At 34.8% G+C, this 72,089-nt stretch overlaps 1 protein-coding gene across 2 annotated transcripts; it reads left to right on the plus strand.

Annotated features, from left to right (window-relative positions):
- The first annotated feature begins 20,522 nt into the window (after positions 1-20,522).
- On the plus strand, positions 20,523-46,594 carry LOC121981400 (pentatricopeptide repeat-containing protein At5g10690-like). Of its 2 annotated transcripts, none has more exons than XM_042533894.1 (12): positions 20,523-20,852; positions 21,041-21,223; positions 21,859-21,991; positions 22,840-22,934; positions 23,086-23,139; positions 23,356-23,421; positions 35,957-36,089; positions 36,886-37,115; positions 40,913-40,990; positions 41,222-41,290; positions 41,374-41,550; positions 46,293-46,594. In XM_042533894.1, the coding sequence occupies exons 1-12, from the start codon at positions 20,580-20,582 to the stop codon at positions 46,527-46,529; spliced, it is 1,728 nt and encodes a 575-aa protein (XP_042389828.1). In that variant the 5' UTR covers positions 20,523-20,579; the 3' UTR covers positions 46,530-46,594. The 2 variants fall into 2 exon arrangements, with proteins under 2 accessions (XP_042389828.1, XP_042389827.1); XM_042533893.1 differs by having other exon boundaries at positions 20,525-20,852; positions 23,086-23,247.
- Positions 46,595-72,089: the final 25,495 nt, after the last annotated feature.

The raw sequence follows: 72,089 nt of genomic DNA on the forward strand, positions 1-72,089 counted from the left end.
AACTAGAGGTTAGGCAAGGGCAAGATTAACGGGAAGGTTGACAGAAGAAGAAAATCCAAGTGGGTTAATGTTGACCAGACACTTGGTGTGAAAGTCCTAATGAGTGAACCTAGGAAGTGAGGAAGTCCTAGTGAGTGAAGCCAGGTGAAAAGCCCTAATGAGTGAAGCTAGACAATGAGGAAGTCCTAATGAGTGAAGCCAGACAGTTGAAAATCTAGGTGGGTCAAAGGTTGATCGGACACTTGGTGATTGGAAGTCCAAGTGGGTCAAGGCTGACCAGACACTTGGCACGAGATGGTAAGTCCAAGTGGGTCAAGATTAACTGGATACTTGGCGTGAGGAGAAAAGTACAAGTGGCTCAAAGGATAGACCGGACACTTGGCACGAGAAGAAAAGTCCAAGTGGGTCAAAAGATTGACCGAACACTTGACACAAGAAAAAAGTCTAAGTAGGTCAAAGGATTGACTGGACACTTGGTGAAAGAGTTCCAACAGGTCACGATTGATCGAATGTTAGGTGAAAGGAACCCTAGACTTAGATTGGAAGTTAGGGTTTGATAATCGATTATACCGTGTGTTAAGCGATTAAGTTGTTGGCTTAATCGCTTAAGGCTCGGAATCGCAAGAAACGGAAAGGAGCTGAATCACTTACCTTAAACAATTCAGCAGGGCTTAATCGATTACCCTAATCGATTAAGCTCCATTCTGTGAGGAAACATAATGTTTGGTAAGCAATTAAGTAGGGAGGCTAATCGCTTACGGGGTTTCTTGTGATTGAATAGAAAGGTTCTTAATCGATTCATCTAATCAATTAAGAACCCTTAAGCGATTAGAGTAGTCGCTTAAGGTTGAAAAACTAATCGCTATCATCCCAATAAAAGGGTTTGACATGCACTGTTCAACATCTCTCTTCTTCCACTCTCTTCACCGAGCTCATTCTCACCGCCGATTCTTGAAGCTTCTTGGAGACAAGTGCTGCTGCACTTCCAAGGTCAAGAGGCGTTCCCAAATAAGAAGAAGAAGAAGCTAGCTAGGGTTTCATTTGTATAAATCTTGTAAAATTTCTATTGTATTTGCTTCTCTTTTCTTCTTGTTATATTGAGAGTTTGTGTGAAGTTTCTCTGCCTCCGAAGTATTTTCGAGAAGGAGTGTTTTGATAGTAGATGTGTGAGAAAGGGCATGATCCTTGGATTAATCACCTCATTTGAGGTGGATACCAAGTAAATTCATCTTGTTAGCATTGGAGGAGTTTACTTCAAGTTTTCCTTTGCAACAAGATCTACGAAGCGAGTGTTAGTAATTAGCCCTAAGAGCCAATCATGAGATGATTAGGCCTTTTGGTTACTAATTGAGTTAGACTCAAATGAACTCACTCATTCGATTGAGTCCAATCCGAATTAGACACATTGGATTAATGGATTAGACTCAATGGGTTAGACTTATTGGGTTATTGGATTAATGGTTAATCCAATATAATAAATCCAACCCATTAAGAGGAATACAAAGAGACAAAAGATCCTTGGTATTCAGGGGATGAATATAAATAGGTTTTTGTCATTTATTTTGAAAAAGATGAATTAGATGAGAAAAAAGTGTCTCTTGAGATTCCATCTCCTTCCTCCTCCTTCCATGGTCGATTCTTGATGTTTGGCCGAATCATACTTCTTGCTAGCATAAGAAGATGGTTCTTCTCTGAAGGCTTCGTTCGTGCGACGAACGAAGGATATGTTCGTGTGGATACCATAGAGGTGCGGATGCTTGAACGCGCTGAGATCTGGATCCAGAGAAAAAGGTTGCTGTCGGGATTGCGAAGGGCACGTAACAAAGGTATAATCCTATCATGTAGCTAAGTATAGTTTTTATAAAATGTTTCTTCCCTTCGCATGGATCTGCTGGAAGAGGATCTAGAACTTTTCCGCTACATTTCTGCATCTTTGGGCATGCTAGATCCCAACAGCGAGCAACCGAGCGAGAGGAGCTATTCACCCCCCCTCTAGCTCCTGATGTGACACAATAAGTGATATCAGAGCGAGGTCACTCTTCATCGGACTCATCACTAGAAGGATAACGAGTTAGAGGAAGAAGAAGTTGAAGCCCTAAAGTCAACAAGTCAAAGATTTTATAAAAAGGGAGCTCAATTTCAAGATGAATTTTTTAGATAGACTCGGATTTGACATAAGGATGCCTCCAACATTCACAATGACAACCTTTGATCTTTGGAAATCAAGAATCAAACATTTCTTTATGATGGAGATAAAGTAATGGTTTGCTCTAATGGAATGTTTTAAAGCTCCAAAGGATTCAAAAAGTAAAATCATCAAGAAGAATAATTGGAGCGAGGAGCAAATTTGAAGATATGAGGTCAATGACAAAGTGACCAAATTGTTGGTCAATTTATTATCAAACAATATTTTGAGCAAGATTGGAGACTATGAAGATGTCAAGGAGCTTTGGAGAAAATTGGCAAAGATCCATGAAAACCCCTCCACTATACCAAATAAAGAAAAATCTAAAAAGGGAGACTTATTGGATCAAGAAGAAGAGAACTCCGAGATTGAGAGGTGCTCAACATTGGAAGAAGAAGAAATTCAAGAAGATCTATCCTCAAGAGAGTACAAGGATAAAGGCGAAGGAGTGTACTCCTTATTTGAAGTGCATGAGGATTCGGAGGTTGAGAGATGCTCAACATCCGAGGATGAAGATGAAGAGGCATCCATCTCAAGGATTGAGGGGAGTGTGGATCATCAATACTGAGTTAATAAGAAGCCTTTACATCCGGATCAAAATAATCAAGTGTCACCCCTACAAGTAAAGGTATAATAATTTCAAGTGTTAATAATAAAAGTCATATCATTTGCTTTGAGTGTAGGAAAAATGGACACTACAAGAGCAAGTGTCCAAAATTGACCAAGAAAAAAGGTCAAGTGGCACTAAAGGCCAAGAAGGTCGGTCCCTCGATACGCAAAGGCAAGGAACACATTATGTTTTTCGTGTAATCATAGAGGACATTATCGGAGCCAATGTCTAAAAGGGAAGAGACCGACCAAGCTTAAAGGAGGAAGCACAAGTCAAGGGGGAGCTCTCAAGAGCAAATCCAAGGTATCTTTTATTGATGTAATTCCTTTAAATCATGATAAAAAAATATGCTAGGTCTAATCTCTATTATTTTAATGTTATTTATCATGAAAATAAAAATCATGATAGAGTTAAGGAAAAATATATAGCATATTATGCCAAAACTATTGTACCTAAGGTTAGGAAGGTAGATAATGACTTAGGCAATAGCTCTAAGGATTCTAGATATATGCCTAAGAAAAAGAAAACTCAAGGATTTAAGAAAAAAATCTAAATTTAAGGACTTATGGAAGAAAAATCAAGTCTTGAGATCAATACTTGAAAAATTAGAGAGGATCCTAGAAAAATTGACAATTAGTGTCAAAGGGTCAAAGAAGTCAAACCTAGGTCAACATAGGTAAGAATCATCCAATGACCATAGAGGTTTGAGATCTAAAGCCAAGAAGGAAGTGACTTCATACCATAGGGTTCCATATAGCTATGGAACCAACCCTAGGTTTAGTGGTTAAGCCAAGACTATAAGGGGGGTCATCTCTAAAATTAACCTTGTAAAGACCGATATGACTAAGGCTTTAAAGAAGCCTAAGAAAGTCACAAGGGAAGTTGTCCCTAGAGTTGATCTAGAAAAGATGAGTGTGACCAAAGCTTCTAAGAAGTCTATAAAGGTCATTAGGAAGGTATCAAGGGAAGTCATCCCTAGTGAGTATCTAGCACACCCAAGGAGCACCAATAAGTTTTAGTTTCTTAAGAGCTTATTTTCTACACCCTATATGAGTTTAGAGAGTGTCAACTCTAATTGGAAGGGTAGTTAACCTAACCTTCAAGAAGTTGATACTTGGAGGACATTTTCAAGGTAGTTGTACTTTTTGAAAATGAGAAGGATTAAATGTTTACTCTTTTGGAATAGTAAAATGTGTCAAAATTTGAAGAATTGGGCTTAATTAAAATTGGCACAAATAGGAAAAGTAAAAGAAATATCAAGTAGGAATTTTGGTATTCTCTTGGGAAAATAAGGGTAACGTAGGGTACACTTTGGCTTAGCAAATGGTTTAAGGATAGAAACACTAAGATAATCTAGGTATTTCCTTTATGCCAAATTACCATGATTGTTTGTCCATCGTATGCCATGACATTATATTTTACATTCATATTTGTTATGAAAAATAAAAATATCATGCTATGTCATACATACATCATGTAGCTATAGTACTTTTTCCTTTTAAAAATACTCATTTTAATGTATGCCATAAATCATTTTCATGCATTATTTTAACTTCTTGAAATTAAGGACAATAACGTTATTCAACAAATGACATCCTAGGTGGATGATCACATTTTAAATGTCTAGATAGAAATGTGTGATCCCTTAGATTAGGGCAAAACTAAAATCTACATCTCACAAGAACTCTAAGTTGACTTGTATGTGTCTTGATGCACATTATATATAAGTGAGATGTTAGGAGGATGAACATAACTCGAGATGTTGATTTAGTGTATTTTTTTAATTTTGAATTTATCAAAATACATAGTTATGTGTTATCTAATCATGGGGAAAGTAAATGTACAAGTCATGTGCATTTAGTCCAAAAATCATACTTAGAAATTTAGTTTTAAAAATGATCTCAAATATACTTTGAAAAATCTTGGTGAATGCTATCTTTTGATAGGAATCATCATTGTATAGTTAGAAATAAACTTGGAAGAAATATTGAAGTTTTTAAAAGTTTTCAACTTTATGTCAATCTTTGAAAATGAGATGTATTTTCTTAGAAAACTATTTTTCTTGATAAATTATGCCTTATATAATATCTACATGAATCTTCATAATTTTTTTAAAAAAATTATAGAATTTTTGGGGTATTTTTAAAATTCGGGCATAATTGACTTTCAGAAATCAGAAATGGTAATCAATTAGAACAATCGATTACCCTATATGAATTGATTAGATCAATCGATTCGGTGAATTTCCGTGAGTACAGTGGCTCACGAAATCGATTAAGGATCTTAATCAATTATCACTCGGTAATCGATTAAATCCCAACTTTAATCGATTATGCTTAAGCGATTAAGAGTTGTTTAAGCGCTTAAGACCCTAATTTTAGCTTAAATAAGTTTATTTAAGTTGATCAAGTCATGTTTATCATGTTAACCATCCTTAACCCTAAAAAATTCACTTATGAACATTTAAGGATAGTTTTCTTATTGAAAGAAGAAAGGATTGGTTAGAGAAGACTAAGTTGGAGTTTAGGATAAGGTTTAGTTTGAAAGTTAAATTTTGAACCTTAAAATTTTAAATTTTAGATTTTCTAAAGGTTTAGAAACTCCAAGTCATTATTGGTGTAATGATAAAAGTTTATAGCATATTTTAAGGGGGAGCTACTCCTTAAAAATATGGTTTACATTTTATTTGTAAATAAAGAAACAATGGAAGGTGGAAACCTTCATTGTTATGCATGCTCAAGGTTGAGCATGGGAAACTAATAGAAGATTGGAAATCTTCATTATAATGGATGAATGCTCTAGGATGAGCATTGTATGATGGAAGTATGCTCTAGGGTGAGCATTGGGCACAATGAAGGTATGAGACCTTCATAGTGATGTTGTGAACAACAAATAGGGTTATAAACATCATGAGATAACTCTTAAGGAGAAGAGTTTTTAATGTATACCAAAGGGGGAGGGGGGGGGGGGGAATGTAGGGTTTAAGTTAGGAAATTCTCCATGTTCACAAGGGGAGATTGTGAAACCTTTATGTTAAGGGGGAAAATGAACGAAATCCTCATTCATGCTTTGGCATGAAGAAGAAGTTGAGGCTATGGGGTTAGACTAACTTAAACATATTGTCAAACATAAAAAAAGGGAGAGATTGTTGGTGTAATTTTCCTAGGTCAAGGTTGATCAGTTTGACTAAGTTTGAGTTGACTCAAATTTGAATTTTGATGTTTGACAATATATGGAGATTGCAGGTGCAATTGTCCATTTGAGGAGAAAAGTTTAGTTCGATGTGAAGAACAATCAAGTATGTCAAGATTAATCGGAAACTTGACTGGGAAGTCTTAACTAGAGGTTAGGCAAGGGCAAGACCAATATGAAGGTTGGCAAAAGAAGAAAATCTAAGTGAGTCAATGTTGACGGGATACTTGGTGTGAAAGTCCTAGTGAGTGAAGCTACGAAGTAAGGAAGTTCTGGTGAGTGAAGTCAGGTGAAAAGCCCTAGTGAGTGAAGCTAGACAGTGAGAAAGTCCTGGTGAGTGAAGCCAAGCAATTGAAAATCTAGATGGGTCAAAGGTTGACCGGATACCTAGTGATTAGAAGTCCAAGTAGGTCAAGGCTGACTAGACACTTGGCATGAGATGGTAAATCCAAATGGGTCAAGGTTAACTAGACACTTGGCACAAGAAGAAAAGTACAAGTGGGTCAAAGAATAGACCAGACACTTGGCACAAGGAGAAAGGTCCAAGTAGGTCAAAGGATTGACTGGACACTTGACACTAGTAGAAAAGTCCAAGTAGGTCAAAGGATTGACCGGACACTTAGTGAAGGAATCCCAACAGGTCACGGTTGATCAGATGTTGGGTGAAGGGAACTCTAGACTTAGGTTAGAAGTTAGGGTTTGGTAATCAATTAGATTAATTGATTACACCGTGTGTTAAGCGATTAAGCTGTTGGCTTAATCGCTTAAGGCTCGAAATCCCGATAAACGAATGGGAGCTGAATCTCTTACCTTAAGCGATTTAATAGGGCTTAATCAATTAATGCAATCGATTAAGCTCCATTCTATGAGGAAACAAAATGTTTAGTTAGCGATTAAGCAGGGAGGCTTAATTGCTTACGGGTTTCTTGGGATCGAACAGAAAGGTTCTTAATCGATTCATGTTGGTTGCTACTCGGAAAACCTAGAGGTTCCACTGTATAAAAATTTTGTACAAAGGTCTGAACCTTTTTCCAAGCTACCATGTGTTCTTTTAAATTAAATTTTGAATCGCCTGCGGAACTTAACACGTTTGATCCAAAACTTAATCTATTTATTCTTTTAGGTTTTGACTTGGATCTCCTGCAGAACTTAACACGTTTAATCCAAATCACCTAAGTTATTAATTTCATTAAATATTAATTTCCAAAATTGGTTCCCAGTACTGACGTGGCGAGGCACATGACCTTCTTGGATATGGGAGCAACCACCACCGACTAGACAAAACCTTTTAAGGAAAGCTAATATTTAATTTCCTAAAATAACTTTAGGTTAACCGAAAGGAACAATCAAATCACAAGGAAAAGAAAAAAACAAAGAACACAAAATCGAAAACAAATTCAAAATACTAGAATCGCATGCCTCTTGTATTTGGTATTATTTCCAAAAATAACTAGTATGATGCGGAAAGAAAAATTACTAGTTATATCTTTTAGAAAGACCTTTTGATCTTCTACCGTATTCCTCTTCTAACCTCGGACGTTGTGTGGGCAATGATCTTACGAGATGAGAACCACCTAGGCACCTTCTTTCTTCTTCCTTCAAGTTTCGGCCAAGCACAAGAACTTCCAAAGGATGAAGAATTTTCCACCAACCAAGCTCCAAGGGATGCATGCTTTCTCTCCTTCTCCTTCCTTGATTCGGCCACATCCTCCAAGCTCCAAGAGATGATAGATTTTGACCACAACAAGAGGAGAGAAGAGAAAGGGAAGGGCCGGCCACCACACCAAGGAAAAGAGGGAGAAAAATAGAATAGAGTCCTTAGCCTTGAAGCCTCCTCTACCCCCTCTTTTATAATCCTTGGTCTTGGCAAATAAGGAAAAATTAATAAAAACTTCCTTAATTCTTTTGCCATTGAAAAGGAAAATTTATTTAATTAAAAATAAATTTTCTTTTCAATTTGTAATGGCCGGCCACCACATAAATTCTCCAAGCAAATAAAATTTTAAACAAAAATTAAAACTTCCTTATTTGCTTCCGAAAATTTATAAAAATTTGTCCAATAATTTTTATCCCTTCATGATTGGTTTATAAAAAGGAAATTTAATAAATTAAAATCTTTCTTTTAAACATGTGGATAAAAAGAAAGTTATCTCTATAAATTAAAAACTCTTTTAATCTACAAATAAGGAAAGATATCAAATCTTTTCTTAATCTTTTGTAGAAACTTATAAAAGAGAATATTTAATTTTAAACTCTCTTTTAAATCATGTGTTAGGATCGTCGTACTCGGTTAGAGAGGGGGGGTGTGAATAGCCGCCCCAAATCGTTCGTTTCTTTCTCAAACTCGTCGATGTAACGAGGTTCGGAGATGAAACTCCTACTCCTCGGCGTGTCCGTAAGGTGGACGAAGCCTATCAATCCGTCGGTGGATGAGTCCCCGGAAAACCGGCTAATAAGAACACTCCTTCTGGGTGGAGAAACCTCGCCACAGAAACTTCTTGCAACAGCAAGAAAGGTGTACAAAAATACAGCACAAAACAGAAGACAATATGAATGTACAAAACAAAGCTTGCCTACTGTTCTTGTCGACTGGAACCCGAAGCAGCAACTTCAGGAAACTCACAGCAGCAGCTGATCAGTCGAGGAAAGCTCACCCGAAGCTTCAAGAAGGAGCTCACACGAAGCTCAGTAAGCTAAGAGCTCAGCAAAGCTCGATCACAGTCAGGAGTAGGAAGAAGAAGAGCAGCAGCACTGTAGAAGCCCTTGAACTCCTTTTATAACCTGCACTCAACTTGCACTGCACCTGCGAAGAACAGAAGATAGAAGACTAGCCGTTGTGAGCCAACGGCTAGTTCTGGACCGATCAGGCTTCAGCCTGATCGGTCCAGGGAACCTCTGATCGGTCCTGGGGACCGATCCCACCTCTTTGTAAGAGAGGTGGCTGCGTCTCTGATCGATCGTGGAGACCGATCAGACTCCTTGCTGATCGGTCTCCAGACTGATCAGATGACTTATAGAACCCTTCTGTTTGTTATCTGATCGATCATCAAACCGATCAGATACTCAGGCGTATCGCTGGATCGGTCACCAGACCGATCCAGGTTTAGAGCTCCAGCCCTAAACCCTAAATGGTCCTGAGAACGAGCTACCAAGCCCTCTCTTGACCTAGTCTGGAGAACGAGCTACCGAGCCCTCTCCGACTTCGTCCGGTCCAGAGAACGAACTACCGAGCCCTCTCCGACTTTCCGTGCCAAGTCTCCAACTTGGTCTTCTCCGTGCCAAGTCTCCATACTTGGACTTTTCCCGTGCCAAGCTCTCTGCTTGAACTTTTCACCAGATGTCTGGTCAACCTTGACCCATCTGGATTTCCCTTGCCTGGCTTCACTCACCAGGACTTCCAAACTACCTGGCTTCACTCACCAGGACTTTCCCTTGCTTGGCTTCACTCACCAGGTCTTCCCAACTGCCTAGCTTCACTCACCAGGACTTTCTCCAACTGCCTGGCTTCACTCACCAGGACTTTCACTTTCACCTAGCTTCACTCACTAGGATTTTCACCTGGCTTCACTCACCAGGATTTCCTGACTGCCTGACATCCCAGTTAGGACTTCCCAGTCAAGTATCCGGTCAACCTTGACCTACTTGACTCTTCTTCATCCAACCTGATCAGACCCTGATCAGTATCTCTCCGCATGGACAACTGCACCTGCATTGTCCATGTCTACATGTCTTTCTGTATTGTCAAACATCGAAACCATGACCAAGGTTTACGCTTGGTCAACTAGGTCAACCTTGACCTACTGAAAATTGCACCAACATCATGAACATGGTTAAAAAAGAAAGTTTTCTTAAAATTTAAAATCCTCCTTTAATCAACAAATAAGAAAAGATTTTCAAATTTTAAACTCTCTTTTAAACATGTAGATGATTTACAAATTAGGAAAGTTTTTACCAAAAATTAAAACCATCCTTTTAAACTACAAATAAGGAAAGAGATTAATCTCTTCTCTTAATCTTTTGTAGAAAGCTATAAAAGGAAATTTTTAATTTTTAAACTCTCTTTTAAAATCATGATATCCACATAAGAAATAATTTTAATAAAAATCCTTTTTAATATTCTAGTGGCCGGCCACCTAAGCTTGGGACCCAAGCTTTGGCCGGCCACCTACATGGCTCATCCACTTGGTCTTGGCCGGCCCTAGCTTGGGTTCCAAGCTAGCTTGGCCGGCCCCATTGGATGGGTAAGAAGGTGGGTATGCGGTGGGTATAAATCTCTATATACTGGAGGCTACGATAGGGACCGAGAGGAGGAATTGGTTTTGGTCTCCCCATAAAACTAAGCATCCTGTGCTCGCCCCGAACACACAACTTAATTTTATCAATAATAATTCATTCCACTAGAGAACTATTATTGAACTACCGCACCAATCTCAAATTACATTTTGGGCTCCTTCTTATCATGAGTGTGTTAGTCTCCCTGTGTTTAAGATAACAAATGTCCACTAATTAAGTAAGTTACTGACAACTCACTTAATTATCATCATGTCGGACTAAGTCCACCTGCAGGCTTTAACAAGACAATCCTTATGAGCTCCTCTTGGGGACATTCTCAACCTAGATTACTAGGACACAGTTTCCTTCTATAATCAACAACACACACTATAAGTGATATCATTTCCCAACTTATCGGGCTTATTGATTCATCGAACTAAATCTCACCCATTGATAAATTAAAGAAATAAATATCAAATATATGTATTTGTTATTATATTAGGATTAAGAGCACACACTTCCATAATAACTGAGGTCTTTGTTCCTTTATAAAGTCAGTATAAAAGAAATAACCTCTAATGGTCCTACTCAATACACTCTTAATTTCTTACGGGTTTCTTGGGATCGAACAGAAAGGTTCTTAATCGATTCAAATAATCGATTAAGAACCCTTAAGCGATTAGAGTAGTGCTTAAGGTTGAAAAATTAGCTATTAGTAGCCCAATAAAGGATTTTGTGTGCATTGTTCATCATCTCTCTTCTTCCACTCTCTTCACCGAGCTCATTCTCACCGTCGGTTCTTGAATCTTTTTGGAGACAAGTGTTGCTGCACTTCCAAGGTCAAGAGGCATTCCCAAACAAGAAGAAGAAGCTAGCTAGGGTTTTATTTGTGTAAATCTTGTAAGATTTTAATTATATTTGCTTCTCTTTTCTTCTTGTTGTATTGAGAGCTTGTACGAAGCTTTTCTACCTTCGAAGTGTTTCCAAGAAAGAGTGTTTTGATAGTGGATATGTGAGAAAGGGCTAAATCCTTGGATTATGTACCTTGTTTGATGTGGATAATAAGTAATCGATTAAAATGATAATTAAAGTGGTTATTAAATAATAACTAGTCAACTGAAAGGCAAGGACTAGTCTACTGTGTTGCAAGATAGATCGAATGCTTCTAGAGACTTCTTGAGAGCTTGGGGCAAGGTTAATCTACTAAGCGCTCTCTCATCAACTTTTAATTTTTCTTTCTTTTATAATTAATGCTTGTAATTCTTCACCTTCGAAAGGTGCTCATAGAGTGACCTATCGGCCCTTGGGGCTATGGTACAATGGTAGAGCATATAAGTTATCACTCAGACATCCACGACTTGATCCTTAGTTATGGTGCATTTGTAGAAAATTTTTCATCAAATGGGACATGCAACTAAGGGATGTTGGGCTTCAAGGTTGTCCGCCACGAGTGCTTCCTTATTTATCCTAGTGGTTGGTCCGTCGGACAGGACCGGTCACCCAGGGCTAGCTAAGTTTATCATTTTTATTTCATAGAGTGACCTATCAAAAGGTTACAGGTCATGGTGTAAGATCTTGGGGGCTATCGAACCATATAAAAACCAAGTTAACATTGCATTCTTTACCGTACTTTTGTGCATTTACTTTGTTATTTAATATTTGTGTTTTTGTGAAATAACTCTCCTTGTCAAAGCCTTTGTTAAAGGCTATTCATTCTCTTCTTGCCTTCTTCTAATTCTACATTTAGTATTAGAGAAAGGTCTCACTTCCTAGGTACTAACTGCCAAAGGAATGATTTCTTTGTGGCTCTATAAGAAAAAAAAATAAAAAGATAGATCCACTATCTTAATGTGGCTTTACAAGAAGAATTTAGCATCAGAAGGCCATACTACTTTGAAGGCACCAATTTCTTCTATTGAAAATGTAAAATAGAATACTTTTAAATAATTGATATAGGTGCATGGTATAGTACTCTGGAAGGTTTTGAAATGCACATGAGCTTCCATCTCCTTTAAATATCTTCTTTGGGCAATTAGTCCTTTAGAAACGGTTTTACTTTGATATTACTTATACGATTGATGGAGAGTCTAGAGGGAGTGGGGTAAATAGATTTGTTCACAAGATTTGCAGCTCTACATAAATAAGTTATGTAGAAGAAACAAAAATGCAATAGAAATTAGGCATGCAACCTAGAGGGAGTGTGTCTATTGATCAGGTCGAAAATTGTAAGTATGTGTTAGGGGATTCTTTTAGCTTGGTGATGAAATTGATAACTCTTGAGGTGCATTTGGTTCAAGATTATTGCTGATGACTTTGATTATCTATTCAAGGTTATCAACAAAAATCTTGTTTGGTTTAGATAACGAGTGATTCCTAAGTCATGATGCATACCTGACACGTCAACAAATTAGGCATGTAACCCGGAATAGGAAAATCTCAAAAAAGTGAAATTTTTCTAGATTCCGGAATTAACAAAATTTTATTTCAAAAATTATCTCTCGATATTTGCCCTTTGGAACAAAAATACCCCAAAAATTTTATCAAATCTCAATTCGCCCGATATAACCAAAACCCTTGTGACAAATCCTCTCTCAATGGAGAAAGCTCTAGCGGACGACAAGGAAGAAGAGATCCATCAAATGAGGGATGGCATCGGAGAGCAAGATTCTAGTGATCGACGCCACTGAATACATCAGTAAGCATATCGTTCTCAACAACACTCGTGAAGGCCATCCTACATTTGCCCTCATCCATGCTGTAGGCGCTGACCAACCCCTGCCAAGGCCGAGCTCATCCAAGACTTTCAGGTCACCAGTGTCACACTTCTCCACGTACAAGTTTCATTGCTTGCTTATTTATCTACAATTTTGCACATTTTTAGTTTTAGAAAACTTCAATTTGTTTGCCCTAACATTCAATTTTCTCCATTGAATCCTTCTTTTTTTGCAAAATTAAAACAGAGGGATCTGTAAGACCACGAGAGCCTGGTGAGTGCCATCAAGCAAGTCGACATCATTATCTCCACCATAGGCTTCTAGCAGTTGAAGGATCAAACCAAGATCATCGGCGCTATCAAAAATCCGACACTAACATCAAGGTGCGTCAAACCAAGGGTAATATAAAAAAAATGTTAAATTATATTAAATACTAAAATCTCTAAACAAATAAGTTTGTATTGCATTATCTAAATTGAACCAAACAACATTGAGTTATGTTTTATTTCTCATAACATTGGTTATATGATTATCTAATAATCACATAACCAAGGTGATGCAGAATAACTTGAACCAAACACACTCTTAGGGCTTTTTGAAAACAAATAAATAAAATAAAAAGGTCTTAGTTTTAAAAATATTTTTTTAATCTTAGCAGCTGATTGGCGATGAAAAAATTTTCCGTTGCTCATATGTGACAAAAAGTTTATTTCATTGATGAACGATGGAATTTGTCCGTTGCTCATTTACAATGAAAATAATTTCCATTGCTGATTTGCGATGAATTTTACGACATATTTGCAATGAAAAAAAATTGTTGCAAAATTCATCGTAAAATTTTTTTCCAACGATTTTTTTTTTTGTAAAATTCATTGCAAATCGGTGATTTTTTGTAGTGTAAACTAAGCAAGAAGGCAAACCAACAATGCACAATCTTTTAATGTGGTTTGGTCACCCTCTAAAGGATCACTACTCCATGGTTATGATCCTTGAGGTGAATCACTCCTCAAAAACAACTCTGATTTCCCCCTTAGTTAGCAACAAGAGGTGAAGAAACTTCTTATAATCTCTTTTTATAATGGTGAAAACTTTATTGAGATCATTGACATCGCTAATAGCGATTTGCTTCGATCGTGTTAGTTTGCATGCTCATGTATAAAAGATTATATTTAACGAAAATAGATACAAGAATAAAAAAACACATAGGAGACACAAGATTTTACGTGGGTTGGAAGCCTTGATTTCTATGCCATGATCGACTTACTGTCATAACGATAATATGCTAGCTTTCTCCTTGGATACCTTCCTGAAGCAAAGATATCTCTTACAATCTTATTCTTTACAAACAAACGCAACCAAAGATAAAACAAAATATAAAGTAAACAATAATTTACACAAATCTCTCACATTGGTCGCTTTATAATCACTTTGGATTGCCTCTTGATGTTTGGAAATACAGCTGCACTATCCTCCAAAATTTTCAAGAACTAGAGGCTAAAATTCTCTTCAAAACCCTTCTTTTATAGTCTTCAAATTGGGATGGATCTTTGCCTAACAATTGATTGATAGTACCTATCAGCCGATTGCTCCTTTTGAATTCGATCGTTTTCTTGGCTTAATTTTGAAAAACAACAATCAACTATTATTATTCATTAATTGATAGTAACTATATCAGTCGAGTTCCGACTCAATTCAAAAACCTTATGTTCACTAATAGTGATAACAATTGATTGTTTTTGTTCACCAATCAATTGATGTCCATCAGTTGAGTTATTCAGTAGAGTTTTGACCGATATATTTACTATTATAGTGTCATCAGTCAATTGCTTAAACTCATCAATCGATTAATCAAACTCATCAATCGATTAATCATGCAACAAACCCCTTCAAATTCCAAATTAGAGTTTAGGTTCATTAGTCATTTGCTACTATCAAACAATCGACTGATGCCTCTACTTCAGCCTTATGATGAGCCTGCCCACTAAAGACACAATTCTTCTAATAATCTCTCTATTTTAATATATAACAATATATTTAAATTAAAACAATAAATAAAATTTGGATCATAAACTCAGCTCCCTTACACCTAAGTTCCTCCTAGAACTAAGAATTTGAATCCTAGAGCTAAGATTTTTTCAAGAATCATATTACTCAACTAACTAGTGTTGAGTCAATTAGATCAAATTTGAGTTGACTCAATAGTAATAATTGAAGCAATTTTAAAATGACCCAATATCGCTGACTACACGGTAAGATACAAACAAATAAATCATGGAGGGTATTTTTGCTCTAGTGTAACGACCTTTTATATGAAGAGGTAAGGTACCCAACGAAATATTTTACACCTATTAAAAATTGATAAAAATCTAGTAAAATAAAACACCCATATAAATATTAACTACACTAATCTGTGAAGACACTCAATAGTAATCATGATCAGCCAAAAGATAAACTTTTGAACTTATTGAGTTGAGTCGACTAACAAGTATTGAATTGACTGGAATGAATTTGAGTCCACTAGATAGGTATTGAGTTGACTATAGATACCAACTAGTAGATAAGACTTTTTTTTATTAATGTTTAGTTGGCTGGAAAAATATTTGAGTCAATTCAAATTAAATAGAATCTATGTGGAGCTTAATTTGAAGGATATAAACGAGGGAATCAACGATTACCATAAAATTATTTTACTACTTTGGATCCATGATATTTCTTTTTTTATCGTCTTTATTATTATTATGAGACTCCAAGAGCCTAATATCTCTATCTTCAAGCTCTTTTTTTTGGTGCGTTTTCACAATTTTATATTTTTGAATTATATATGTTTGAAAAAGAAGAGTTTTGAAGGAGAATAGAATATTAGTGGGTTTTGCAAGGGTGACTCATCTAGAGATATATCCATCACATATCCTTTATCTCGAATAACATGAATGCTAATGAGTCTTTAAGACTTACACATTTGAAAGAGAATATATTTTTTTTTTAACTACCAGCATGTGCCTATTTACCTCCCTCTCCTCCCCATCCTAGTCACACCACCAATTCTAACTGAACTCACAGTAATTCATCAGCAAATTTTCCTAAAATTTCTAATAGTAAATTTAACTTTCTCTTTAAGAGTATGAAAAAATTTATTCCCATTTTATACATGTAATTTTTTTTTTTACTTCAACTCTTTTTCAATTCTCTAATACATATTGATTTACTTAATTGTGCTTGTAAGTATAAAAAGTCTAAAATGAAGTATAATTCCTTCTAAATTTAACATCATTTAAATAGAATTAATATATTTTCTATCAATTGGGTAGCTCCGATTGATTAGTGAATCGATTGACAATTGATCAATTTATCGTGAGGGAATAAAGACCCTTATTATTTTTTATAGGTATAAAAAGTTAAAAATAATATATAATTCTTCCTAAATTTAGCATAATTTAACTAGAATCGAGTATATTTTCTATATAATTGAGTACAACTCTTTTTCCGCCTGATCAATTAATTGGATTATGTCCAATCGATTAGGTCAATTGATTCAACCTAAATCAATTGATTGGTATGAGCTCCCAATCAATTAGTCAAGTGGGAAAAGAGTTATGGTCAAATTGATAGAAAATATACTAGATTCTAATTTAAATGTGTTGAATTTAAGAAAAATTATATCTTATTTTGAACTTTTAAAATCTAAAATAAATGAGGTTAATAAAGTAAATCGGTGTGCATTAGGGAGTTGAAAAGGAGTTAAAATAAATAAAAATTTGCATACAAGAAGTGCGGAATTTTTTTTACATAGGAACTAAGGAGAAAATTGAGTTTGCTATTAGAAAGTTTAGGACAATTTACCCATAATTCATCATCTGTCCGTAAAAAAAAAAAATCAAACTGATCACTCAATTAATTCAACTAGCGGTCCTAAACAAATTCATCTAATAATTTTGATTAAAATTGTTGGATGATCTAATATTTGTCCAAAATATAAATTAAAAAAATAATAGAAAGAAGGTGATATAAATATTATAATTTTAGAAAAAGTTTTAAAAATAAAAATGTAGATAAAATAAGTTATGATAATTTTGATGAAAATTATCACACAAGTAACATAACTATATAATAGTTTTGACCAAAAGTATTGTATGACCATTTTCTAAGTTCATCTATGCTTTGAAAGTGATCAAATTATTCAAAAATAATCATATAATAATATTGGTTAAAACACCTATATGACTATTTTCTTTTTAAATTTTAAAATTAAATATATAAATACCATTAAAGTCTAATATACTTTCTAAGCGATTAAACAGCTTAAAAATGACAATGTATACATTTTAGCCAAAATTGATATACTATGGTTTGCTCAAATTTTGAATTTAAGTAGATTAATATGCTTCAAGAGGGCTTGGAGTCCATTTATATTTTGTGTTAGGACTTTCGGGCCGTAAAAATCATTTTTTGCGTTGCGAAAATCTCGAAGTTCTTAGCCACTGGATCCGTGCGAATATTAAAATTTTTCCGTGTACATGTTTCCTATCCTAGATCTACACTAGATCTACAAGAAAGTGAGTTATACCTTTGAAGCGAAGCCCTTCGTAAATCCTGCTCGTCCAAGGTTCTTCGGATCTCAAGTGTGTTCAAGTGTACACACCTCACGAAGTATCCACATGAGCAATAGATGGAGAGGAAACCTTAGAGTGTGCTAGCACCCCAAGGAGTCTCGGCAAGGATGAGAGGGAGAGCAAGAAAAAAAAGAGGAGGAAGAAGATGATGCCTTAAATAAAATCAATTCATTCCATCACTCAAAGTGGCTGGCCACTTCAATGAGGTTTGTAACCTCCATGGAATCTCAAGAGTCAAGACTCTTGGTTTCCCTCATGAGGTGGCATACCATGAAGTTGCCTTGATGATGTGGCACATCATCATTGGTCGCCTCTATGCCAAGTTACAATGACATGGTATTTGGTCAAGTCAAGGTCAAGTCAAACTTGATCCTTCATCTTCCCTCTCAAGTCAAGTCAAACTTAACTTAAATTCTCCCATGGTTGATCAAATCTAACCATTGATTCAAGCCAATTTGATTTAATGAATCTCTATTCATTAAACTAAATTGATTTAATGAGTCATAATCTAAATTAGACTCATTGGACACATGAATCAAATTGAGTCCAACTCAATTAGTTTAATTTGTATTACTTTTGATCTAATTTGGTTCATCATATGAACATAATCCTCTTGGTTCATCATATGAACCTATTCTCCATCTAATTGCCTTTTGTGTGTGACCCTATAGGTTCTTGTAACGTTGGCAATGCTCTTAAACACATTTAGAAGCATAAATAATGAGCGGTATCTAGCAATACATCATTACTACCCAAGTTACAAGAATGTTGAGATCCAACATCACCTTGTGACTACTAATTGTGACCCTTCACAATATATGATAATGTCCTTCTATCCTTGACATCTAGATTGATCAAATGAGGCATAGACCGTGTCATCCTCTAATTAATCTATATCTTGAACTTCAAGTATACTCACTCTAATCAAATGAGCTCAATATCTCATATTGACTCATTTGGGCATGGTTATGCACTTAGTGGTCTCACTCTATCAAGAATGATGATGTCACTCCCGTCATATAGGAGGGATATATCCCATCTACATCACTCACATCCCTCCGCATAATTTGTTATATACCCAGTAATCACCTTTATAGTCCACCCAGTTACGGGTGACGTTTGACGAAGCCAAAGTATGTAACTCCTTATGTAGGGAACCATGGTGACTTCAGGTCCAAGGACTGATAGTCATACTAATAGTCACATGAGAAAGTATATGACACTCATATAACGATCAATGATACTTTCTCATGGCGGGTCATTCAGTATACATTCTCCAATGCATACACCCATATGTCAACTTGATATCTCTATATCCATGACTTATGAGATCAAGTCATCGAGTTGATCTACATGCTAGTCTTGTCGCATTAACATTGTCCCTGAATGTTAATACTTGACTAGAAATGATTAAGAGTAGTGTTCTCTATATCATCTCACTATCGATTCAACCAATCAATTGATATAGATAAGAACCTTCTACTCATGGATGCTATTATACTTAGTTATTTGACACCAATACAAGTAAGTATAATAACCATAAAAGAAATGCCTTTATAAACCTATAGGAATATGATACATTGAGTCCATACAACAATCATCATATGATTGGCTCTAGGGCTCTATCAAACATTTTGATGATCAAATAATTCAAAAATAATTATGTAATAGTTTTAACTCAAATTATTTCATAATTCTTTTCCTCACAAATATTAAATTTAAACGTATAAATGCATTTTAAAAAGTCATTGGAATCTACCTATATTTTTAAAATCGCTATAAGATTGGATATTTTTTTCTTCAAATTTTGAATTAAAAAATAGATGAACTAAATTTGGAGTTCATACATGTTTTTAAAAATGACTTAAAAATAATCATATAATAATTTTGATTAAAACAATTATATAGTCATTATTTTTTTAAAATTGAATTTAAATAAATAAAAGGGAATTTATCTATTCTTTTAAAATGATCAAATGATTTAAAAATAAACATATTTAAATTTTGATAAAGTTATTTGATGACTAAAGTAGTTTTGATTAAAATTATTTAATGAATCTACCAATTTTGACAAAAAAAAAATTATAATAATTTTGATCCAAATTATCATATCATTTTTTTAAATAACTACTTTTAAATTGTTTTTTTTAAAAACATAATTTGTAAATATTTTTCAAAATTTATATAATAATTTTGATAAAATAGTTTTAATTGAAATTATTATATATATATTGTAACTAAAATTGTTAAATATATTATATGGGCGTTGAAGCACTTGCAATACAGGTGTTATTGGGATATTATAATACCCTTTGCTATTTACTTGAACACATTCAAGTAAAGGTTGGGTGGGCTAGTGTTGGCCCATCCCATGTTTATTTTTTTTAAAAATTTTTATTTATTAAAAATTCTTAATTTTAAAATTTAAATATTTAAAAATAAGATTATTATTAAAAAAATAATTAAAAATTTTAAAATAAATTTAAAATATATTTATTTAATATGATATAATTTTAAAATGATTGAGTGAAATACTCATAAATAATGAATATTAATGTTAAAATAAATATAGATAAAAGAGATATGTTGTTATAATCGTGATGTGATAATGAATCCTATGTTTTCTTTATAGTATATCAGATCATTTGGATCATTTTTTGTGATTAAAAAATGATCTCTTTATATATATTGATAAAGATTAATAATCTTCATCTATTTTATAAATAGATATAATTCATTCCATCAATACATAAAAATCAATTCTTAACTTTTGAAAAAAATGATTCAGAGGATGAGGATGAGCTAATGCCGTGGATTCTTTCCAGGGTTGGATTACAAATCTTATTGCCAGGTTGTCACCAGTGAAGTCTTTGGGTCACTCTTCTATTGGGAGCTACCACATCCGCTTTATCCGTTCTCCTCCCTGGCTCCCTCTACCCCCTATAAATAAACTCCATCCTTCTACTTTCGCCACGTAATCGATTGCGACCGCAGAGATGCACTGCTGCGCCCTTCCATTTCTAGCTCCGGCACCACCACCGTCGCCCGCAGTACAAGAACTCACCAAAGCCAGCGTTTGGCCTCCGAATCTCCCTTCCCGGTGCCTTTCTCCGCCTCCCTGCTGTTCCCTCCCCCCTGCCTCCTCCTTTCCGACCGAGTCGGTCTCTCGGCGTTCCGTGAAACCCCCAACGAAGCCCCATCCAAGCCCTAATCTCCGGAGGCTCACCTCCCGGATCGTCGAGCTCTCCCGGAGGCGGCAACTCCGTCAGGTTCATTTCTCGTTTTCTCTCGCGATTTTTCTGTCGGATTTCAGATCTGTTTCTGGATTCCGTTTGTTTTTTTTCTTGGTCTCATGAGGGAGATCCCAGTCCTCTATTTTTGGTTCGATCTCTCTTAGCTTCCTGTGGGGGTTTCCAGTTTCTTTTGTGCTCATCTCAGCTGATGCTATTGGTAGCAGATCTTCGACGAAGTGGAGCTCGCCAAAAGGCGGTACGGCCGGCTGAACACAATCGTGATGAACGCGGTGATGGAGGCTTGTGTCCATTGCGGGGACGTGGGTTCGGCTCGCCGGGTATTTGATGCAATGGCCCACCCCGATGGATGCGGCGTGGATGACATCTCATTTGGCATTTTATTGAAGGTAACCCGTAATTCGGCAACCTGTTATTGCAATGAAGGCTGGATTTCTATGTAATTATTATTTTCATTATCTTTGTCCTTGAAATGTTATTAGATCTATAAGTTTCACATGCTAGGATTATTATTTTGCATATATTGTTTTTTTTTTCTTTTATAACTCCTTTAATTCTGTGTGTTCATCACCAAATTAGTTATATTAATAACAATCATTATTATTTATGTGGATAGATGAAATATTTGATCATGAGTAACTAATAATAATTGTTATTATTTATTTGGATAGATGAAATATTTTATTATTAGTAACTCCTCATTTATAAAGTTACTTATGAATTTTAAGTTTCCTTTTTTAGGTCTGGTATTTAGCCACCAATAAACGGCAACTAGCTAACATTCTAGGCATGGTCAGTTGTTGATTGGTTTACATTAGGTTCTATCGCCTGCTGCTCATTTCTTTCCTTTGAATGATCAACTCCTCATCATTTTTGCATGGCAATTATAGACTTTTTTCCCTGCTATCATATATTATTTCCAATTGAGGTTGAGATATGGCAAACATCCTTTATGTATTATTGTTGTTTGGATATGAATATTGGCTAACGTCCTTGTATTGAATTGGCTGTTGATCGTGTTAAGGGTTTAGGTGAGGCCCGAAAAGTTGATGAAGCCTTTGAAATTCTTGAGTCTATAGAACAAGGGTCCGCCACTGGGAAACCACAATTGTCAGCTCATCTTATTTTTGGGTTGTTAAACTCTCTAATGGAAGCAGGTGTGTTACTGTTATTGTTTCATTCCTTGATATCCTTAAACAAAACCATTTAACCCTTTTCAATATGTTACTTCTGAGGTTGTAAACGAACATGCTGTAAATCATGAATAAACTTGACAATCAGGCTTGATAAGATGCCATTTATGCCTGTTCATTATTTTAAAATAAATTAAATAAACAAGTTTGAATACTAGTGAGTTTGACTTGTTATTGTTCATGAACAATATTCATACAAAATTCACGAGTAAACTTGTATATTATCTTATCTAAAGCCTAATTATGATATTATTTCTTTAGCTTTATTAGGTTATAAATTCTATAATTTTATATTATTTATAATATATCAGAAATGAGAAAATAATAAATTTTCCCTATTGGATCATTCTCTTAACTAATTTTTAGTTTGGTGTCTCAATTTGAGCCGGGTGACGAGCTAGAGTTTCCTCGAGCTTAATAATATTTTTAATTTGCTAATAAACAAATTTGAACAAGCTCAGTAATTAAGACAAATGAATAAGATTGAACAAAATCAAGCTTGGTTTGGCTTTTTTGTCACCCAAGTTACTTCATCAGGATTTAGTCCAAACGTAAGTAAATGAAGCTGAATAAGCAGATAAATGTACTATTTTCTACATTCATAGCTGAGAAAAAACAATGAAGTTATTGGGGGAAAAAATAATACTATTTGAATTAGACAGTAGACATGATAATTCTGAGTTGTTTATTAGCCTACAGCAATAGTATGAGTGCCCATTGCAAAGTTGTCTCAAGCACCCAATCATAGCTTCATTTGGATTTGTTAACAGTTTTCTGTTTTCAGTCTTCAAAATCGAAATTGTCAAATGCAGGAGATATGCGCCGTGCTAATGGTCTTATTGCACGTTATAATTCTGTACTTCGTGAAAAGGGTCAATCGCTTTTGCTTTACAATATGCTAATTAAGGTTAGTTCTTGACTTGATTCCAATATTCATGGTGTATCATTGGCATGTATAGTTCTCGATTTAATAAAATGCACCACTCTCTCTATTTTATTTGTTTACACAGTAAAGATCTTGGTAATGAGATGTCTGAAAGGTTTGCACCTCCATCCAGGGATATGCAAGGAGTGATTTCCCTCTTGGTGCATTAGCTGTTTGGGATGAAATAGTACGTCAAGGATTAAAGCCTGATAAATTGACATACAATACACTTATCTTTGTTTGTGTAAAATCTGGAAGAACAGATGCTGCCCTTCAGTTGCTTGCAGAAATGAAGGTCTTGAGCAAGTAGTTTGAAGGCCAGTTCAGTTATAATGGATTATATTACTCATCAACAGATACTATAATATACATTTCATGAATAATTATTCATATCTTCTTTCAGGAAGAAGCTGAAAAATCTACTTGTGAACTCATTCCAGATGCTGTCACATACACAACATTACTCAAGGTAGTATTATCTATTCATATATTTTTGCTTGTAATACTGATTTATTTGAGGTATGTTGTTGAGGCCTGTTAGTGATTCAATCTACCTCAAGATAGTTATCCATCTGCATAGGAGAACCTCGACAACAACTTCCATTTAAAGCTTGGAAGCAACTCAATTGCCTCGAAAATGGCTATCCACCTAGATGATGCCTCAAAGTTATACTCACAAATTGGCGTAGGACTAAGTTAGCTCAATATTGCCCTCCAATTGCAACCTGTTAAGACACGGACAACCACACACTTATTGAGACCCATGACAAACATACACGTGCACAGTAGTCCTGTGAAACTTTGCTTTGATGGCATGTTAAACAACAAAAGCAACTCAATCCAGCACAAAATAAGTTGACACTTCCTCCATCAAAAATGTACAAACACACCAAGTAGTGGTGATGTGGGTCCAAGTAATCTCAAAGCATATCAATAATGCGACAATGACGATAATGCAATAAAAACAAACTCTATTAATTTTATTTTGCTATTTTGATATTTCAACATTTGCACATTTAGTTCCTAGAACTTATGCCGCTTTGGCATGCTTAGCTTGAATACATTGACGTTAGTGAGTTAATGGCTTCTAGCTTTAGCTGATGGTTTTGTCTAATAAATTATATACCATTTCTAACTTATTATAAGGAGAAAGGTTTCGATATAGTAGGCATGGTAATTGGTCAAGCAGATTCTTAGACCTTATAAGTTGATTGTTTCATTCATACATCTTGTGATATGCTTTCACAACATTGCAGCTTGTCATAGTTAGCTCTACTTTTTAGAAGTTAAGTTGTTCATAGCTAATAGAAATGGAAAACAGAAAACTTGAACTTGGGTAAACAAGCATATCCCTTAAAATTTTTCATATTAGCTGCTCACATGCATTGGAGTCATTGTTCAATGTAATGATTGTAACAAAAATGAACCTACAGTCAAATCTAATAACTGCAGTAAATATCCATCACCTAAATAAGACATTAGCCTTTTATGTTTTTTTGTTTAGGAACTTAGCTATGACAAAAATGATATTTTTTTTGTTCTTTTATGTTCCTTAGTTTTTTTGATGGAATCTAGCCTTTTATGTTTATCAGTATGTTTCTTTATGTGCTTTTCCTGGTTGCATTTTAATTGAATAGTGCAATGTTGAAGCTATTATTAAGAGGGATATCATAATGAATTCATATGAGTAAGGCACATGTAAAGTTGCTCATTTTCTCAGACAAAGTTAGATTCTCTGTAGGGCTCAAAAACAATCTATCGATACAACAATTCCATTGACATATCTCTCATGCAAATGGATGTACCAATGAGACATTAACAAGTTCCTCATGTCAATCAAATGATTGTGCTAGTGAGGTGATGGACAATGTGATACAACATATCATATTACCAAGACTTATCGAAGAGGAAAAATATTATTAACTAAAAGATTGCTCAATAAATAAAATTCTAATCTCCTTTGTAAACTCAAAATAAGACTGAGTCATCAAAGAAAAAGTAATTTTATCTCTAAAATTATAACAAGCTTTTAAACACCCTTTAAAAACTATAACAAACTTTTAAAATTTAAAAACATATATCATTTGTAAACTATAAAATTTTAGAAGGAATTTTGAATTCATCTCCGTTTTTTAGATGAAGTCATTCTCCTAACCAAGGAGGACTCGGTTATAAGTGAGTAGTTAGCACTTTTTTTGGTGATCATTTTAAGCTAGGAAGTGTTTCATAATTTATTATGAAAAGCAGTAGTTAGATTGCTACCTTATTATGCATAAGAGATGATAGCATAATATAAAAGTATAGCAAGTTTCATAATTGTAAAAATAAAAGCACAAGAAAAGAAATAACAATAAATTAATGAAAAGCTTCACAAGTTACATGAAAACTCCAACTCTAGTAGCGGTAATGTTTCAAAGCAACAAATATGGTAGTTTGCTGAACTGCAAACTGATGACATCCCTAACATTCACTACAAATTGATGTAGAGGTAAGTATAATTATAGAATGTTGAGTAAAAACTAGTAGGAGAGCATCGCAATCGAAGTTAAATAAGGTAGCCAAAAGAAAAGCAAAATGTGTAATTTAAATGCACCATAACATCACAAGTCGATCCATCACCGTCTCAGAAAAAGGGTGAAACACCCAAATCTACCAAAATGAATCTCTCAGGTATAAAGTTGTTATGTCATGTGATCAATTAGATATCAAGGACCCTTAGCTTTAATATGCCCTCTATCTTCCTAAAGTCACATAATATTTGTGGTTAGCCATTGGTAGCCTACCGTCATCCCTAAAATCATACAATCCTTGGTCAGACATGAGTGACTTAAACTGTTATGTGTTTTGTAATATTCTTGAAGTCATATGATTCCCATATAAGCAGCACTACTACTAACCTCATATGCCTCATCACCAATAGTCAAGGGCACTCTTAGCTTTGCCATTGGGCTAAAGTCCCCTTATGAGTCCAAGATGCATGTAACCACTATTATCATAACCTACTTCATCTCATAAACTACGTATAATAGGTATAGTACTTGTTCTTCATTCTTCATTTTCACATATGACATGCTAAAGTTATAAACATGTAATAATAGACTTCTATAAACATGCATTATCCGTAACATAAGAACAACACTATGCATGCATCATTTATATAAAGATACTATAATCATAAATCAACATATATGATGAACATGAAATAGAAAACAAAGATGCTATTAACATTCAAGGAATTCAACATATATAAGAAGCAACATAAACAATTAAGTAAAAAGGTAAAGGAACTTCTATTGAGCTAAGGTTCAATTGAAACTGCTACAATCCGTTATTTACAATGTATAGTCTTCACTTATGTTTTAGGAAACAGAGATTAACCATGATGCAAATGGCTACCCCACAACCCTCTCTTTAGATTTCTCCACAAAACATGCTTCTTATTCTTTTAAGCCTTTCCAATCATTACAAGAACTCATCACACTAACCAGGCAACATACATACGTTGCTCATCTGAAGAAACATGACCACTCTACCACTTATACCACCTAAATGTAGATCCGCTACATTAACGACCCTCCTAGTGCCGACCCCACGGATATGGTGGGAGGTACATGTAGGTACGCGTCAGGCTCATAGTGGGGTAAACCCCAGGTCATTAGTTCTTGAGAATCGACCCCTGGCCATTACGCCAGAGATGCCTTGCGCTCACCGTCTGTGTTACGCCCTGGGGACCTTATACCACCTAAAGGTACTGCATCACATGACTACTCTCATTCTTTGATTTTGTTTCATCATTATCTATGAGCCTCCTATCGAATTTTTTATCTTGATAGTTTCCCCCTAACATATAGGTGACCATCCTACCTTAAGATGATTTTTTTTTGATAATGAACACTTGATCCGAATTCGTTGTCTCTCACCCTCTAAGCGTCTGCCCTGGAAAAAAACACAAGATTTTATGAATATTTTTATGTAAAAAGAGGAGAACAAACTAACTTTTAGATCCTTAATCAACCTACTAAGTTGCTATTGAGAATTTGATTCAAAGTGGTTGCTGGATATTGAAATCACCAAGTTGCACTAAGATGGTCCCTATTGTACATGAACAAAGGGGCTTCTCAAAGAAAGGAGGGAAGATATATAGAGGGAGGAAGATACAAAGAGGAAGGAAATCAATTATGGTCATTTGAAATTTCCTTCCAAAAAACAGTAGCCGTGGCAGACGCTTCCTAAAACCAGCAACCACCCAAGGTAGGAAGAAGAAAGACTGATTGTCTTCCAAATCAGGAGGAAGTGAAATTTCTAAATTTTGCAAAGCTTCCAAATCTAAGAGAGTATGACTTCCAACTCAGCTGATAGAGTACTCAAAACACTTTTTAAAAAAAAATATAGAGGGAGAGAGATTAAATTCTTTTCAAATATAAAACAGGGCGATTGATTTTTTTAATTAAATTTCAATTATACTTATTTTTACTTAATTAAAAAAAATCATGGTATAGCATTCTACCCTCACAAAAAAAAACTTAGTATGTAGTAGCAAAGAAAATTTGGTATGTAGTTACATGTAGCAAAAATATGGGGATCTTTATCTCATATTTTGTAGTATAGGTTATTTGTCTCATATGTTGTGCTCATGCTCCTAAGTAGTCCTTATTTTGCAAGTAATGCTCCTTTTAATTCAGAGTACATACTAGGGGTCATGGTTTAAAATATCGACCCGTGTTAAGGTTTTGGTTCTAGAATGGAACGATACGGTTTCGATATCGTATCGTACTGTGCCGATATGATTTTGGTAATTTTTTAGTTATATATAGTAATTAGTACATAAATATATTTATTGTGTATAATTTAAAAATAAACTGTATATTAATTTTATATATATTATTTGAACAACTTAATATGGTTAAAAAAAATTAAATATAGTTTTCTTTAAAGATTATTAATAACTCAAATTAAAATTGATATATTATAATAATATAAATTAATTTTTTATTCATTTAATTAATTATCAGTTTAAATAATATATATTTAAAATAGTAAAAAAATATCAAAATATCAATTAAAAAGTAAAACAATATAAAATAATAATAAAAAATTATCATAATATAAATATAATTTTTTTTAAAAAAAATTTAGAATTTTTAAATAAAATTTAAAACAGTGCAAAAAATTTATAATATCAATTAATAATTTTTCTAATTTTAAATATATTTTATAAGGATAATTTAATTAGGGCTTATGAAAACCTATTCGAAATATCACACCTCAGGAGTTGGGAATTGTTTAAATTAATTAAATCTTTTATTTATCTTTTTCTATAACAGTGCATCATCATCGCGACGGCCGCGAGGCGGGCGCCAGTCGCCAGAAGCATCGCGTGATGCTTCCGGGGCCAGCGGAGAGGTCGCGCGACGCTTCCGTCGGCGGCAGAGAGGTCCGCGACGCTTCCAGAGCCGGCGGAAGCATCATGGGACACTTCGGTTTCGCTTCGGCACTGAAACGGTAAATTTCGACAGTTTCGGGCGGCACAGCTCGACACTTCAAACATTGCTAGGGGCTTCTCATAATTTGTATTAATAGTCACACTGATAATCTCTTCAAGATGTGAGTTGGATTCAACACGCACTTTCATAGAATAGATCCATGAAAGATGTTATGCTCCCCATCTAAAGAAGGTAGTAGAGCAAACCCTTGGTAGGGGATACTGGTGAAGGAAGACATCATCTTCTATAAAGAATTCCAAAATTCGATGTCTAAGGCTTGTGGAACTCTTTTAGTGGCTTTTGTCAATCAACAATCTCTTCTTAAACTCTTAAAAATTTGTCTCAAAAGAGTTTTTCTATATAAACTCATCCCTTTTAGAATTAGCAGAGTTAAGAATGTTGTTATCTTAGAGAACCCAAAGGGACTATAATATTTGACAAGGGTCAAAGTTGTGAACCTGAAGGGGAGCTTTGATACAACGGTAAACTTGCTGCTATGTGATCTGGAGGTCACATGTTTGAGTCACGAAAATAACCTCTTGCAAAGTAGGATAAGACTGCATACAATAGATGTTAGGACCCTTGGCGGCCGACTTGAGGGAGATGTGAATGTCTGAAAAAGAAAACAATACCTTTCCCGTTCTTTCAACTCAAATTAAAAGCAACAATAATAATAACTTAAATTAACAACTAAAAAGACGAGGCACACTATTTACTTGGTTACAACCTAGGTGATTGTTAATCCAAAGGCAATGAAAAGCTCTAAAAGATCTCCTTCGTGTAGGCGGAAAAGCCTCTTACAATCGTTAAAAGAATACAAGAGTTGATTGATTATTTCCTAGGTCCAAGGGTCTTTTTATATCCTCTGTGAAAAGTTATCCGTGGCTGGAAGGCGCCTTCAATAAGGTGGAAGGTGCTTCCAGCAAGGCAGCAGTGGATAAACGTTTATCCACTGGTCGAAGGCGCCTTCTATGGTTGGTTGAAGGCGCCTTCAACCCTACTGAAGGCACCTTCAGCAGCTCCATAACTCTATTTTAGTTCTTCCGCTGCTCCGGTTGCCTGGGTGATTTCGGCCAACCGAAATAGGACTCACCCGAACCCAATTTCCGACCTTCTTCTTCAAGCAGGCTTTCACTCTGGCTTCTCGTCCGTTGGAACGTTGCCCACGTCCTTCTCGTCCACCGGTGTACTCTTCCGCGGCACTTCGTTCTTCGGATGCACTGAGCCCGTCGGCTCCCTTCCCGTGCCATTCTTCTCGCTAGCCGTGTCTTTCGCTCGACTTCTTGTGTTCCTAAGATCCTGCACACTTAGACACAAGGGTCAAACACAACAGAACTTAACTTTAACTTGGTTGATCACATCAAAACTACCATGGAGTTCCATCAATCACTCCCTTTTTGATGTGCATCAACCAAAATTCAAGTTAGGGTAAAAATATATTGAATTAAAGAATTTTGCAAAAAATGATAAAAATAGATCCTAACTCCCTCTTAACTTGTACCTATCTGTCCCCTTTGATCGTATAAAAAAAATAGAAAAAATAACATAAGAAGTTAGAATATTTTGAAATTAATTTTGAGAGGTACTTAAAAAAATAGCAAACAGAATGGTTAAAAATTTTCATAAAGTCATACTTTGTATAAAAAAAATAAAAGAGTTAACAAAAATATTTTGTCAATTGTGAAAATTCGAAAAAAAGAAGGGGAGCCTTGGTACAACGGTAAAGTTGTTACCATGTGACCAAAAGGTCGCGGGTTCGAATCCTGAAAACAACCTCTTGCAAAAAGCAGGATAAGGCTAAGTACAATGGATCCTTCCCCGGGATCCCGCATGGCGGAAGTTTCGTGCACCGGGTTGCCCTTTTTTGAAACTTCGAAAAAAATTCTTACTTGTTAACAAATTATAAGAGTAAATTGTTTTAACAGTTAATCAATTAAATATTTATTTCAATAATAGGCTTCCAGGCTGTGACGAGACACTAGGTCTTCTTGGATATTAGAGCAACAACTACTTTTTTAAACAAAGTCTTTTAAAAAATTAATATTTAATTTTCTTTCTCGCATTCAGCCCTTTTAAAAAGAATTTTACTCTAAGTGTGTTTTTGGAACCCAATATAAGTTCCTACCTAGTGGGTTAATTAAAAATTTGGGGGTATATAATTTTTAGGAATATTCCTAATTAATTCCTGGTGATGTTTAATATACCAGTTTAGCCTACCATACTTTCTAGAATTATTCAAATTCAAGCATGCATGGTCATTCTTCAAACTTTTGACTTGAATTTTCAATTTATTATTTTCTAATTTCAAATTGTCATATAACTCTACGGGGCAAGTATTGGCTAATTGTCTTTTCAAGTCCATATTTTATTTTTCTAATTTTACTAAATCCTTGGAAAGACTTTTAATAAATTTAAATGACTTTTCAGGAGATAAGGCACGTACCTAACTTACCTCGTATTCTGATGCTCCCCCTTCATCGTAGCTTTTCTCTGATGAATCTCCCCCTTTGTCGATGCTCATCTCTGAGCTGGTTTCGTCTTCCTTTTGATGGTATGCCATTAGGGCTAGTCCGGCGTAGGCTTCGATTTCAAATTCGGAGGACGACGATTCATCCCATGTGGCTTTTAGACTATGCTTGGGCTGAGCTGGCTTCTTGTTCTTTTCTTTGTCCTTATTTTTCAATTTTGGGCAGTTAGCTTCGTTGCAGTTGTAGCATCAGACCTTCCTTTTATTCCGATAATGCTTTCTCGTCTACGATTTAAATTTATTAGATTTATAAAATTTATTAAATTTTCTTAGTAGTAGGGCTGCTTCATCTTCGTCGATCGACGCGTCGGAGTCAGGATCTTCCTTATTGGCTTTCAAGGCAACATTGTTGTTCGACTTTTCGATTTCTTTAGAATTTGCACATCGAGTTTCGTGAAGTTCAAAAGTAGAAAATAAATTCTCTAGAGTACTTACCTCAAAGTCCTTAGAGATGTAGTATGTATCTACTAAGGATGAACATTCTGGGGTTCTCAGGAAGACATTGAGCGCGTGCCGGATTGAGTCTCGATTCGTTACCGTTTCTTCGAGATTATTGATCTGAGTGATGAGTTCATTGATCCATGCTTGGAGTTGCGCTACCTTTTCTCCATTGTTCATTCGCAGGTTTGTCAGCTGGTTCGGAGGATGTCTCGCCTTGCTAACTTTGCTTTCGAAGTGCCTTTGTGGAGTTCTAGGAACTTCTCCCAGAGCTCTTTGGCGGAGTCGTAGCTGCCGATTCGATTTACTTCTTGGGGCGGAAGGACGCTGAGCATATGGAACTCTGCTTTACCATTCGTCACGAAGTCACCATGCTCCTTCTTCGTCCACTGATATTCTTCTTTGTCTTTCGGAACTACAAAGCCATATTTCATAATTAACAGAATTTAAACATCCATTTTAAAGAATACCTCCATCCGGCGTTTCCATTGTGCGAAGTCTCCCTCGAATTTTGGTGGGTGAATGCTTGCACCAGCCATCGTCTCGTTGCTTCTGTCGACGGTTAGTCCTTCTGAGGCGTCCTGGCTCTGATATCACTTGTTAGGACCCTTAGCGGTCGGCTTGAGGGAGATGTGAATAACTTGAAAAAGAAAACAATACCTTTTTCGCTCTTTCAACTCAAATTAAAAGCAACAATAATAATAACTTAAATTAACAACTAAAAAGACAAGGCACACTATTTACTTGGTTACAACCTAAGTGATTGTTAATCAAAGAGCAATGAAAAGTTCTAAAAGATTTCCTTCCTGTAGGCGGAGAAGCCTCTTACAATCGTTAAACACTCAAACAGTTGTTAGGAAAAGAATACAGGAGTTGATTGATTATTTCCTAGGGCCTGGAGTCTTTTTATAGCCCCTGGGAAAGTTATTCTTGGCTGAAAGGCGCCTTCAATAGGGTGGAAGGTGCCTCCAGCGAGGCAACAGTGGATAAACGTTTATCCACCTGGCAACGACTAATATTCCTTGTCGAAGGCGCCTTCCAGGGGGATGGAAGACACCTTCCATAGTTGGTTGAAGGCGTCTCCATAGCTCTATTTTAGCTCTTCCGCTGCTCCAATCGTTTGGGTGATTTCAGCCAACCGAAATAGGGCTCACCCGAACCTAATTTCTGGTCTTCTTTCTCGAGCAGTCTTCCGCTCCGGCTTCTCGTCCCTTGAAACGTCGCGCACATCCTTCTCGTCCACTAGTGTACTCTTCCGCAGCACCTCGTCCCTCGGATGCACCGAGCCCGTCGACTCTTTTCCCGTGCCATCCTTCTTGCTAGCTGCGTTTTTCGCTCGACTTCTTGTGTTCCTAAGCTCCTGCACACTTAGATACAAGGGTCAAACACAATAGACCTAACTTTAACTTGATTGATCACATCAAAACTACCAAGGAGTTTTAATAATGGACCCTTCCTCGGGACCCATATTGACGGGAGTTTTATGTACCGGGTTACCCTTTACTCAAAGTTGCGAACCTCCTGCACTCCTGCACTGTCTTTGGTTGTTCTCACCTGATTATTCCCCTAAATCTTTTGTAGATCATAATAACCTTTATGGTTACAATGTGCCTAGGCGATTTTGCACTTGGCAATCAAAGGACACATTTACTAAACTTAGGCATACGACTAACATGTTGAATATTGTAAATGAATATGTTAACATTAATTTGAGATTTTCTTGTGCTCCACCTTCTATCTAGTGTACACCAAAATATTGTTAATGAATGCTAAAAGAAATTTAAATATTTATAGAACAGTCGACCATCAAACTCATGAATACAACTGACACATTAGTGAGTCCAAAGGGCATTGCCACATAAACTCGTAATGCTCATACAGAGTCTTGAAGAGTGACTTCTGAACATTTGACTATCAATGCTATGAATGTTTTTGTAACTGACACATTAGTGAGTCAAAAGGGCATGACCATGAGCTTATAATGTCCATGTTGAGTCTTTTGAACATTTGTCTTTGACCCTCAATTAAAGATAGTTTTATCACAGAAAGCCCTTCAAATACACCTTACACCTTGATATTGATGAAGTCATCAACTAGGACAAAAGATATTTGTTCTTATAACAACATTCATGATAATCAATGCACAACCTCATGGATCCATCCTTATATTTGACGAAAAAAGCTGAAGCATCCAATGGATATGTGTTGAGCGAATTAATCCCTTTTCAAATATTTTCCTCAAATGGGACTTAAAAGTCCTATAATTTCTTCAGCACCATATATGGTGCTCTAGAAATTAGCATGCCACCCGATTATTTCAATTAAAAATTGAATTTGTTGTTTGGGTGGCAGATTAGGCAACTCCTAAAGTGCAAGGTTATCTTGTCATTCTTTATCAATAATTACCTTTCCTTAAGGGTGGAGATCAGAGTCATAGTCTGCTCTCAAATCCAAATGAATTTCTATGGAGATAAGTCAAGAGGGTAGGAGATGATAGTTATATTTGACAATCGACCATGACAAATCTAGTAGATCACCAATTATGTCTAAGATCAATTAATTTGGTGAAGTTTAATAAAAAGTCTACAGGGAGGACTGTGTCACTGGCAAGTTACAACCCTTCAACTCTAGGTCTGAATAAATCACCTCGCTAGACCAAGTAATCATTGCTAATCTCTACTCCTACTTTATACCCTCCTTTCCTAATTTGCCCACAAATAAGAGTGATAGAAAAGAATGTATACATTCAATATCAATCAAAGAATTTCCATGAATGTTGAAAATTGAAATCATTCCTTAGACCATCAACTCAGTGGCCAACTAGGACTCCTGCTTGTCAAAGAAAATACTTAGGTGATATCCCTGGTGCTTGCTGCTACTAATGCAGTTGAGACTTGCAATGATGACTATTGTTGAGTGCACTATCCCCCCTAGTTTGGAGATTGCTTGATGCCTAGGTGGCTTTCTGTTGAAGTACATTTTTTTACTTGATGGGTATACACAAGCAGAAGGGGAGCCTTGGCGCAACGGTAAAGTTGTTGCTTTGTGATCAAAAGGTCATGGGTTCGAATCCTGGAAACAACCTCTTGCAAAAAGCAGGATACGTACAATGGATCCTTCCCCGGGACTCAGCTTCATGCACCGGGCTGTCTTTTTTTTTTTTTATGGGTATACACAAGCAACATGTTCTGTATTTCCTAAGCTAAATCATGTTTGACCTTTTTCTATTGGGAGCAAGATCTAAACCTGAGAAACGGCTCACCAGAAGATGCCCTCACTAGCTGAGCTATAGCCTAGGCACATTGCTCATTCTTGAAGGGGTCTAATCCTACTGTCGGGTTAAAGTAATCTTTTTTTTTTCTGCAGAAATCCACATCCTAATGCACTCAACCGTCATGGCAAAAAGAAATTGATGATGCATGATCTTAGTAGCACACATCTGACTCTTGATAGCTAATGGTTAGAACAATAGTACTTTGATAGCTACTACTTTGATCTCTTCCTCATGCAGTCCATGCATGAATATGACTATCAGCAATCAATTGCTGGTCGTCTTGCACTTTTACCCCAAAAAAAAGTGCTTGATTGCCCTAGAGACCTTAGATTCGTATCAAATAGATTTCATCGCACTCATGGTGGTTCCCTTTATATCTTCTTTCTTTTTAATTTTTTAGCTCTATCAAAGTGTCAAAAATTAGTATTTGACAGCTACTAATTGATTAAAATAACATCCAACTGGTTGATGGCCATCAAACACTTTGAAAGCGCTTACAATTGTCAGCTTCATGCATGCACTATATGGGGAAGATGGGTAGATATGGATGCCATGTAGAAAAAAAAAGTTAGTAAATTATATAATTTTTCTAGAAAGATAGGTTTGAAAAAGAATGGTCATGCCTAATGCTGCATGGAGAAGAAAATTTCATGAATTAGTTATGCCTTATTCATTACATAATTCTAAAAATGAGTTTGAAGATGAGTTGTTGTGCATGAGCCATGCAACACATTCATCAGTTTGACACCCAATAGTCAATTGGTAAGTTGAATGATTTGGCCAAAAGTTCTTGATAGTCATTAGCTTAGTGGCTTAACAACTGCGTTGGTTGGATGAAGATGGTCGGGTAAAGCAGGTTGGGTTGAGGGACATTTTGGGAAAACCACAAAGTATTTGTGCCCTTTGCTAGATTTGAAAGTGTTGTGCGTCCTTTAGGTATTTTACAACTTTAGGTGTCTTTTGATAAAATGCCAAAATTAATTTATTCCTTGATTGGGAGAGATCAATTTCTTTCCAAATGGAGAGAATTTAAAATTTACCTAATATGACTTAATAAGAAACGATTCTATAACACATTTAATACATTGAAAACTGGTGCATTATTTTACTATGTTGACTTGATTACAGAGTCCATTGGTTATGCTGGAAGAAAGAGTAAATAATTACACATTGGGTTCTCATTGGTGCATAACGTCCTCAATTACTATTGCTTGCTCTTGTTATTTAGGTTGGATTTTTTTTCACCATTTTGTTGGCTTATATGCTTTTGGACATTATGTAGGGATTTGGGGATAACAAAGATCTACTTTCAGTAATAAAGATTGTGGAAGAAATGAAGTTCTCTAAAGTTTTTATTGATAGAACTGCATATACTGCCATGGTTGATGCATTCCTCGCATGTGGATCAATCAAAGGTAAATATCTTTCTGAGGTCCAAGTCAATTCCAATGCAGTTAAATGTTTGTCTCTATTTGAACAAAATCATGTTACCCTAAAGATTTACTCGCTTTTTAAACATAAAACTAGATTTTATAAGTCATCAAAATGCCTTAAAAACTTGTAATTTTACCCCCTAATTTCTAAAACCATTAAATGAATAGAATGATAACATGATATCCTCAACTATAAGAAGATGAAGCCACTTATTTACTATATCATCATTCTAAGTGTTAGTGGCTAATGGTTGTGTATAAAATGATAAAAATTCAAACTCAGAGAAGGGGGTATACTAATGATTGTAAAATTCTACGGAGTAAACCTTGGGGCGGTTGCGTTAGGGTAAAGGTCATGTGATTACTAATCACATAATTAACGTTATGGGGAATAAAACATAACCTAATGTTGTTTGGTTAAACCTTTGGAATACTCATTTTGGGGAAAAAATATTTTTTTGGGAAAATTTCTTTTGTTAACCCGGGAAGCACGTAAAACCTCACACTTTAAGATAATCACATTCCAGGTTATACCCCCCATAACCTCCATTTGTTGACGTGGCATAGATTCTCTATTACCTGGGAATCACTCGTTACTTGAACCAAACAGGATTAAATAACATAACTTAGGTAGATAACCAAGATTATCAACAATGACTTTCAACCAAACATGCCCTGGGGGTTAAAATAAGAATTCCCTCGTCTATCAAAAAGTGCTCAAATAATTTGCTTTATTACAGTTTTTAATAATTGCTCTGACATTCTTTTTCCATTTCAGGTGCTCTTTGCATTTTTGCAGAGATAATGAAGCAAGCTGGCGACAGTAATTTAAGGCCTAAGCCTCATCTTTACCTTTCATTAATGCGGGCTTTTGCACTGAAGGGGGACTTGGATAATGTCCAAAAGTTAAACATAAGACTGTGGTCTGATTCTACGGGTTCAATTTCTCCTTCTATTCAAGCAGAAGTAGATGAATTATTGATGGAAGCTGCAATAAATAATAATCAGGTACAGGTCTTCAACAATGTAATAAATAAATTAAGATTACTGTTTTATTTTTCTGCATTAAAAGAGATATCATACCATGAAGTAGGTGGTTTTTCATAAAGCAATTATCCATATAGAGCTACTCATCACAGGGAAAGTTTAAATTGGGCACCTATATTCCACAATGTCTTAATTAGGTCCCTCATTTTTTAAATCATAATATCCTTCACTTTTTAAAACAATTTGATTTGTTGGAATTGACTTGTTTAGCTGATAATGATTATAAAAATGATTTTTTTTGAATATAAGGTAAATACCCATCTTATTTTATAAGAGAATTTATTTTTTAAGAACTTTTAAAAATATTATATTAATTAATTTCAATCCTTTAAATGGTTTGGACAAGATAGCTTGAATGACAACAAAATTAAAAAACTAATAGGAGTTGATATCCATTTAATCTCATAAGTAGTGAAACATCTTGCCTAAATGCAATGAATTTATTTTTTTAAAAAATTATTATTAATACTAATTTTAATTTAATTGATTCTTTTCAAAAAAGGGAAAATAATTTAATCTTTCAAATTCTCTCCATAAAATTGTTTTACCAAACAATTTGAAAAAAAATAAATTTGATTAATTTTGACATTTTACAAATTTAATTATAAAATTAAATAGACATTTGTTATTTATTTATTTTTAATTATTTTATCCCATCAACTCTGCTCTTCTCACTTTTTGGAATAATTCAACATTTTTTTTAAAATGATAAGAAGAAAAATTATTTAAATTAATTTCTAATCTTGGCAAAAAATAACTATTTAGCTAATTAAAGTTGCTTCACCCAAACAATGTAATTAAATTAATTATATATTTTTAAAAAATTTAATAGCTATTTTATTATAAAATTAAATGGAATTTCCCTCCTTTTTTCCATTCTAGTTGTTCTCCCAAACAACCTGATTTAAATAAATCAAGTTCTTTTGAATAGTGGGTTTAAAAGTCGAGAGTATTTTGTGTTGGTGCAGGTTGCATTATTCGATCGAATATGAGGTTTTGATCTTGACAATAGGTTCAAGTTAAGTCATGTGATTTTCTAATATGTTGATTGAGTGTACAACAAATTCCTAGTTGAGGCTAGGCACGAAGTCTTGGTAAGGGGATTGGGCATGAAGTCCTGGTAAGGGGATTGGGCACGAAGTCTTGGTTAAGAGATTGGGCACGAAGTCTTGGTCGAGAGGATTGAGCACGAAGTCTTGGTCGAGAGGATTAGTCATGAAGTCTTGGTCAAGGGATTGGGCACGAAGTCCTTGTCGGGTGGACTGGATAGAAGACTTGACAGATTGAGGATATCGTTGGGGGGGGGGGGGGTCGTGAACACCAGGTGGAAGTTTAGACCGGTCGAGGATCGGACGTCCAGCGGAAGTCCCGGAGGTCAAGATCGGAAGTTTGGCAAAAGGTAAATTCGCTGAGCAAAAGTCCAAATATGTGTTTGGCAAAAGGTAAATTCTAGAGGAGGAGGTGAGGATGCATTCCCCGTCGAGGGAATAGTAGGCATCAGCATGGGAAACCTAAAAGTTAGGATCGGGCAATCGAAAATTATCAAATAATATTTAATTTCATATTATATGTTTTCTGTGCTAACCATGTTTTGCAGAAAAAGATAAACCTAGAAATGCTAATCCAGGGTCCTAGATGGATCTAGGCGCCTCTATCACCTCGGCGCGCAGCAGGATGAGGTGGCAGTCTCTGATTAGTCGACACATGTTAGATCTAGGCGCTTCAAAGGGATTGCGACACCTGAGATCGGATAGAGGCGATCAAGAGGCACGCCACTTAGCACTCGCCACGACAACAATCCAAGCATCTCAAAGGGATTGAGGTGCCTAAACGTGGATAAGCTATGACGACTTAGGATTAGATCAGATCCAATTGAGGTGCCTCAATGCTAGAGACGCCTAGATACTCCTTTATAAGGAGGGTTCAAGAAGAGCCTAACACACAACTTCTTCAAGCAACTGAACCCTCAAAAGCTCTCCGCGCTACTCCGATTTTTGACGCTACTCCAACAACTGCGCTCTACAATAGATATTTATATTGTCGGTATAATTTATTTTACGCTCAAAAGCTCGCCTGGTCGTGAACACCAGGCAAAAGTTTAGACGGGTCGAGGATCAGACGTCCAGCGGAAGTCTCGGAGGTCAAGATCGGAAGCTGAGCAAAAGTCCAAATATGTGTTTGGCAAAAGGTAGATTCTAGAGGAGTAGGCGAGGATGCATTTCCCGTCGAGGGAATAGTAGGCATCGACACGGGAAACCTAAAAGTTAGGATCGAATAGTCAAAAATTATCAAATAATATTTAATTTCATATTATATGTTTTCTGTGCTAACCATATTTTGCAGAAAAAGATAAACCTAGAAATTCTAATCCAGGCTCCTAGATGGATCCAAGCGCCTCTATCACCTCGGCGCGTAACAGGATGAAGTGGCAGTCTCTGATTAGTCGACGCACGTGAGATCTAGGCGCCTCAAAGGGATTGAGGCACCTGAGACCGGATAGAGGCGATCAGGAGGCGCGCCACTTAGCGCTCACCACGACAACAATCCAAGCGTCTCAAAGGGATTGAGGTGCCTGAATGTGGATAAGCTATGATGAGTTAGGATCAGATCAGATCCAATTGAGGCGCCTCAATGCTATAGAGACGCCTAGATACTCCTTTATAAGGAGGGTTTGAGAAGAGCCTAACACAACTTCTTCAAGCAACTGAATGCTCAAAAGGTCGCTGCGCTACTCTGATTTCCGACGCTACTCTGACAACTGCGCTCTACAACAGATATTTATATTGTCGGTATAATTTATTTTACGCAAAATTGTAATCATTTCTTTGTACTTTCCTTGTACTTATTGAATTGCTAGTGGATTGCTCAATGAAAGTGATCGTCGATCATGGGTATAGGCTCCGAACCCAGTAAAACCAACGGTGTCGAAATTATCTTTTTATCATTCCGCTGCTTTTTGTTACTCCGATTTTTTACAAAAAAGTGAAAAAGCTATGAACATTATTCATCCCCCCTTAGCGCTGTTTCTTGATCCTGCATTTTGGTGTTGAAAAATGAAAGAGACTTTACTTGGGTATTTTGAAATATTGGGGTAAAATTTGGACATTATGGGGCTCTATTTAGGTAATGTCTCTTTTTCATATGTCACATGTTAAACTATGGGAATTCAGGTTAATAGTTTGGTGTACCATATCTTCTGGTACTAGATAAAGATTAAAATATAGTTCGCATGCATTGGAGAGTGTTGGTTCCTTTTTTCTTGGCTTCCTGGAGTTGTATTAGTTCCTTGAGTTATATTACATTATGATAACTATGACTATTTTAATTTGTATGAAATTATGTGGATCTGCCAAGCTTTTTGAATTTTGGTTAAAATATAATCTAAACATCGAATACCTGGAAAGCTTGTATAATGGAAATACAATTTTCTCTTCATTTTACTATCTGCTCTTGACCAGCTTTTGTGTAACTTTCTATTTGAGCTGATTTATTTATAAATTCACGCACAATTTATTGGTCCATTTAAACATGCCATTCTGAGTCTGGTCGTAGGATTCAACTGGCAAATTTGTTTAATTTTTTATTTATGATATATTGATTTCAAACTACCTAGCTCTGAAGCATAGATTCTCTTGATGCTTCATCAGAATCAAATTCTTTTAAACCATGATGATGCTATGAAACATGTACCAGTCTACTTTTATAGCTCTTTAGTGTTTTTTCCTCTTAAAAATTCCAGCGTGTTTGTTGTTGTACAGGTTGGCATTGCTAAGGATATTTTGTCCAAGATAACTACTAAAAAGGAAGGATTTTCTTGGACAAGTAGAAGTGGCATGGTATGCAAATAACTATTTCTAATTCAATTGTCACCTTATAAACAACAGGACTAATACTCAAATTAAATTTCTTGTAGTTAAAGAATAAAAAAGTTCAACTTTTCATTTGGTTGTGGACATTGACAGAAAATTTTTAGTATTATCTGATAGGATTTAAATTCTGATGTCAATCTGTACCATATGAAGGATTAAACTCAGTCTTCCCTAAATAATGCAACTAGTTTGCTTCAGATTGCAATCAAAGTAGAAGCTTTATTAGGATTCACTGGCTCGGTGCTCAGTCCTCGTATTCTTCCTCAGGTATAATAACTTGCATTTTTCTGGGTGCAGTAAACTTTTTTTGGCTTCCACATCATTTTAGACATTCACGTCTGGTGATTCAGGTATTTGTGGATGATCCAGTAGAGAAGTATATGACAACAATTGAAGAGGCCAGGCCGTTACTTGCAAGCATTACCTTAAACAAGGCCATCATGCGTTTCTCCAAGGATTCTGCTGTTCCAGTAGTGGATGACTGGGGCAATTGTGTTGGAATTGTTTATCGCACTGATTGCAAGAAGGTATTATGACACCCTTTCCCCCCTCCAATTTGATTAATATATTGCTGGTTTATAACACTTGTTTACAGTGGGAAGCCACAGCATTTTAGGGTTTAGAAAATCCATAAATACCAGTATTGCCATTTTAACCCCACAAAATATTTGAAACATATGATGATAAATAATTCTTTTGCTTATCTAATAAACGTTTAAAAAAATATCATTATTTTTGTAAACTATTTAACCAACATTTTAGGGTAAATATTAGATCCAGACCTATCATATTTAGAAGAGTTTAAGAAATTAAGGTATATTTTAGTAAATTAAATTATTCAATAAAATTTTTAGAATTCAAAGATGCAAGAAGTTATATGATGTTACTTTAAGAAAGATTATCTCAATAAATTACTAAGAGATTAAATGTCTATTTATTAAAATAATTTTTTGTGCCTATTTATTAGAATATTATAATATATGTTGTTATCTAAGTTAAGGGATTAAGTAGATTAGTTACATATTTTAAGAAAGATTATTGATACTGATTCGAAAATTTTTTTGTACAAACCCGTCAATGCTGATCTAAAGGCCAGATGAAAAAGGGTGAGAGTTGCGTGTTAGGTTGCCGACGGACTTTTAGGCAAATATTCAATGAATGGATCAATTAAACTATTATGCTAATGCTAAGATGTTCCCAGAAGGGGTCTGATTGTAACGTCTCGGCAAACACTGCTACATCTCCTGAGAATTTTAATGTAGTGTTAAATATGAAAATTAATTGTATAAGATTTGGAACATGTAATCTAGGAATGCTCATTAATAAAGTAATGGAGGTAATAAATACAATGATTAGGAGAATAATTAATATTGTGTGTATAAGAGACAAAATGTGTAGGAGAGAAGATAAAGATGATAGAGATTTCAGGTTTTAAGTTATGGTACAGGAATGAGTAAAACAAAAAATGAAGTATTGTTGTCAAAAGTTCGCTAAAGGATGAAATAGCAAGAGTAATTAGAAAGGGGATAAGATTATAGCTCTCAGATAGTGGTGATGAAAAAAACTATTAATGTAATTAGTATATGCACCTCGAGTAAGATTAGATAGACACACCAAATCTAACTTTTGGGACGATCAAAATGAGGTATTATAAAATATTTCTCCAATCAAAACGATTTTAATAGGAGATTTAAATGGGCATGTATGAGTGAAAAATGAGGAATATGATAGATGCATTAGAGTTATAAATTTGGAACAAGAGATATAGAAGAAAACTATATTGAATTTTGTGATAACATTTGACATTAAACTAGCTAATATTTTTTAAGAAAAGAGAGGACCACTATGTTCAAAAGTGAATAATAAATCAAAAATTGACTTTCTTATAGTTAGGAAGAAGGATAAAAAGATTTCTAATTATTGCAAGGTCATCCCTAGAGAAAACGTAACTACCAAACATAGGTTAGTAGTGTTAAATATAACACTTTAAATATAGTATCAATAGAAGGAAAATATACACAACTCTTAGAATTAAGTGGTGGAAGTTAAAAGGATGAGAAACAAAATATATTTAAGGAGAAGGTAGGGGTGCATGTATTAGGAGAAATATATGGTGCATCGAATACGACATGGGATAAGATGGTATTAAAGTTGAAAATAATAGCAAAAAATGTGCTTAGTGAGTTAAAGGATGCACACCGCTAAGTAAAGAATCTTAGTGGTTGAATGAGAAAGTGAAAAAAAACAAACTATAAGCTATTAAGCTATTATATATTTATAAGAATGATGAAAACTTAAAAAAATATATAATAACCAAGAAAGAGGCTAAGAAAGCAGTGAATGAAGGTAAGAATGAAACTTTTGAACTCTTTTATTGAAAATTGAATGTAAAAAAGGGATGTATTAAAAATGAATACGGGTATTGGTAAATGATGAAGAAATAAAAGAGTGATGAAAGAGATATTTTTATTAACTTTTTAATGAAGGTTTAGGTGACCAACTTAACTTAGGTAATTTAAGTAAGTCAAATGAGTATAAAAATTTAAATTTTTATCATATAATTCAAACTTTAGAAGTAGAACAAGCTTTTAATAAGATGCAAAATGAAAAAGCAGTTGGATCAGATGATATTCTGATAGAGGTATGAAAGTGCCTAGGTTAACAAGGTAATGTCTTACAAAGTTATTCAATATGATATTAAAAATTTAAAAAACACTCTATCAATGGAGGGTAAATATTTTAGTTCCCTTATATAAAAATAAATGAGATATACAAAATTATACAAAATATAGGGGTATTAAACTAATTAGTGAAAAAGTAATAGAAAAAAGACTAATGAAGGAGACCGAAAATGAATTTGGATTTATGCATGGAAGGTTAATACATTTTTTATGACAACTAATTGAAAAATATTGGGAACAGTAGCAAGACACATATATGGTATTTGTTGACTTAGAAAAAACTTATAATAGAGTTCTAAGGGAAATTATATGGAGAATTTAGAAAAGAGAGGTGTTAGTATAGAGTATGTTGAACTAATTAAGCATATGTATAAGGATGTAATCATAAGAGTGAAGACTTCATGCAGATTAATCGAAGTATTTCTCATAAAGATAGGGTTATCAATTTTAAGTCCCTATCTTTTTACACTAATCATGAACGAACTCATTGGACACACCAAGATACGATACCATGGTGTATGTTATTTGTAGATGATATTGTTTTCGTAGATGAGATACGTGAAAGAGTAAATGATAAACTTGAATCTTGATAGGAAACGCTAGAAATGAAAGGTTTTAGGTTTAATAGAGTAAAGATAGAATATATGAAATATAAGTTTAGTAATATAAGATGTAATAAGACAATATATGAAATATAAGTTTAGTAATATTAGACGTAACAAGACAATTGTTAAGATATAAGATGATGAATTGTCTTTAACTGAGAGCTTTAAGTATTTAGGATCATTTTTACAAAAGAATAAGAGAGGTTGAAAGATGTTTTACATAGGATACAAGCAAGATGATTGAATGAATGAGAGTGATTGGTGTTCTTTGTGATCGTAAATCACCTCTAAGACTTAAAGGAAAGTTTTACAAAATAACAGTTAGCAGTTAGATCTGCTGTGTTATATGAAATTAACTGTTGGGCTATGACTCAAGCACATGAGCAGAAGATGAGAGCTGCATAGATGAAGATGTTAAAGTGGATGTGCGGACATACAAAAATTGACAGGATAAGAAATAAAAATATTAGAGAGAATGACAGGTTGCAGGGAAAACTATAGGAGATATGTTTAAGGTGATATGAATATGTATCTAGACGATCAATAAATGATTTAGTTATATGATGTGAAACTATAACAAATGTGCATATCAAACGGAGAAGAGGAAGACAAAAAATACTTGGTTAACAACAATAAAATAAGATAAAATTTATTTAAAGATAAATGATGATATAGTAAGAGATAGAGTCCAATAGCGTAGGAGGATTCATATAGACGATTCCATTTAGTAAAATAAAGGCTTGGTTGTTGTATTCGGAGAAATTTTTGTACAAACAGTTTTAAATATTTTAGATAGGAAATCTTTTAGAATCTTACACGACTGTTGTGCTTTTTTTAGCTCAAAGAGAAATTTTTATACTATGATATAATTTGCGTGTTTTATTGTCTCAAACATTTGATTGTTCAGAAGGATGAGAATGCTAAAGTTGAATGCGTGAAGTTGCTTGAATTGAAAATAAATATTAAGATCCCAGAGTTCTCACAAATCATAACATGAGGGAAAATAGTTAGAGGTGGAATGGATATATTCAAAACTAGTAAATTCTATACTTAAAGATGAATTAGTTAGAATGCGAAATAATCCTCCTTTATAACTTATGCTTTCAATTTATTCATTTATTCAAAATCTTTTTTCATGTTATGACATCCATTTTAATCTATGTGAAATACAATAACATTTTATGTAAACAATTAATAACGTCATGAAAATTGGCACTAAAGAAAATTCAACATTGACACTACAATAAGTATTCAAAATTGAATCAAAGATGGTAGTGAAAATCATAAAGAGCATTATCGAAACCAAGAAGAAGATTATCATGGATGGATATTTAATTTTACTAATTTTTGACATGCAAAGCAATATGGAATCCCGTTTTGCATATGGTTAGTGGCTCCTTCAAGTTTCTTTATTTACCGTTTAAAACATTAGAGAATCATAAATTTCTAACATGGATAAATATTAGACCAATGTTAAAATGCTTTTAAACCAAGACAGCAACATACCTATGCATATAAAGGTGGAAGGAACACAATAAGTATCCACCTCAATGCCATTTCAATGGAGAAAAAGATTCATGTACTCAGACAATCATTTGGGATAGACACGGCTCTAAGTTCATATAGCCAAACTTAATAGTTGGGATAAGATTTTATTATGATGAGAATAATATTGAATTCTATAAAAAAAGACTTAGGAACTCTATATTTCTATATTTGTTAATATGAAGTAAAATATGGATGATTATAAAAGTATTTGAAGGATCCTTTGATAATGTATTTTGTTGTCTATATTATCTTATTTTGGAGAGCTAGCTGATGCCATGCCATTAAAGGGTGAAAGGTGAAATGATAAAAGATATATATGTGGACACAATCTTGCGTTTAGCTTTTACATAATTCTTCAGTTTGTAATACACTAGAAAAAAAAAATATGGCTCTGCCATTTGCTTTGGTGCTGATATATGTTACCATGTTTCGCAGTTGGATGCCCCGATATCTTCAATGATGAGAGGCCCTCCACCTTGTGTAACAGCATCGACATCTATTGGTAGGGCAATTGATCTTCTTCTTGAAAGAAGATACCAAATCTTAGTAGTAGTTCGAAATACTGATATCTATCAAACTATTTATAGCTTTAGTTCGAGGCCTGTTGGAGTTTTCTCACTTGAAAATTTGTCTAGGCTTAGGCATATTTCGTCAGCTATGCAAGAAAAGTAATTCCGTAGAACATCAGATGTTGAATGGAGAATATTATTTTTTTAAAAGAAAATTCCTTAATATCATTTTTAATGTTAACACCATTTGATACGGATGAAATTATAATTTATATACCTCTCTATTAAATCTTTGATTCAAGTCCAACTGAGGTAGTTGGCTATAAAAGGACTCGATTAGAAAGATTTCAGGTGAGTTGTTATTGTGGATAAGGCCTTGTCAGGTGTGCTGGATTAGGATCTATTATGCTGAGATGATGATTCCTCAAAGGATTGGTCCAAGATAATGAATAACTATTACATAGGAATCATTGACAATACTGTGTATTACTGTTAATTGTCATTCCATAACCCTTGCCTCTTGAGATTAGTGGATATGTTATATGTGCCATATCATCTAAGTTGGCCGGACTCGTCCAAACTGAGATTACATTGGCTAAACTACATTATATCTTTGATTTGAACTCAGTTGAACAACTCTCTAGGTTTCTCAAATTCATCTTGTTGGAGCATTGACACCCATTCATGTTTGAACCTCGCACCCAGGCCCAAGTTGAAGGGTACAACTAGGAAAAAGTTTATCCTAATTCTTCAACCATAACTAAGGTCGGATCCAAAAGTCAAGTTTTGTTGAATGAATTTGTATTTATAAATAAAACAGAGTCGATGCTGCACCGACTAAATGTACAATCATAAGCCATCTTCTAAAAATTACTTATGCCAAACTTCAATTACCCTCAAACTCTTGACGTCACTATATATTTCTTTTAGCCAAAAACTCCATCATAGGATTTAAAAGAAATTTTTCATTAAAGGTACTATCTTTGCTTCTTTTAAACGTGTACAAATTTGCACGGTGCAGCCGTATGGTGCTTCGGTGACAGCAGGAGCATCACAATTGATCCTAACTTCATCAACATATAAAGAGAAAGTTCCTTCTCATTTTACATCCCTCCTAGGTGATACCCACCGATGGGTATGCCATGACTTGAAGCTTAATATTCTTCATAGTCTCACTCGGGAAGAAATGTTTGTCGCTAACATGTCAAAACATTACAAGAAAATAGGGTTTTAGAGAAAAAAAAATTATCTCTGAAGATAATTTTTTTTTTTAAAAAAGTTTAAGATGAAAAATTGGCTAAAAAATTAATTATTGAAAGTTTCGTTGTTGATTTTGAGATGAAAGACGTTTATAAATCTATTTTTGATTTAGCCAAATGATATTAATTTCAATTTTGAATCCCATCTATAATTTTAACTTAAATATAATTTTAGTTTGTTTATAAATTTGATACAATTCTATTTATAAATTTATATTATAATCTATTTTTATATTTCTCATATACTCGTATTACTTTGTAAGAAACAATAATATATTTTAAATAAATTTAAATATTAAATAACTAATTTCTCAATAAAAAACTCATACAATTAATATTAGTATTCACATCATCCAAATTAATTTAAATATTAATCAAACTGTAAGTAATTAAATAAAATTTTAAATTTCACAAGTAATCTAATCTTTATATCATGACATTCATGAGGACTAGATCCTCCTAAAAATAAATGATTATATCTCACATTTTGAGTCATTTTATGAACTACCTCTTTAATATTTTCTTCTCTTCACCTGTATTCCTCAGTAAGTTTATCTTCCCATTTTTTTTTTTACTTTAATATTTTTTTGCCTCTGCCTACCTTATTAGCAACATATACATGTCTTCAATTTTTGTGATATTTCTTTATTCTTCTCATTGAAACACATCTCATTACTTGATATAAGTGAACTTCCATAGTTCCATTGGATGAGAAGATTATTCATCAACATTTTATTTCTGTATATATTTTTACTCTTCATATTACAATGATTTATATTAGTCTATATTAGTCTACTCAATATAAAATAAACAAGTAAGATGTAAAGCAGTGCATTCCTTCATTTCGAAATCTCAAGTTGTAGGAAAGGAATAATTTAACTTGAGCTATTCTTCTCCAGCCCCATTGCATTCCTTTATCTCTTTCTATTAACACATACATATTGTAAATCTGAATGGGAACAATGGAGATAAGTGTATCATGTGTAAAATTAATTCTTTTGTACTAACTCCTTAATGTTTGTGAGAAGGATCATCCTGCCTTGGGATAATGGTGCAGTGAGAGGACATTTTCTCAGTTTTTCAGATATCTAAGGATCGAGTCTTAACTTCGATAAATTAATGGATAAATTTTTCTTAATGGATAATTGATCTAAGAACGCTGACTCATCTAGATTGAGTTGTACTAGACTAATTGTACTAGAATATACGATGAATACCTTGAGGCTTTAGTAGATGCCTTTTCAAGGGTGGCCGCTTCTAGGCAAACCTCCTGACTGCCTTTTCACCCTTACCTCCTTTATCACTGAGCGATCATTTAGGGCCTTAGCTGGTGATCCGGGTTGTTTTTTCTCTTGACGATGAAGCTTATCCTCCACCGTCTCACTGGTCAACCTTGATTCCTCTTATTTTTATTTATTTATTTTTTTTTTTATTATTATTTTTTTTGGGGTTCATATTTAGTATTCAGAGTTTGTCTCGATTTGGTATTGCTCTTGCGGCATGCATCGAAACAATGCTTTACCCCTAGATGTCTAGTTAATTGTATTAAAAGGAAAATCTAGGGGTAAATGTCTAGTTAATTGTATTAAAAGAAAAATCTAAATTTTTATTAGATAAATCTAAGATTTAGATTCCTTATATTATTTATAGTCAAATATAATATATGGGTGGAAAAGAATATAATAGAAAAATATGGGACAAAAAATAAATTCATTTGGTTTTAGACTTGGTACAACTCAACATCATCATTCTTTTTGGTTCGAGAAACCAAAAAATTATTCTGTAAGTTTAGAAGAAGATGAACAAAACAAGGAATTGTATTAAGAACTATGTAAAAAAAAAAAAGAGAGAATATCCTCGGGTTTAAAAGGAATTGCATGGATAGAAAATAAAAAAAGGATTGATTTGATTCAGGTCATAATCTATATTGGATTTCCTAATTTCTTAATAGAGAGCCAAACAGGAACCATCGAAGAATTACAGGTGAATATACAAAAAAAATTACATTATGTGAACCAGAGACTCAATATTGCTATTACAAAAATGGAAAACCCCTCTAGGCAACCTAATATTCTTGCGGAATATACAAAATAACTACCAATTCAGTTATTTCAACTACATTGAATGCTCTTTCGAATTGGTCAAGTCTTTTCGGTTTATAACCGCTTCTCTATGACACCAGTTGTTGTTTCATTGAATTTGCTTCATTAATAGGCTCATGATTCGATTTTGATCGTTATGGATTGGTACCAAGATTGAGTCCTAAGCAAGTAGACCTAATTTTATCCTCACATGCCATCTAAGGCCTTAATTTTCCTATTAAATATCACCTGTTTCTACCCAATATCCTAGCATCACAACTCCATTTTTGTTTAAATTGCGGAATAAATAAGCCTCTAGATGTGGTATTTTCCTAGTGATTCTTTTAGGTCCTTGACTTATCATATGAGTCTGAATTTTATATTTCCGGATGTGAAAAGAAGTATAAATATCTTCATATACCAAACCTTCACTAATTAGTACCGCATCTTTAAAATTGTAACCATCCCATGACATATAAGCTACTAATACATTTGTTCCTAAAGTGAGTTCCCCACCAACTGTAGCCACACCGTCCGTTAAAATTTGTCCCTTCAGCCTTTCTATTTGAATGTATCCAAAACTATTTGCTTACTAGATGATCCCTCTAGAAGAGAGGGATTATATGAAATCCATCTAGTCTAGTTACTTCGTTCTCTATTTCTACTGGCAGGATCTTGAGAAAAAAAATTTCGTTTCCATCGAGCTGAAACAATATGCGATGCGAATGATTCTAGTAAACCAAAACCACTCTCTTCTAGCTTGTTTGACTTCAATTTCCATTTTACAACACCAAAATAGAAGATCTAGTTACGATTGGAACTAAATTTTTGTATATTCATCCATGGATCCTTAGTCATACTTATTCAATTGGAAGATTGGATCTGGTTAAAAAAAAAAAATGTTTCACGACTACATAATCCATTTTTATTTATTAAAAAATAAAAATGAATTTCTAATAGGACTTTGGATACAAATCGTGAGAATGTATGTTCTTCCTCAAATATGCTATTAAACTACAGATTCTAGCTACTTCCACTTGGACTTGTTTGTCAATTCCACTTAGACTTGAGTCATCTAGCGCCCAACTAAGAATTCGTCTGTCAAATTTTAACCACTTAGACTTGATTCACCTAGCCTCTAGCTAGGAACATTTTCTGCCAAATCTTAATCGCTTGGACTTGTTCACTAAGCCTTACGTTAGGAATTTGTCTACCAAGCCTTAATCACTTGGATTTGATTCATCTAACCTCCAGTTAGAAATTTGTTTGCTAAGCCTTAATTACTTAGACTTGATTCACCTAGCTCTTAGCTAGAAATTTTATTGTTTGGGCTCCAACAGAAAATTAGCTAATGCTTGATTTCCAATTAAGACTTTAGATGTCTAAATCCACTAGGACTTAGTCATTGCCTGGTTCACAACCAGGATTTTAACACCTTTCAAATATCTTGCACCTGCAAATTTGATACAACTGGTTAAATCACAACTAACTAAATTTTAACCTTAGTCATATATCAAAACTCTGAGTTAAATGTTAAACACCTATCATCAACAATCTCCTTATTTTTGATAATATGAAAACTAAATTAAAGTTAGTAATCAATAATAAAAAATTAGTAAGAATTTTAAATTTATATTCAATGTATGAAAGAAGATAGAATTAGTACAGTCATACATAAATATAATAAATGAATAAATAACTCTCCCTTAATTATTGTTCCTCTTTAATCATATAAGGAATTAAATTTGGAAGTTAATAAACTTGATTTTTATCTTTTCTTTTATCTCTCTCCCTTTTTCATATATAAAAAAATGGGTTAAACTATAAATAAAGCATATAGTTAAGTGCAATTTTGCAGGAATTAAACAAATATAAGTTAAATGTGAATGAATTCAAGTTAGATCAAAGTCAAAGAAATAAGACAACTAAATCAAATCATATTAGAGTCAAATAACATTAAAGCAAAAAATAATTCAAGCAAACTAAGCTAAGAATTCAACTTAGTTATGAATAGTAGAATCCAAGTCAAGTCAAAATAATTCAATTATAGTCAAAGGTAAACTGTACGTCATAAGCATAGTAAGCAACTATAATAAAATCAAATATAAGTCAAGGATAAGTCAAAATTCAAAGACAAGTTAACATGCAACTCAAACTATGAAAAAATCATGACATTTTATAAAAAATATCTAATTTTTTATTAAAATGAAATTTTAAAATCTTTTTTTTTTAAATGTTAAATTTGATTTTGAGCATGATTATTTATAACATAGAAGTTTTCAATCAGTTGGTCAAGTTAGAGAAGAGTTTCCAGTTCAATCGTATGAAAATTAAGCCGTTAACATTTGGAAAATTTCTAACTTGATTAATTTAAAAGTTTTTAGCCTTAATTCATGTTAATGCACTGATATAAACATCTAGAATTTAGATGTTGTAACCCTAAGTATCACACATCATTTTATATTTCACAAATACAAGTAAATTATCCTTTAGTGTGTTTTGTAAGATGCTAACTGCCTAGATTTATAACTGTGCACTATCTATAATAGGAACTATGCTAAGTTCATTTATGCATGACACGAATATGATATGATTTTTATGAGAATAATATATTATAATTTTGAAATCATATTTTGAAAATAATAAACATGAGAATATGATTTGAAATGATCCTAATCTACCGTTAAAAAAAAATTAGTTCCTTATTTCCAAGTTGGAGCTCTAACATATTTTAATTTTGCAATTGATTTTATATAGGAAATGTTAGAATTTATTACTTGGATATGTTGTTTGGGTACCTAATATTAGTTATTTTCTACTTGGTTAACTAAGCATGATTTTTGGAACTGAAGTAATCTTATTTCTAGCATTTCTTTTGACTAAGTTAATATAAGACACATGATTTTGATTTGAGTTAAATCCAAATCTAATCTTGTTGTAAGCAACTCATATGGTCCCAATCATCATGTTCAAATATTTTGATTCATATGTGAATTTGCTCAAGGTTGATTTTGTTCGCCCCTTTGGAGGCCGGCTAGAAGGGGAAGGGTGAATTGCCCTGCACAAAATAAAAAGTAAACCCTTCTCGAACTTTTTAAACTAACAATTGCATAAATAAATAAGAGCAAGAAACTAAAAGAAGAGGCACAAGAGTTTACTTGGTTACATCCGGAGAGGTTGTCAATCCAAGGATAATGAAGCGCAATAGATATCTCCTTTCAGGCGGAGAAGCCTCTTACAACATTCAAGCACAGAAAAATAAAAATCTAAACTAACAATGAAAACATACAAGTGTTGTAATCAGAATTGCTTGTCTTGAATGAATGAAAAGTTTCTGGACCAAGACTGTATTTATATCCTTCGTCGGGGCGCCTAGAAGGGTTCAGGTGTTGGTTGCTACTCGGAATATCGTACCGGTTCCCCTATACAAAAATTTTGTACAAGTCCTGAACCATTCCTAACAACATATTGTGTTCTTTAGAAATTAAATTTGGAATTGCAAACAAAATTTAACATTATTGATTCCAAATTCAACTTATCTGTTCTTAGTGGTTTAGACTTGGATCGCAAACGATGCTTAACATTATTGATCCAAATCCACCCACGTTATAAATTCAATTAAAGATTAATTTCAAAGATCGACTTTCAGGTTAAACATGACGAGGCACTAGACCTTCTTGGGTATGAGAGCATCCACCACTTCCTAGACAAAACCTTTCAACGAAATTCAATATTTAATTTCCTTATAGTAACCCAAGGTTTAACCAAAAAGAACAATCGAATCACAAGTTCGAAAAACAAAAAAACAAAATTGAAAACATAAATTCGATAACCTAGATTCATTAGCCTCTTGTGTTTGGTATTTCAAGATTTAAATAAAAGGATGAACTAGTTAAGATGCGGAAACTAATATCTGGTTATACCTTTTATAGCATATAGACCTCACGATCTTCTATCGTATTCCTCTTCTTATCTCGGACGTCGTGTGGGCGACGATCTACGGAGACGAGAATCCACCCAAGCTTCCTTCTTCTTGCAAGTTTCGGCCACCAAGAGTCTTCTAGAGATGAAGAACTTTTGCCACCAACCAAGCTCCAAGGGATGATAGGAAACAATGCCTCCTATCTCTTCTTCTTCTCCAAGCAAAATCCGGCCACCAAGATCTCTCCAAGAAGATGATGCCACCGGCCACTTAAGAAGAAGAATAGGGAAAGAGGAAGAAGAGAGAGCCGGCCACCACCAAGGAAGAGAGGAATACTATAGGATATCTTGTTGTAAGGTGAGACACCTATACCCTCTCATTTATATTCCTTGGTCTTGACAAATAAGGAAAGTTTTAATAAAAACTTCCTTATTTTCCTTGTCATAGAAAGGAAAATTTAATTAATTAAAAAAAAATTTCCTTTTCTCTATCAATGTGGTTGGCCACCTCAATTCCTCCAAATAAGAAAAATTTTAAACACAAAATTAAAACTTCCTAAGTTGTTTTCAGAAATTTTTAAAATAAAAATTTCTCTTTAAAAATTTCCTTCATGGTTAGTTATAAAAGAAAACTTTTATAAATTAAATTCTCTCTATTAAAACATGTGGATGATTATAATAAAGAAAATCTTCTCAAAATTAAAATCTTCCTTTCAATCTATAAATAAGGAAAGATATCAAATCTTTTCTCTTAATCTTTTGTAGAAACTATAAAAGAAAAGATTTAAATTTTAAAACTCTTTTTTAAAACCATGGCTTCCACATAAGAAAAGATTTAAAAAAATAAAATCTTTTTAATTTATTGTGGCCGACCACCTAAGCTTGGGTTCAAGCTAGGCCGACCACACTTCAACCCATCCAAGCCATGTCTTGGCCGACCCTTGCTTGGGCTCCAAGCTTGGCTTGGCCGACCACCTAAGGATGGGTAAGAAGGCGGGTATAGGTGGGTATAAGACATTATAAATAAGAGGCTACGACAGGGACCGAGAGGAGGAATTTATTTTGGTCTCCCGATGAACTTGAGCTTCCCGTGTTCACCCCGAACACCCAACTCGAGTTCATCAATAATATCTCATTCCACTAAAGAGTTATTATTGAACTACCGCACCAATCCCATATTACTATATGGATACCTTCTTATCATGAGTGTGTTAGTCTCCCTGTGTTTAAGATATAGAATGCCCACTAATTAAATGAGTTACTGACAATTCACTTAATTAATATCTAGCTCCAAGAGTAATACCACTCAACTTCATCGTCATGTTGGAGTAAGTCCACCTGCAGGGTTTATAAGACAATCCTTATGAGCTCCTCTTGGGGACATCATCAACCTAGATTTCTAGGACATAGTTTCCTTCTATAATCAACAACACACACTATAAATAACATTATTTCCCAACTTATCAGGCCTATAGATTTATCGAACTAAATCGCACCCTTTGATAAATTAAAGAAATAAATACTAAACATATGTGCTTGTTATTATATCAGGATTAAGAGCACACACTTCCATAATAACAAAGGTCTTGTTCTTTTATACAGTCAGTATAAAAGAACTTAGCTTAAATGGTCTTGCTCAATACACTCAGAGTGTACTATTATAATTTTATAGTCAAGATAAACTAATACCAAATTACACTACGACTATTCCAATGATTTGTTCCTATCTATCTTAGTCGTGAGCTACTGTTTATAATTTATAAGGAATTGATAACATGATCTTCTGTGTGTGACACCACACACCATGTTATGTACAATATAAATTAATTGAACAACTACACTTAACATATAAATGTAGACATTTGACCAATGTGATTCTTTATTTTAAAAATAAATATTTACAAAAAGATAGGCTTTTAGTATACACTCTAACAATCTCCCACTTATACTAAAAGACTATGCTGCCATACATCTGATTCTCATTCCTTCATCATGCCCATCAAAAGCTCTTGCCTTAAGGGCCTTAATGAAAAGATCTTCCGGTTATCATCTGATGCAATCTAGGCGACAACAACTTCTCCTCGTTATATGATGTCTCGTATTGCATGGTACTTGCGCTCTATGTGTTTACTTGCCTTATGGGCTCGTGGTTCCTTCGAGTTTGCTACTGCACCACTTATTATTACAATAAACTGTAATAATTTTGGGCAAACCAGGAATAACATCTAAGTCCATCATGAAGTCTCTGAGCCATACAGCTTCTATAACTGCCTTAGAGGTTGCCACATACTTAGCTTCCATGGTGGAGTCCCAAAAGCATCTATGCTTATCACTCCTCCATGTTTATGGCTTACCTCCTAAAGTAAACACAAAACCCCGAGGTCGACTTACTATTGTCTATATCTGATTGGAAGTCAGAATCCGTGTAACCCACAGGGAGCAAATCATCTGCTTGGTAAACCAACATATAATCTCTAGTCATTCTCAGGTACTTCAATATATGCTTTACTGCAGTCCAATGTCATTGTCTAGGGTTACTTTGATATCTTCTAACCATGCCCATGACAAAACAGATATTAGGTCTTGTGCACAACATAGCATACATTAGGTTTCCTACTACTGAAGCATAAGGAACTGCCTTCATCTCTTCTATCTCTTTTGATGTCTTCGGAGACATCTCTTTAGATAAAGATACTTCATGTCTTAAGGGTAGAAAACCTTTCTTGGAATCTTGCATGCTAAAACGAGCTAGGATTGTAACGATATATGAAGCTTGAGATAAACACAACATTCTTTTCTTGAGATCCCTTATTACTTTGATCCCAAGAATATGTGCGCATTCTCCCAAGTCCTTCATATCGAATTGCTTGGACAACCATACCCTTACTTCCGACAACACTTTGATATTGTTTCCAACTAATAAATGTCATCTACATATAGTACAAGAAATACCACCACGTTTCTATCATACTTCTTGCATACACAAGACTCATCTAGACACTGAATAAATCCATACGACTGGGTTACTTCATTAAACTAGATGTTTCAAGACCTTGAAACTTGTTTCAGTCTATAAATAGACCGATTGAGTTTACATACTAGATGCTTTTTGCCCTTTACTATGAACCCCTCTGGTTACTTCATATGGATGTTTTCTTCAAGACTTCAGTTAAGGAAAGATGTCTTGACATCCATTTGCCAAACCTCATAATACATATGAGCGACAATAGATAAGAGTATCCGAATAGACTTAAGCATGACCACCGGTGAAAAAGTTTCCTCATAATCGATTCCCTCTTTCTGAGCGTACCCCTTCGCAACAAGCCTTGCTTTGAAGGTTTCCACATTTCCGTCTGTCCCTCTTTTCCTTTTGTAGATCCATTTACATCTAATAGCTTTTACACTATTTGATGGTTTTTCTAGCTCCTAGACTTTGTTAGAATACATAGATTCTATTTCTGAATTCATTGCTCTTTGCCAAGATGCTGCATCTTAATCTTGGAGTGCTTCGTCATATGTTCGAGGATCAGGTTCATGTTTACCTGGGATCAAGTTCGACGACTCTCCAAAAAACATGAATCTCTCAGGTTGCCTAACAACCCTTCCACTACGACGAGGTACTGTCTGTTGTTGTGTATCATTTGTGATACGTATTGCAGTTTCTTGTGATATTTCATCTTGTACTGTTGGTACTAAAGTAGACATGCCCTCTCTAATTTCTTCTAGAACAATTTTACTCATGGACTTATGGTTTATTATATAATTTTCCTCTAAAAATCGAGCATTGGTGTTAACAATGATCTTTTGATTTTTAGGATTATAAAATAAACCACCTTTCGTTCCTTTAGGATATCCCACAAACAGACAAACTTCTGTACGTGATTCCAAATTGTCAGTATCTCCCTTCAGCACATGTGCTGGACTACCCCATATCGGAATATGACTCAGATTAGGCTTACACCCATTCCACAATTCTATGGGAGTAAAGGGTACTGATTTAGAAGGTACCATATTCAGAATGTATACTGTTGTTTCCAGAGCATATCCCCAAAATGAATTTGGTAATTCTGAATAACTCATCATCGATCTAACCATTTCCATAAGAGTGTTATTCCTTCGTTCTATCACACTATTCTGTTGGGGTGTTCCAGGTGCAGACAATTGGGATTGAATCCCAGCCTCTGATAAGTAATTCCTAAACTCTCAAAAGAGGTATTCGCCACCACGATCAGACTGTAGCGTCTTGATACTTTTACCATGACGTTTCTTCACATCAACCTTGTACTCTTTGAACTCATCAAAGCATTCAGACTTGCGGTACATCAAGTAAATGTGCTCGTATCTCGAATAGTCATCTATAAAATAGACGAAATATTCGAAACTACCTCTTGCCTGGATAGTTATAGGACCACACAAATCAGAATGGACCAGTTCCAACACATCTTTGGCTCTATACCCCTTGGCCTTAAAAGGTCTCTTGGTCATTTTTCTCCCAAGCAAGATTCGCAAGTTGGAAAGTTTTCCAACACTAATGAACCCAAGAGTCTTTTGAATCCTACTCAAGTTAATATGACCAAGCTTTAGATGCCAAAGATATGTTTGGTTCATTTTCGAAGGTTCTTTTCTCTTATTAGAATTAGAAGATGTGTTATTAATTTTCATTTGTTGCATCGTGGGAGTTATTGGATTTAGAGTATACAAATTTCCAACGAACATACCAGAACAGATAACTTCCCTATTTATCTTGATAACAACTTTGCTATCATAAATAAACATAATATCCATCCTTGTATTGTTTAGAAACTGAAATCAAGTTCTTTTTAAAACTTGGAACATAAAGACAATTTCTTAAAACCAATATTTTATTCCTATAAACATCTCCCATTGCAACAGCTGCTACTTCTGTAACATTGCCCATATAAATAGAGATTTCTCCTTCGTGTAGTTGTCAGGTTTCTGAAATCCCTGCAATGATTTACAGACATGATCAGTGGTTATCATATCTACATGCCAGGTACCGGTAGATAACACCACTAAACATATTCCAACTACTAGAGAATAAGATATCCTTATATTGTTCTCTTCCTACGAGGACAGTCCGCTTACAAATGTCCAGACTGCTTGCAAATGAAGCACTTGCCTTTCGACTTCTTCATTCCTGCTTTTAGTCCAGTACCTAGAGATCATACAGTCTTGCCTGTCAACCCGATTCTAGTGTCCGAAGAGTTCCTTTAGATTGTACATCATGTCATGGCCAGTAGGCATGGTTTGATGCTGATGTTGCAGCCAAATGTAACTCCGTGCCATCTCATCTACCTTGATCCATTTCTTATGATACTCAATCTCCTCTTCACTAGAATCACCATTAGGCATATTAGGGCAGACATCTAACAGTACAAACTTATAGCCTTCAGCAGTTAGGATAATGCCCAGGTTTCTTTTCCAATCTATGTAATTGGGACCAGTAAGTTTGTTCTCTTTCAGTATAATAGCCAGTGGGTTGAAAGTCATCCTAAGAATCACAAAAAGCTTTTGGTCAAGACTCTAAATTTAGAATAATATTGATTCCTCAAATAATACTATTTAAATTTACCAACACCTCAAAACATCATGAATTTTGCATGTCACGTTAGTGTGGACGTATACAAAATCAAACATTTGTAAGAGGAGATTTTACCCATTAATTTTATTATCTTGTCATCCTAACTTTATGACAAATAAAATTAATTGTTGGTATTCCTTTGGTCACACAAATAATAGCAGTGACTCCGTTGGGGAGGATATTATTAAATGTGTTTAAGTGTATACAATTACTTGATACTTAGTCCATTAAATAGGATTGTACCCCTTCAGTTGGAGAAGATCACACGCTCCTAAATAATTTCCTATAACCATCCATAAAGGAAGTTTAACCTAATGATCCGCAAACAAACTCATCCATTGTGGAGAAAGGCACTCAGAGCCAACACGCAAGTTTGTTGCATCACTTACAAACCAGTAATGGAGACTGTGGAGTTTATTTACTAATCCCTCTCCCACTTAGTTATTTAAGGTAAGGAATTTTAACATGCACACACACATCACAGTAAATAAATCAATAAATATGGATTTTTTTTCCAACTATTATGGTCTTTTCCATCACTGTCCTTCGTGTACTGCCAACCCTAGCTGCTGCCATCTTTAGCCACCGCAATCGGGTCGGGTCGCCACATCTATCTTGCTTCTTTTTTCACTGCGCCTCTTGTCCGCAAATAGTACCACGCCTCACAAGTATACGATCCGCGACATACATTTATAGATCCTATATTCCAGGAAGGAATGTATATGTAATCTAGATCGAAACAAAAATGTAAAATCCTAAAACTAATACAACTCCTACTATATTTAATACATACAATCTTGCACACACATAAAATGCCCTTGAGATGTCCAAGGGTCCAATCACACACAATCTCTATAAGCCATAATAGTTGGAGCTTGCAACCACAGAGTTAGCATATTTTACTATTATCCTGCCTAAATTATGTATGACATGTGCATAATTAAACTGAAAACCAAACACATAGAGGCAAACCCTAACTTTGATACCAATTGTTAGTTGCTACTCGAAATATCGTACCGGTTCCCCTGTATAAAAATTTTGTACAAGTCCTGAACCATTCCTAACAACCTATTGAGTTCTTTAGAAATTAAATTTGGAATCGCAAACATAACTTAACATTATCGATTCCAAATTCAACTTATCTGTTCTAAGTGATTTAGACTTGGATTGCAAACGATGCTTAACATTATTGATCCAAATCCACCCATGTTACAAATTCAATTAAATATTAATTTCAGAGATCGGCTTCCAGGTTAAACATGGCGAGGCACTAGGCCTTCTTGGGTATGGGAGCATCCACCACTTCCTAGACAAAGCCTTTCAACGAAATTCAATATTTAATTTCCTTATAGTAACCCTAGGTTTAACCAAAAAGAACAATCGAATCATAAGTTCGAAAAACAAAAGAAACACAAAATCAAAAATATAAATTCGATAACCTAGATTCATTAGCCTCTTGTGTTTGGTATTTCAAGATCTAAATAAAAGGATGAACTAGTTATGATGTGGAAACTAATAACTAGTTATACCTTTTATAGCTTATAGACCTCACGATCTTCTATTGTATTCCTCTTCTTAATTCGGACGTCGTGTGGGCGACAATCTACCGAGACGAGAATCCACTCAAGCTTCCTTCTTCTTCTTTCAAGTTTCGGCCACCAAGAGTCTTCTAGAGATGAAGAACTTTTGCCACCAACCAAGCTCCAAGGGATGCTAGGAAACAATGTCTCCTATCTCTTCTTCTTCTCCAAGCAAAATCCGACCACCAAGATCTCTCCGAGAAGATGATGCCGCCGACCACTTAAGAAGAAGAATAGGGGAAGAGGAAGAAGAGAGGGTCGACCACCACCAAGGAAGAGAGGAATACTATAGGATATCTTGTTGTAAGGTGAGACACCTCTATCCTCTTTTTTATATTCCTTGGTCTTGGCAAATAAGGAAAGTTTTAATAAAAACTTCCTTATTTTCCTTGTCATAGAAAGAAAAATTTAATTAATTAAAAAAATTTTCCTTTTCTATTTCAATGTGGCCGACCGCCTCAATTCCTCCAAACAAGAAAAGTTTTAAATACAAAATTAAAACTTCCTAATTTGTTTTCGAAAATTTTAAAATAAAAATTTCTCTTTAAAAATTTCCTTCATGGTTAGTTATAAAAGGAAACTTTTATAAATTAAAATCTCTCTATTAAAACATGTGGATGATTACAATAAGGAAAGTTTTCTCAAAATTAAAATCTTCCTTTCAATCTACAAATAAGGAAAGATATCAAATCTTTTTTCTTAATCTTTTTTAGAAACTATAAAAGGAAAGATTTAAATTTTAAAACTCTTTTTTAAAACCATGGCTTCCACATAAGAAAAGATTTTAAAAAATAAAATCCTTTTAATTTATTGTGGCCGACCACCTAAGCTTGGGTTCAAGCTAGGCCGACCACACTTCAACCCATCCAAGCCATGTCTTGGCCGACCCTTGCTTGGGCTCCAAGCTTGGCTTGACCGACTACCTAAGGATGGGTAAGAGGCGGATATAGGTGGGTATAAGACATTATAAATAAGAGGCTACGACAGGGACCGAGAGGAGGAATTTGTTTTGGTCTCTCGATGAACTTGAGCTTCCCGTGTTCACCCCGAACACCCAACTCGAGTTCATCAATAATATCTCATTCCACTAAAGAGTTATTATTAAACTACCGCACCAATCCCATATTACTATATGGATACTTTCTTATCATGAGTGTGTTAGTCTCCCTGTGTTTAAGATATAGAATGTCCACTAATTAAATGAGTTACTGACAATTCACTTAATTAATATCTAGCTCCAAGAGTAGTACCACTCAACTTCATCGTCATGTTGGAGTAAGTCCACTTGGAGGGTTTACATGACAATCCTTATGAGCTCCTCTTGGGGACATCATCAACCTAGATTTCTAGGACACAGTTTCCTTCTATAATCAACAACATACACTATAAATAATATTATTTCCCAACTTATCAGGTCTATTGATTTATCGAATTAAATCACACCCTTTGATAAATTAAAGAAATAAATACTAAATATATGCGCTTGTTATTATATCAGGATTAAGAGCACACACTTCCATAATAACAAAGGTCTTGTTCTTTTATCCAGTCAGTATAAAAGAACTTAGCTTAAATGATCCTGCTCAATACACTCAGAGTGTACTAGTATTATTTTATAGTTAAGATAAACTAATACTAAATTACACTACGACAATTCCAATGGTTTGTTCCTATCCATCTTAGTCGTGAGCTACTGTTTATAATTTATAAGGAATTGATAACATGATCTTCTGTGTGTGACACCACACACCATGTTATTTACAATATAAATTAATTGAACAACTACACTTAGCATATAAATGTAGATATTTGACCAATGTGATTCTTTATTTTAAAAATAAATGTTTACAAAAAGCTAGGCTTTTAGTATACACTCTAACAATCTCCCACTTATACTAAAAGACTATGCTGTCATACATCTGATTCTCATTCCTTCATCATGCCCATCTAAAGCTCTTGCCTTAAGGGCCTTAATGAAAAGATCTTCCGGTTATCATCTGATTTAATTTAGGCAACAACAACTTCTCCTCGTTATATGATGTCTCGTATTGCATGGTACTTGCGCTCTATGTGTTTACTTGCCTTATGGGCTAGTGGTTCATTCGAGTTTGGTACTGCACCACTTATTATTACAATGCACTATAATAATTTTGGGCAAACCAGGAATAACATCTAAGTCAATCATGAAGTCTCTGAGCCATACAACTTCTATGGCTGCCTTAGAGGTTGTCACATACTTAGCTTTCATGGAGGAGTCCGAAAAGCATCTATGCTTATCACTCCTCCATGTTTATGACTTACCTCCTAAAGTAAACACAAAACACCGAGGTCAACTTACTATTGTCTATATCTGATTGGAAGTCAGAATCTGTGTAACCCACAGGGAGTAAATCATCTGCTTCGTAAACCAACATATAATCTCTAGTCATTCTCAGGTACTTCAATATATGCTTTACTGTAGTCCAATGTCCTTGTCCAGGGTTACTTTGATATCTGCTAACCATGCCCATGACAAAACAGATATTAGGTCTCGTGCACAACATAGCATACATTAGGTTTCCTACTGCTGAAGCATAAAGAACTGCCTTCATCTCTTCTATCTCTTTTGATGTCTTCGGAGACATCTCTTTAGATAAAGATACTCCATGCCTTAAGGGTAGAAAACCTTTCTTGGAGTCTTGCATGCTAAAACGAGCTAGAATTGTATCTATATGAAGCTTGGGATAAGCACAACATTCTTTTCTTGCGATCCCTTATTACTTTGATCACAAAAATATGTGCGCATTCTCCCAAGTCCTTCATATCGAATTGCTTGGACAACCATACCCTTACTTCCGACAACACTTTGATATTGTTTCCAACTAATAAAATGTATTCTACGTATAGTACAAGCAATACTACCACTTTTCCATCATACTTCTTGTAGACACAAGACTTATCTGGACACTGAATAAATCTATACGACTGGATTACTTCATTAAACCGGATGTTTCAAGACCTTGAAGCTTGTTTCAGTCTATAAATAGACCGATTGAACTTACATACTAGATGCTCTTTGCCCTTTACTATGAACCCCTCTGGTTACTTCATATGGATGTTTTCTTCAAGACTTCCGTTAAGGAAAGCTGTCTTGACATCCATTTGTCAAACCTCATAATCCATATGAGCGGCAATAGATAAGAGTATCCGGATAGACTTAAGCATGGCCACCGGCGAAAAAATTTCCTCATAATCGATTCCCTCTTTCTGAGCGTACCCCTTTGCAACAAGCCTTACTTTGAAGGTTTCCACTTTCCCGTCTGCCCCTCTTTTCCTTTTGTAGATCCATTTACATCCAACAGCTTTTACAATTTTTGATGGTTCTACTAGCTCCCAGACTTTGTTAGAATACATAGAGTTTATTTCTGAATTCATTACTCTTTGCCAAGATGTTGCATCTTTATCTTGGAGTGCTTCGTCATATGTTCGAGGATCATGTTCATGTTTACCTGGGATCAAGTTCGACGACTTTCCAAAAAACATGAATCTCTCAGGCTGTCTAACAACCCTTCCACTACGACGAGGTATTGTCTATTGTTGTGTATCATTTGTGATACGTGTTGCAGTTTCTTGTGATATTTCATCTTGTACTGTTGGTTCTAAAGTTGGCATGCCCTCTCTAATTTCTTCTAGAACAATTTCACTCATGGGCTTATGGTTTATTACATAATCTTCCTCTAAAAATCGAGCATTGGTGCTAACAATGATCTTTTGATTTTTAGGATTATAAAATAAACCACCTTTCGTTCCTTTAGGATATCCCACAAACAGACAAACTTCTGTACGTGATTCCAACTTGTCAGTATCTCCCTTCAGCACATGTGCTGGACTACCCCATATTCGAATATGACTCAGATTAGGCTTACGCCCATTCCACAATTCTATGGGTGTAAAGGGTACTGATTTAGAAGGTACCATATTCAGAATGTATACTGTTGTTTCCAGAGCATATCCCCAAAACGAATTTGGTAATTCTGAATAACTCATCATCGATCTAACCATTTCCATAAGAGTGTTATTCCTTCGTTCTACCACACTATTCTGTTGGGGTGTTCCAGGTGCAGACAATTGGGATTGAATCCCAACCTCTGATAAGTAATTCCTAAACTCTCATAAGAGGTATTCGCCACCATGATCAGACTGTAGTGTCTTGATACTTTTACCATGACGTTTATCCACATCAGCCTTGTACTCTTTGAACTCATCAAAGTATTCTGACTTGCGACACATCAAGTAAATGTACCTGTATCTCGAATAGTCATCTATAAAATAGACAAAATATTCAAAACTACCTCTTGCCTGGATAGTTATAGGACCACACAAATCAGAATGAACCAGTTCCAACACATCTTTGGCTCTATACCCCTTGGTCTTAAAAGGTCTCTTGGTCATTTTTCTTCCAAGCAAGATTCACAAGTTGGAAAGTTTTCCAACACTAATGAACCCAAGAGTCTTTTGAATCCTACTCAAGTTAATATGACCAAACCTTAGATGCCAAAGATTTATTTGGTTCATTTTTCAAGGTTCATTTCTCTTATTAGAATTAGAAGATGTGTTATTAATTTTCATTTGTTGCATCGTGAGAGTTATTGGATTTAGAGTATACAAATTGCCAACGAACATACCAGAACAGATAACTTCTCTATTTATCTTGATAACAACTTTGCTATCATAAATAAACAGAATATGCATCCTTGTATTATTTAGAAACTGGAATCAAGTTCTTTCTAAAACTTGGTACATAAAGATAGTTTCTTAAAACCAATATTTTATTCCTATAAACATCTCCCACTGCAACAGCTGCTACTTCTGTAACATTGCCCATATAAACAGAGATTTCTCCTTCATGTAGTTGTTGGGTTTCCTGGAACCCTTGCAATGATTTACAGACATGATCAGTGGTTATCATATCTACATACCAGGTACCGGTAGATAATACCACTAAACATATTCCAACTACTAGAGAATAAGATATCCCTATATTGTTCTCTTCCTATGAGGACAATCCGCCTACAAATGTCCAGACTGCTTGCAAATGAAGCACTTGCCTTTCGGCTTTTTCATTCCTGCTCTTAGTCCAGTACCTAGAGATCATACAGTCTTGCCTGTAAACCCGATTCTAGTGTCCGAAGAGTTCCTTGAGATTGTACATCATGTCATGGCCAGTAGGCATGGTTTGATGCTGATGTTGCAGCCAAATGTAACTCCGCGCCATCTCATCTACCTTGACCAATTTCTTATGATACTTAATCTCCTCTTCACTAGAATCACTATTAGGCATATTAGGGCAGACATCTAATTGTACAAACTTATAGCCTTCAACAGTTAGGATAATGCCCATGTTTCTTTTCCAATCTATGTAATTCGGACCAGTAAGTTTGTTCTCTTTCAGTATAATAGCCAGTGGGTTGAAAGTCATCCAAAAAATCACAAAAAACTTTTGGTCAAGACTCTAAATTTATAATAATATTGATTTCTCAAATAATACTATTTAAATTTACCAACATCTCAAAACATCGTGAATTTTGCATGCCATGTTAGTGTGGATGTATGCAAAATCAAACATTTGTAAGAGGAGATTTTACCCATTAATTTTATTATCTTGTCATCCTAACTTTATGACAAATAAAATTAATAGTTGGTATTCCTTTGGTCACACTAATAATAGCAGTGACTCCGTTGGGGAGGATACTATTAAATGTGTTTAAGTGTATACCATTACTTAATACTTAGTCCATTAAATAGGATTATGTCCTTTCAGTTAGAGAAGATCACACACTCCTAAATAATTTCCTATAACAATCCATAAAGGAAGTTTAACCTAGTGATCCGTAAACAAACTCATCCGTTGTGGAGGAAGGCACTCAGAGCCAACACGCAAGTTTGTTGCATCACTTACAAACTAGTAATGGAGATCGTGGAATTTATTTACTAATCCCTCTCCTACTTAGTTATTTAAGGTGAGAAATTTTAACATACACACACACATCACAACAAATAAATCGATAAATATGGAAAGTTTTTTTCCAACTATTATGGTCTTTTCCATCACTGTCCTCCGTGTGCTGCCAACCCTAGCTGCTGCCATCTTTAGCCATCGCAATCGGGTCTAGTCGCCGCATCTATCTTGCTTCTTTTTTCGCTGCGCCTCTGGTCCGCAAATAGTACCATGCCTCACAAGGATACGATCCGCGATAAAAATAGAACTTAACATTTATCGGTCCTATATTCCACGAAGTAATGTACATGTAATCTAGATCGAAACAAAAATGTAAAATCTTAAAACTAATACAACTCCTACTGTATTTAATACATATAATCATGCACACACATAAAATGTCCTTGACATGTCCAAGGGTCCAATCACACACAATCTCTATAAGCCATAATAGTTGGAGCTTGCAACCATAGAGTTAGCATATCATACTATTATCCTACCTATATTATGTATGACATGCGCATAATTAAACTGAAAACTAAACACACAGAGGCAAACCTTAGCTCTGATACCAATTGTTAGTTGCTACTCGAAATATCGTACCGATTCCCCTGTTTAAAAATTGTGTATAAGTCCTGAACCATTCCTAACAACCTATTATGTTCTTTAGAAATTAAATTTGGAATCGCAAACAGAACTTAACATTATTGATTCCAAATTCAACTTATCTGTTCTAAGTGGTTTAGACTTGGATCGCAAACGATGCTTAACATTATTGATCCAAATCCACCCATGTTACAAATTCAATTAAATAATAATTTCAGAGATTGGCTTCCAGGTTAAACATGGCGAAGCACTAGGCCTTCTTGGGTATGGGAGCATCCACCACTTCCTAGACAAAGCCTTTCAACGAAATTCAATATTTAATTTTCTTATAGTAACCCTAGGTTTAACCAAAAAGAACAATCGAATCACAAGTTTGAAAAACAAAAGAAACGCAAAATCAAAAATATAAATTCGATAACCTAGATTCATTAGCCTCTTGTGTTTGGTATTTCAAGATCTAAATAAAAGGATGAACTAGTTATGATACGGAAACTAATAACTAGTTATACCTTTTATAGCTTATAGACCTCACGATCTTCTATTGTATTTCTCTTCTTATCTCGGACGTCGTGTGGGTGACGATCTACCGAGACGAGAATCCACCCAAGCTTCCTTCTTCTTCTTACAAGTTTTGGCCACCAAGAGTCTTCTAGAGATGAAGAACTTTTGCCACCAACCAAGCTCCAAGGGATGCTAGGAAACAATGCCTCCTATCTCTTCTTCTTCTCCAAGCAAAATCCGGCCACCAAGATCTCTCCAAGAAGATGATGCAGCCGACCACTTAAGAAGAAGAATAGGGGAAGAGGAAGAAGAGAGGGCCGACCACCACCAAGGAAGAGAGGAATACTATAGGATATCTTGTTGTAAGGTGAGACTCCTCTACCTTCTCTTTTATATTCCTTGGTCTTGGCAAATAAGGAAAGTTTTAATAAAAACTTCCTTATTTTCCTTGCTATAGAAAGGAAAATTTAATTAATTAAAAAAAATTTCTTTTTCTCTATCAATGTGACCGACCACCTCAATTACTCCAAACAAGAAAAGTTTTAAAAACAAAATTAAAACTTCCTAATTTGTTTCCGGAAATTTTTAAAATAAAAATTTCTCTTTAAAAATTTCCTTCATGGTTAGTTATAAAAGGAAACTTTTATAAATTAAAATCTCTCTATTAAAACATGTGGATAATTACAATAAGGAAAGTTTTCTCAAAATTAAAATCTTTCTTTCAATCTATAAATAAGGAAAGATATCAAATCTTTTCTCTTAATCTTTTGTAAAAACTATAAAAGAAAAGATTTAAATTTTAAAACTCCTTTTTAAAACCATGACTTCCACATAAGAAAAGATTTTAAAAAATAAAATCCTTTTAATTTATTGTGGCCGACGACCTAAGCTTGGGTTCAAGCTAGGTCGACTACACTTCAACCCATCCAAGCCATGTCTTGGCCGACCCTTGCTTGGGCTCCTAGCTTGGCTTGGCCGGCCACCTAAGGATGGGTAAGAAGGCGGGTATAGGTGGCTATAAGATATTATAAATAAGAGGCTATGACAGGGACCGAGAGTAGGAATTTGTTTTTGTCTCCCGATGAACTTGAGCTTCCCGTGTTCACCCCGAACACCCAACTCGAGTTCATCAATAATATCTCATTCCACTAAAGAGTTATTATTGAACTACCGCACCAATCCCATATTACTATATGGATTCCTTCTTATCATGAGTGTGTTAGTCTCTCTGTGGTTAAGATATAGAATGCCCACTAATTAAATGAGTTACTGACAATTCACTTAATTAATATCTAGCTCCAAGAGTAGTACCACTGAACTTCATCGTCATGTTGGAGTAAGTCCACCTGCAGAGTTTACATGACAATCCTTATGAGCTCCTCTTGGGGACATCATCAACCTAGATTTCTAGGACACAGTTTCCTTCTATAATCAACAACACACACTATAAATAATATTATTTCCCAACTTATCGGGCCTATTTATTTATCGAATTAAATCACAACCTTTGATAAATTAAAGAAATAAATACTAAATATATGCGCTTGTTATTATATCAGGATTAAGAGCACACACTTTCATAATAACAAAGGTCTTGTTCTTTTATGCAGTCAGGATAAAAAGAACTTACCTTAAATGGTACTGCTCAATACACTCAGAGTGGACTAGTTTAATTTTATAGGCAAGATAAACTAATACAAAATTACACTACGACTATTCTAATAATTTGTTCCTATCCATCTTAGTCGTGAGCTACTGTTTATAATTTATAAGGAATTGATAACATGATCATCTGTGTGTGACACCACACACCATGTTATCTACAATATAAATTAATTGAACAACTACACTTAGCATATAAATATAGACATTTGACAAATGTGATTCTTTATTTTAAAAATAAATGTTTACAAAAGCTAGGCTTTTATTATACACTCTAACACCAGGCGCCTAGGAGGGGATAAAATTTTATCCCCTTCGCAACGGATCACGTTTGATTACGATCCGGTTAAAATCCAATTTTGGGTGCCCGGAATCGCTCCTGGCGCCCGGACTGGTCCGGGCTCTCGGAATGGGTCCCGGCGCCCGGAATGGGTCCTGGCGCCCAGACCACTAAAGTCAACCATGTTGACTTTTGGTCTGGGCCCTCTGATCTGGTGTTGCTAGCCTCGGTCTGGGTCTTCTGCTTCGGCACTTCTTGCTTGGGTGATTTCAGCCAACCGAAATAAGGCTCACCCGAACCCAATTTTGGCCTTCTCGAGCAACCTTTCGCTCCGGCTTCTCGTCCCTCGGAAACGCCGCGCGCCTCCTTCTCGTCAGCCCGCATACTCTTCCGCAGCACCTCGTGCATTGGACGCACCGAGCCCGTCAGCTTTCTCCCATGCTGTCCTTCTTGCTAGTTGCGTCTTTTGTTCGACTCCCCGTGCTCCTAAGCTCCTGCACACCTAGACACAAGGTTAAAACACCATAGGACCTAACTTAACTTGTTGATCACATCAAAACAACCTTGGGGTTCCAACAATCTCCCCCTTTTTGATGTGAGCAACCTAAGTTAAGCTAGTGTAAATAGACATAAATGAAAAACAAATAATATTGTAATAAAGTGCAAAAAAAAAATAAATTATAATCTACCTCCCCCTAGACTTAACCTTTTCCTTATCCCCTTTGATTACATAAAAAAATAGAGTACAAAGAAAAACTCCTAGGATAATAATTTTGAAAACTTTGAAATTGTGTTTTTTTTGAAAATTATCAATATCATCAAAAATTTGCAATAACTTATTTCAATACTTAGGAAAAAGTTTCTAAGTAAAAAAAATTTTCTAAGTTAAAATATTCTAAGTTTTGACAATTTTGCAAAAAAAAATATTCTTGAAAAAAATTTTGCAATCATAAATATTTTTGAGAACTTAAAAAATTTTTAAAGTAAGAAAATTTTTCTAAGTTAAAAATTTTATGTCATTTTTTTAAAAAAAATGTTTTAAAAAAATTTTTTAAAGTATTATTTAATTTCAATTTTAATGCTTTATCAGTAAGTTAATTAAACATCTTATTTCAATATTTTGGCTTCCAGGCAGTGGCGAGGCACTAGGCATTCTTGGTTATTGGAGCAACAACAACTTTCTTAGACAAAGTCTCATAAAGAAATTTAATGTCTAATTTTCTCGCTGAAAGCACTAAGTTTAATTCAAATTTTTAGATTAAGCAAGACTTTGGAACCCAATATAGGTTCCAGCCAACTGGATTAATTAAAAATTTCTTAGGGACATATCTCTTTGGAATATTCCTAACTTGTCCCTTGTGATATCTATAATACCAATTTAAATTAGTGAATTTTCTATAGCTTGTATTTGATGAACAAGTATGATTTTTCAAGTTATCTACTTGTATTTTCAAATTTTTATTTTCAAATTTTACTTTGTCTAATTCTTCTAATGGGCAAGATTTAGCTAGAATTACTTTTAAATTTTTAATCTCTTTTTCTAACTTGCAACAATTCTTAGTTAATAATTTAACAAACTTAAATAATTTATTGGGCGGAAGAGATCGTACCTGACCTACCTTGTCGATCTCATTGTCCATGTCTCCCCCTGAACTGCTACTTTCTTTTGACGTAGCTCCCCCTTCATCGATGCTCTCGATGCTCATTTTGGACAGCAGTCCTCGTCTTGATGACTTTCCATTAATGCAAGTCCGGAGAAGGCTTCGACTTCCGATTCGGACGATGTATCGTCCCACGTTGCTTTTAGTGTCTTGAATTTGTTCGGTTGGACAAGTTTCTTTCCTTTGTCCTTGTTTCTTGCTTGGGGCAGTTGTTCTTGACGTGCCCTTCTTTGTTGCAGTGGTAGCATCGGATCACCCTTTTCTTTCTACCCTGCGGATGGTTAGTTTTCCTAGATTTGCATAATTTCTTAAATCGCCTTACCATCATTACCATTTCTTCATCGTCGAGAGAGGATTCTGACTCCGGTTCATCTCTCGATGCCTTCAGGGCGATGTTGTGCTTTGTCTCCTTCGTATCTGCACATCTCGATTCATGCACTTCAAATATGGAAAATAATTCTTCTAAGAAAATAGTTTCTGAGTCCTTAGATATATAAAATGCATATACTAGTGATGCCCATTTAGTATTTCTAGGAAATAAATTGAGTGCGTACCTTAGCGAATCTAGATTACTTACCTTTTCTCCGAGATTT

This window comes from Zingiber officinale, chromosome 5A, assembly GCF_018446385.1.
Source record: "Zingiber officinale cultivar Zhangliang chromosome 5A, Zo_v1.1, whole genome shotgun sequence".
Classification (NCBI taxonomy): Eukaryota; Viridiplantae; Streptophyta; class Magnoliopsida; order Zingiberales; family Zingiberaceae; genus Zingiber; species Zingiber officinale.

Bases quoted from the DNA above. Each gene is read 5' to 3' on its own strand.
- LOC121981400 (XM_042533893.1), top strand. From the start codon at position 20,580: ATGCACTGCTGCGCCCTTCCATTTCTAGCTCCGGCACCACCACCGTCG. The intron at 21,992-22,839 runs GTGTGTTACTGT...TGTCAAATGCAG, and splicing joins AAACTCTCTAATGGAAGCAG to GAGATATGCGCCGTGCTAAT. The intron at 41,551-46,292 runs GTATTATGACAC...CATGTTTCGCAG, and splicing joins ATCGCACTGATTGCAAGAAG to TTGGATGCCCCGATATCTTC.